Below are 72,089 nucleotides of genomic sequence, written 5' to 3' on the forward strand. Positions count from 1 at the left end.
ATCATAGACATCTTCAATTATGGTGTTTAGAAGGATTAGTGTTTGATCTAGAAAGAATATGTATAGGTGTGATTATTGTCTTACCTCTTTTGGGTTGATTTGCAACCATTTGCTTGTTCGTTTTGGGGACATCAATTCTCCTACTTCTTAGATTGTATTGCTTGTGCACCTTAAAGATGGCTATGTCATATCCTTCTCTAAAGTCGAACGATTCCCCTAATTGGGTTTGGAACTGTTTAAGTATGTGGGCCTCTTGATCATCTTGGGTTAAGAAAACTTCTCCTTCATTACCAAGCCCCGTCAAATTAATTTGAGTGTCTTCCTCTGGGCCTTTAGAGTGGGAAGCTTTTGCATAGCTCTCCTGGAAAGGGGGTCTAATTTTTTGGTCAGGACCATTCTTTCCAGTGTTTGGGTTTTGATTTTTCCTGAAATTAGGATTTCTCCCTGTATTGGTTTGCTGGCTATCCCAAGGAGATTTCCTTTCAATTGTCTCCACTCTGTCTCCTAGTCTATCCATTCCTTTAATTATGGCATCTAGCTTTTGTTCAAAGGGTGAGCTTTCTTCCTTTAATGGTATCCTCCTTTCACTCCTGGCTCTGGCTCTTTTGGATAGCAGGTTGGCTTCAACACTAACTGCTATGCTTTGCATTTCTTCCAAAGTAGGGGGATTTAGTTCTCTCAACTGGAAGCCATATCAGAATCAAATCCATATGGGAATCTGATTAAGGCTAAACCAGGTGGGGGTCTAAGATCTAGGGGAATAGCATTATACACATTATTAAATCTAGTGCGATAGTCCTACACAATTTCTTGTGGTAAACTTCTTAGGTTTTCGTATTCAGATAAAATCTGAAGGGGGTCTTTTCTTTTCTCCCACCTGTTTAGGAATTGCTGATAGAGAGTTCTTAGGCTGTCTATACTATTCGTTGTTAAGGCTTTGAACCAGGTTCTAACTTCCTCAGATAAACTTTGAACGAATATTCTCATTTGCACATCAACAATATCTATTTCATAAATTTCAAAATAATCAGTCATCTTCTTGGTGTGTTGATGGGCTGTATAAGTTCAAGTGCCATCAAAAGCAGTGATCTTACTTTGGTAGTCCTAGGGCATGGCGCCTAAGTTTGCAAGTAGAACCAGGGGGGCATATCTATTGGCCATTGCTGTTGGTAATGGTGAAACAAAAGCTGGGGTTGGAATAATATGGGATATTTGAGTTGAGGATGAAGTGCTAGAGGTGATGGTGTGATGTGGAGTGGTTTGAGGTCGAGAGATATGAGGGAATGATGATGAGCTTGCAGAAACAAAAGTGATTACAGAGGGATTAGGTGTTCCTTCAATGGTAAGATCAGATTGTGGTGAGTTCTGCAAATATTTATCAATTAACAAATTGGCTGCTTGGAGTTCTAATTCTAAGACGAACTCTGGGTCTTGGACTAGGTCTGTTAATTCAGAATTGGTTGAAGTCCTAAACAAAGAGGTTTCAAAGTATTCATCAAAAGGATGGTATTCGAGGTAAATCCACCTAACAGGATAGGATGAGGACCTGAATGTGGGTCGAGGACTAACATAACTTTCTTGTCTTCTAAGAATCCTAGGGATCATATTGGGGTTCTCAAACACTTGTGGTGGATTGGGATTAGGATTAGCTCTAGTGTAATGAGTCCTTTTTGAAGCCAGATTTTTGGATTTTGTTTTTGGTTTTCTTAATGGATATCAAAACAACTTCTATGATTTCTTTAAGATGCTTTTAGATTTAAGGTTTAAATTTTCTTAAATATTTGTTTTGACTGAGGAATTGTCTTCCCCAGTATGGTCGTCACTATGTTATCACTCAGATTTTCCTTGAAGTTGTTAGAAGAAGGAAAGGGTTGTGAGGTAGCCACAAACCAATCTTTTAAGTATAGAATCTAGCCAATCTGTACTCAGAGAGGGCTCTCTCTTTATGATTTAGCTTTGTTTATGGGATATTAGGATAGTTATGAAGGCTTGGGGGGTTTTGATTTTGTTTGGTGGTGGAATTCAGGAGCAGATGGATAGAACAAGGTATTTCAGGCCATTCGGCTATGGAGTCAACTGAAGATGACTTAACTGGATCAGGTTGATTTAACAAAGGAGGGTTTCACAAGGCAAGATAGCTAAACAAAAGACAAATGATAGCTTAAAAGGGTGAAATGGTCTTGAAAGGGAGGAAGGCCAATTATGAATCCTTCAACAAAGTTCAAGATGAGGGAAAGTGGGTGCTCATTAATAAAAAGCAATTAAGAATTCTTTGTTAAATTGTCACAATGGTAAACTAAAAAGAAGGGAGCAATTAAGAATTCCCTACCTATGATAGCTTGGAAGAAAACATTAAGAATATAAATGATTTTAAAGAAAGAATGAAGTAAAGCTCTTTTTGAAATATAATTTTTCATTTATCATTCAGCTATGAAACACATATGAATATTTAAATAGGAAAACTGTAAAAACATAAGATATACAATACTCATTTGTTTCTCGTTTGACACAGGTATCCCGTGAAAGTCCTTTGCTTTATTACTTTGTCCAGCCAGCCATACAATAGTTGTTCAACAACACTTCTATTCCAAAATAAGGTGTCTTCAGAAATTTCTAAGAATCCACCCACAATACTTCGAATGAGGAAGTACTTATACAAAATTTACATCAAAATATCTCCTAACTAACAAAGATATATTCTAGGAAAACTAAATATCTTTTACATGAATATAGAGATAAATGGTCTCGAAAGTAGAAACTGAATGTGAACAACTTGTTTGCTATCCCTGTTTTTGTTGAAGGAGCTGGAGGCAGGTACTATGAACATGCATCTTGCTGTCTTGCTCGTATTTATGTGCTGGCTGATTGATTTTGGCTTTTCACTGATACTCTTTTACCTATGACTGATACTCTTAACTTGTTTTACCATCATTCATCTTTTTTTACCAAAATTGACTATGGTAAATACTTCAATTTACTTCACTTTTTACCATGGTAAATCATAAGATGTCTATCATGTTAGTCCACCAATCATCTCTCGGTATTCTTTTCCTTCTCAATTTTCTGAAAATTTCATCTGCTTTTGTGTATTTTACAAAATTTGGTTGCACTGCAAACAAGTACCTCACTTCATGCTCAATATAAAAAAGGTTCTCCAAACTATCATAGAGAACTCTCCCTGTGGGCAATGCCTTAGGTGCAGATGAATTGGAAGACGAACTATCTTGACTGTTAGCTTGCTGATAATTTGTTGATATAATCATCTTGCCTCATTAGCTTGTCATTGATGACTAAAGGACTTGGAAGTCGTTTACTTTGTAAGATGCCAAATTTCCCCATAAATTCATCTATGTCTTCCTACATATTTTGACATTTTTGTTCTAGGCCTTGCATTAGACTCCTTTTGGTCTATACTTTTTTTATTTCAGGCAAGGTACTAGTTATATCCTCAATGTTTAGTTGTTCCAAATGATACCTGTTTCTGTTGTTTAGAAAGTTTGTTAATATGATAGCTTCTTTAGGCTTTCCTCCTAGTTCTTCGTTGTTTTTTTAATATCTTGAAGAGCAACTTTCACTAAGTCAATTTGTTCAAAAATGATTTGAATTGATGACCAAATATCATTGATTGATTTAATGATATTGGTCCATAATATCTTTCTGATATCAGTCAAACACATTTCAAATGTAAGATCTTTTTCCAGTGTTTTAACCTGTTGAGTCAAGCCTTTGTATTTTCTCATTTCCTCAGCAAAATTGAATTTTGAAACATCATACTTTTGTTCTAAAGTAATGAATTTCTCTTTTACCTTTTTCAGTTCAGAGACGTGGAGTTTCATTTCCTCCATGGACTTGATCAACTCCTCTGTTCTTTGATTTGAGGTTCCTACCTGTGATGTACTTGTACCTATTGCTTCTATAGTTTTAGTTGTTGCCAAAGGGACATTTGGTGCTAGAGTAGTTGCCAATGTAGAAGGGACTGTTGTAGAAACCACTGGCACTACATTTTGAGGCTGAGAGGTCGACTCACTCTACCTCCTTTGTAGTGTTTTCTCTAATTCATGCTCTGTCTCTTTTAGTTGCTCATTTAGCTTAAGGACCAAGTCCATAAGCTCTTCTTCATTCTTCTTTTCAATCACTTCAGCAGTCTGTGGGTGCATCAGTGGTGGCAATTTCAACTACTTCCTTAGTGCAACTATATCTTCATTATTTTTCTGTATTAGGCTCTCTGTAGCTCTGATATCCTTTGGATTATGGCCCAACTCAATAATCAAATCCTCCAATGTTTTAATTCTCTTGTCCTTTGCCTGTGAGGAGGCCTTTTATAATTGTAATTGGGTAGTATTGTTGTTCAACGAATTCTCCAACCTATGTGCCATCGTCGCCGTGCTTGTCAGTGTAGAATAAACCATTTCCCCTATTTTCTTATGCAGTTCTATCTAATCTATGGGGTGGTGTTATAGACATTTTTGGGCACTGCAACCCCAAGCATAAATGTCCATAAACCAAGGGCTCCTAAGTCCCTAAAGGTGTTGTTCCAACCCCTAGAAGAACAAGGTCAACTAATTACAACATCTCCCAGAAGTTCTCCATGAAAAACTACTCAGAACTAGTTAAAACTGGACCATTTCACCTGCTCCATAGGCAAAGTGCAATGCATCCCACCTAAATACACACAATAGGTGCATTGCATGTCAAAAAGCCCTTCTATGGGGTGCGATGGGTGAGAGGGGACAAATGGCAGGGTCAATCCGCAAGGTGGAGAAGCATGGAATCTTCTAGAAACTTCTCCTGTGACACTTGCCTCTCTGAATTCGACCAGGGATGAGTAAGAGATCATTAATCTACAAGTGGAATCAAGAACTATTAGAGGGAAGAAACTAATCAAATCTCAAGCTGACTCACCTCCCTTGCAGACATCTATATATGGATCCCTCATCCCAGAGATCCAGAGGCTAGAATTTTGCATCTTGTAAGGAAGTGCTGCTGGTTTCTTGGTGCAATATCATAGTGTTGGGTGATCTAAGCTTTTCATGAGGTGAAGAAGGGCTTCTTGCTGAGAGGATGATGCTGGGTCAGAACAATTGGTTATAATTCTCTTGGATCTTTCTTGATTATCAATAAAGCTATTCAAGTTTTCCTCCACATGCTTGTATGATTAATGTTTTATGCATTTGTGTGGTCAATGTACATCTAATCCTATATTGTTTATGATAATAGATCTATGTTCTTGGATAGTATTATGCCGCTTTGATTCTACAGGTACCCTGTGAAGCTCGGTGGACAAGGAAGCGAGTAGCAAAAGATTTATCAGAAGGGAGAGGAATCGAACAAGGAACCAAGCGCAATACAGAGGTTGGTCTCCTTTATTCTTCTCTCATCTATCTCTCATAAAGGAAAATGAAAGTAGTTTTAGTTTGTTTGTTTCTAAGGTAGCTACTAGCCTTAGTGGGATTAGCAGTTATGCATAGACACTATTCCCGGTAACAAAATGGCGTCTCCGCTGGGGAGCGAGTAGATTGTTTGTTCATCTACATTTGTTTACTTTATAAACTTACAGACGGAGCCTGAAGTCAAGCCAGCTAGCCTTCGAACTGCATTTGCTATGCAAGTGCAAAGTAGATCAACGCTGCTTCAGTCAATCTCCAGGTTTTGTTTATGAATTAAATGATTGATTTACAAGCTTTCTAATTGCCCTCGTGGTGGCTTTAGTAACCTCCTTAGATCTACCCCTGTGATTGATTTACTGATTACTACTTGCTTGGCCTAAATCCCTGAACTGAACTGCAAATTGTGACCTGGAAACCAATCAAAGTCTCGTCCCTGGTCCAGTGCACTGTTTGTTCTGTGAACTTCAAATGCAGCGCACTTCCCGAGTGTAGTGGGTGCGTTGCTTTTCAGTTTCACTATGTTACAGGTGCGCTGATCAGACAAGGCCTTGTTCCTAAATTTTGGTTTCTGTGTTCACTCTTTTCAGATCTATTCAGGAGTTTTGCTACCTGTAGTCAGTACACCTCTGTTTGAAACCCCTTTCCTTGTTGTTATTTCGCCTCCATTGTGCAAAGAACTGTAAATGTTTTTATGTATTTTTTGAGTCATTTTCAGTTCTCCTTTACAAAGAAGTAGCGTAATTGTACTGTCGTTTCTTGATTTGAAAGTGTCGCAAGTGTCATTTTCAGTCATAGAAGAGAATCTGATTGTTCTTGATAGTCGATTACACTGTTACTATTGTATTTGATCTGAATTAGTAGTTTTTCTAGTGTCGAAAGCAATTTTTCAATTCCAAATCGCAAAGTGTTGTCATTGTCCTCATTTTGTTTTGAAAAGAAACTTGTTAGTAATTGTCGCTTTGGAAAATAATTCAGATTTGCGCTTAGCTTTCTTTTTATCATTCGCACATTAAGAAGGCAGAAAAAAAATACATGCACGTGCATTTGCATTTAGACCGTTTGTTGGTTTGATTTAGGATAATGCACATAGTGTGTGCTGTATGCTCTTTGTTGAAAGAACGCCATCTCTCTTTCCTTAGTAGCTAGGATTTTCATTGCAGAAAAGAGATTAAATGACTGTTTATCATCTTAGATTGCATTTTAGGAATTTTACATCTACATCACACGGTGAACCTGAAAGGCAAATTTCTTAAGCAAGATCAACTATAAAATAAATTTAATGAATCTAAAAACGCTTTGGAACCTAACACACAACATCTAGAAGTCTAGGCTAGAGACATATTCCGGCGTCATAAAGCATGGTAACTGTTGTTTTCACTGTTGGTTGGGTGATTCCTCCACTTTGAGACGATAAGTGCCAGTATGGACTTGTGCTCCCACGTACCGTCGAGTATATTTTGGGAGACGACAATGGGCTTTATCCTTTATCCATAGGAAGCCATGTCTACTGCCCTATCGATCGCAATGCACTGAACACAGCATTCAGAAAGATTGACTGTCGTACCGTGAAAGTATTCTGCACTTTTGCGATTGGTTTGGTAATCCCTCTGTCTAGATTTCCAGAGCAGTCCCTTTCATTCCTTTTCAGACTCCTTAACAGAAAAGGTCCATCTGAGCACTTGTCACTTCAGGCTCATTAAAAATCGAAGGCGACTAGAGTCATCTTTTGTTTTTTCTCGACTCTTAAAAATTGAAAAAACAATTTGTGTCAAAGTGTCTAAAATTCATCTAATTCAGAAACATACTTCCCTTTTGATTTTTAGTTGATTGAGTAATCCGCAACCGTGGAAGAAAGTCAATTGAAACCCCATCGTTCGCAGAGGCTTACGAGTCAACCGTCTTTGTCTCCAGAGTCGAAATTGTTATGGACAAAGCGAGCTCATTTAACCAGTTCCAAATCCCCTGGTAAAGTTAAAACAAGTGTTCCAACACCATAGGAGACTCCGGTTACTCCAAACATTTCTAGTATCCCTGCCTTTACAGAAGAAGTTCAACAGCCACCGAAGGACAGTAACACTGATCCTAGTGTGAGGGTAAACACTTGTATTACTGAACCAGTTCCATCTACAGCTGATTCGGAGGATGTTATTCCCCAAGCATCTGTCGCTGCAGATTCTATACCTTCTTCAGCACCAGAAATATTTTACAGACCTGACGGTCTACCTCTTCCACCTGGTCTGATTGCTATAGAAGAGATTACGGAGGATCCTCCATCGAGTACTCCATCTCAATTTGGAGTCGGGATCACTCTGTATCCTTCTTCATCAGAAATTAGTCTACTGCCATCAGAAACTCCTGTAGAATCACTAGGAAATCTTTTGGATAGACTAGAAATGACTGAACAACTGTCAACATCTAGGACTGTGTCGTCCGACACAGCGACGGTAGAACTTCCTGCTGTCACTCCAACAATGTTCGCTGGTATACCATCTGTCCCAACTAGCTCTCAATCACTAGAAGGGGCCCACTCAGGGGCTACTTCGACAGTATGGTCTGTTCCTGTTTGTTCATCCGGAATAGTATCCGGAAACGCTTATGTTGAGTCTCAACAAAATTGATCCTTCAGGGTGTCAATTTGGGCAGTCCGGTCCTCAAGGGCAAACAATTCCTTTAAGTACCGGATTACCGCCATATGGGGGGCAATATACGCTTTCATTGTCTCCTTCGGGAGGACAACCATACGGGAGTTCACAACAAAATTCAGATTATGCTGGAATTACATCTAGCAGTTGGGTGCCGATACTACCTCAAGAACCAAGAGTTGTATATTCGATGCAACAATGTTTACCTATGTCAAATATACCGACTACGCCAGCTATTGTGACGGTCTCGCAAGTACAAGCGCTGCCTGTTGTATGCCAACCTCAGGTTTCTCAGGTGGTAATGCAACAGCCTCTTGTCCCTACGACTCAACCAAAATTGCCAACTAATGGAATGACACAGACCCAAACGGGTACAATTACCCCTCATCTTGGTCAAACAGTCAGTATTGGACAATAGCACATGGCTTCACAACCATGGTTGGTGCCATACCAACAACCGCAATTCCAACAAGTATACCAAGGATCTGAGCAACAAATCTTTGCAAATAGTGGGCAACCGTATATTCAAAACTGTCAAAATCAACCATTCTACAATGGTTATGCCCATCAACCTTACCAAAGTTACCAGCATCAAATGCAATATGCTGGTATGGAGAGACCAACTGCTCAGGCGATTCCATCTTATCCTGGGTATGCTTCGCCTAACCTGAATCAACAGTTACCCTTCGTGACAACTTTAGAGTTACCGGATCTAAATCGGTTAACAAATGATCCAATTTCTTACGCCCCTTGGTGGCCAACGATTCCGCATAAACTTCCGTCAGATATTCCTAAATTTAATGGAAATCTGAGTGAAGATCTGTCGAATCATGTGATGACCTTTCATCTGTGGTGTTCATCAAACACCCTAAACGATGATTCAATTAGGCTTCACCTTTTTCAGAGGACGTTAACAGGTCCGACAGAAAAATGGTATATCGAATTACCCAGAGCTTTGTTTGACAACTTCAGTACCCTAGCCACAACCTTTCTAACCCATTTTCAATTACCAATAAGGTATGAAACGGGAATGGAACTTCTTACCAATTTCAAAAAAACAACGGCCACTCACATATCCGATCATATTCATGAGTGGCGACGTCGTCGTAGAATGGTAAAAACGTATGTTCCTGATCAGCTTTTAGCTGAATGGTTTATTATGTCTTTATTACCTTCCATTACAGAAGATGTGGAAAAAGGAGGAGTCATCACTGAAGAGCAAGTTATTGCTCGTGCGCAATATTTAGACTTGATTTATACTCAGTCTGGCATGCTCTATGATAAAATCCCTCATGCTCCGAGACCGGAATTTTCCGTCCCCCCTCCTCCTAAATCGAACAATGACTCTCATGCCAGCGATGGCGTGATTGGTACAATAGACACGAAATCGACAAAGGCTACATCTAAAAAGGCCCGTAAGATTTCCAGTCAAAATGCAAAAGAAGAACTTCTTGCCTCGGAAGTAAATGCCATCTCGACAGATAAAGGCAAAGAAACCAAGCAACCGGGAGGCAAGAAGAAAAACAAAGGGAAGAAGAAGAAATAGGAGGAATCATCACCTGAAAAATTCTCTTGCAAACCCTCCTGGAGATAGGAGACCAAAAAATCCATGCGTAATATGTGATGAGGATCATTGGACAAGAGATTTTCCACATAAGGCTGAGCTTAAAAGATTCATCAAGAATTCAAAAACCTCGACAGTATTGATTGATCCATTTCCAAATCCAAGGACAAATCTGGTTGCTAGTGAAAATGCTTCCCCGTCCCAAGTACTGATGTTCTCAGTTTTGAAACAGAAAAATGATGCTTTGATATCGATAAGGAACAAAGATGACCGGAATCCACAGCTGTCGAACAAAAAGGATAAAGATCAACCTAGTAGTTTGACAACAAGTTCGACAAAAGTTGCACCGCCCATCATTCCAGAACTGACAATAAAACCACCGAAGGGAGTAGTACACAAGTCGACATTTAATCCTCGTGCCAGAGCAGCATAGCATTATAATAGAGTGGAAGATCTGGCCCAATCGCCATCCGCTATGTCGACACTTGAAGTACTGCAAAATTGCCCATCCCAAAAGCAGGCTTTATTATCAGCTATTGGTGGGATAGACCCAAAGGATTTTAATCTTGTGTCCTTTAATCATAAAGGATATGATCCTCAGTTACCAGCTCAACTAGCTTTCCTCATTCAAGTGAAAGCCCTCAATAAAGCTGTTCATCGAACAATTATTGATGAGGGGGCATCTACATGTATTATGTCGATGAGTTGCAGGAAAACTTTAGGATCTCCAACCTTGTCGCGATCTTCGACAACATTAAAAGCATTCGACGGATGAACGTATACCACGTATGGTATTTTAAGTAACTTGCAAGTGGAACTAGGAGGAAAAACAGTAGAAATAGATGTCGAAGTAATCGACGGAAACCTCGATTACAACATCCTACTGGGAAGACCATGGATATATGTTATGGCTGCTGTTGTGTTGACCTAGTTTAGGAAGATTGCATTTCCCTTTCAAGGAGGGATTACAATCATCGATCAACAAACTTTCCTCCCCAATGGTTCCCAAGTTACGGGAAGCATTCCGATGATCCATGGAAGCCCCCATTCGCTTCAAAATATCGGAGTAGGTCTACTAAAAGACCCTATATTAATGGGTACTTTTTCCCTCCCACCTCCAATCAATCTGGCAGAAGTGGCAGCGATAGGAACCTGCAATATGATATCTTCTATTAACAAGATCTCAGAAAACGATATTAACATGGATCATCAATTGGTGTTGCCTCCAAGCCAAATGGAAATATTGTAGCAATCAATGTTTCTAGCATGGGAGGCAAACCCAAATCAATGCTCATCAAGCGTTTGGATAGATAGGTCTAAGGAATATGGCACCCCTTCAGATCCTTGGTCGCAAGTGCATTACACCGACAAAGGAATTGTTCAATCAATGGTAATTGAAGGGGCACCATGGGAAGATTACCACCATCGTTCCCATCTTCTGACTTGTAAAGAAGATACTCCTGATGACCTTCATCATCCATCAGCTTTTGATTTCCTATCAAATACTGTAAACACGGTGGATTCCGAGCAAAACTTGTCCAACATTGAAGAGACTATCGCCATAAATATCTCGACCAAAACAGATGTTGTAGAGAATATTTATGTTGGAAAATGATGTTCCCCTTCAGAACTGGAAATATATAACACTCTTTTTCGCGAATTCAGAGATGTCTTTGCTTGGTCATATGATGAAATGCCAGGCATTAACTCGAGTATAGTTGAACACGAAATTAAGATGTATCCAGATGTCAAACCAGTACGAAAACGGCTACGGCAGGTGCACCCCAAGAAAGCCGTTGCCATCAAGGCAGAAGTTGAAAATATTCTCCATGCTGGTTTCATTTACCCGGTTCCTCTAACCGATTGGGTATCGAACATTGTTCCTGTTATGAAAAAACAAGGAACGATTAGAGTGTGCGTTGATTATAGGGATGTAAATCAAGCTTGTCCAAAAGACAACTACCCTACACCCTTTATTGACCAGATAATTGATGAATGCGCCAGATGCGAAATTTTTTCATTCATGGATGGATTCTCTGGGTATAATCAAATAAATATCCGCCCACAGGACCAGTCAAAGACTGCATTCATTTGTCCGTGGGGCACATTCGCATATCGCAAATTACCCTTTGGTTTAAAGAATGCAGGGGCAATGTTTCAGAGGGCAATGAATTATGCCTTCCATGACATCAAAAACATCGTTCAACCATATCTCGACGACCTTTTGGCTCATTCGCGAAAGTGGACTGATCATCCGGAGCATTTAAGAGTGATATTTCTATGTTGCCGACACTACAAGATACGACTCAATCCACAAAAATGTGTGTTCTGTGTCAGTTCTGGTTGCTTACTTGGCTTTGTAGTCTCAAAGGACGGGATTCGTCTCGACCCATGCAAGGTTCAGGCAATCATAAATTTGCCTCCACCTTCAAATTTGCTTCAGATTCAGAAACTCCAAGGGAAAGCAAACTTTCTGAGGAGGTTCATTCCAAATTACACCGAAATTGCTAAAGGTTATACACGTCTATTGAAAAAGGAAGTGCCCTTCATTTGGGATCAGGTCGCGCAAGTCTCCTTTGATGCCTTAAAAGAATCCCTAATGAAAGCATCATTAATGTACGCTCCTGATTATCAAAAAGACTTTAACCTGTATCTGGCTGCAGCAGATACAACCATCGCAATGGTTTTAGTTCAAGAAGACAACGGAATTGAAAATCCTATATATTATTTAAGTAGAAACTTAAATGATACAGAGAGCAAATATTCCTATGTTCAAAAGCTGGCACTCGCAGCTGTTCAAGCGATACAGAGATTTCGACACTATGTCCTCTTTCGAAAAACTACCATTCTGTCAAATTGCAACCCCATGACTTATATATTGTCGCGACAGTTGCTGGGCGGCAAATATTCAAAATGGATAGCAATTCTACAAGAGTTTGATCTGGAATTTGTAAAATCCAAGTCAAAGAAAGCCCTGGTTTTTGTGGAATTATTATGCGATCTCCCATCGTCGTCCAACGATGAAACATCCGAAGAAACAATCGTGGATGAATCTTTGTTTCTGATATCTTCAAGCAATCCGTGGTATGGAGATATAATCATCTATCTCCAAACCCAAAAATATAGGCCTAACACCTCCCGCTCCGAACAAAAACGTATTCGATACCAATCAAAAGACTACATGATCGTCGGTGACACACTTTACTGTCGTGGTGTCGATACAGTTCTGAGGAGGTGCCTCACCCATGAGGAAGACGAAAAAGTCTTGAATGATTGCCATTTAGGTGCGTGTGGGGGGCATCAATCTGGTTACGCTACGGCGGAAAAGATTTTACAAGCAGGATACTTCTAGCCAACAATGTTCAAAGATTGCATAACCACAGACAGAAGTTGCCATGCCTGTTAAATTTTCGATAGCAAAACCAGAAGACCACCCGCATCTCTGCAGCCAATAGTTGCTATTGGGCCATTCACCAAATGGGGCATTGATTTCATGACATGTAACCCCACCTCGATTGGGGGACATGGGTACATCATAGTCACAGTGGACTATTTTACCAAATGGGCCGAGGCGATGCCTACATTAGATAACACTGGTGAAACAACTGCCCTTTTCTTTTTCAATCATGTAATCACCAGATTCGGCGTTCCACAAGTTATAGTCACAGATCATGAATCGCATTTTTGCAATCACATGATGGCCGAATTGGCTGCCAAATTAGGGTTGTCTCATGACAGCTCTACTCCATACTACCCATAGGCCAATGGACAAGTTGAAGCAATCAACAAAGTCCTGAAGCGCATGCTGCAAAGGATGATTGGAGTCCACAAAAGGAGTTGGCACCTGATCCTGTACTCAGCCTTATGGGTGTTAACACCCAGGTTGTTCCCTATGACTCCCAAGGGAATACGGCTGGGGTAACCACTAACCAATCTTTGGATCACAGTTTCTAGCCAAACTGTAATCAGAGAGGGCTCTCTCTTTATGATTTGTCTCTGTTATGATGGAGTTTTTAGGCTAGCTATTATGCTCAGGTTTTGGTTTATGTTTTGGTTGAAGGATTTCTTTCAGGTCTTATGATGTAGTGTTTAGATAGTGAAATACCATTGGGCAATGGAGTCTGAATGTTGTAAAATGACTTGATATACAGGTCTGGTGTTGTTCAAACTGCAGGGCCTATTGTGTATTTTAGACAAAACAAAATTAGCTTGAATGGTGATGTGTGTCAACCAACAGAAAGTAATTAAGAATTTTCTATTAAGTTGGTGAGGTGAAAGTGAACACACTGCACAGGAGCAAAGCTTGAATTCCTGTGACAAAGGCCACTATGAAAGGTGTATTCTGAAAGTGCAGCAATTAAGAATTACACTTATCTAGATTACAGCTGAAGAAAACATTCATAAACAACACAGATTGAACTCAGGGTACTCAGTGAATAAATCCTGAAAGTTATTCTTTTTCCTTGCTGCTTAGTATTGAAAATTAGATAACATATATGGATTTTAACAAAAACAACTAATTAACAGGGAGAGTTACAGAGACTTATTGTATGGTGAAATACACAGGAATCCAACAGTCATCAACAGGCATCAGAACGCATTCAACATTTCAGACATCCGAGAAATTCCATCGCTTTCTTTATTAGACTTCAGAAAGGATTACAGCACAAGAGTTTCTTTTTGGAGAAATCAACAACAACAACCCCTTAAACTTATCCGAGGGGCAAATATATACTCTCAGTCTTTACAAAAATATCTGAGTTCTAAGTTATCTCAGTTTTAATAATCTCAACAACTCTTAAGATATTTACATCAGAAAGTTATTACAGCATTGAATATAAAGTAAATGTGTCTTTATACTTTGTCAGAAGATATTTTTAGCCTTTGGAGGCTGCTAAGTCGGTTGGAGTGACCTGCATAACTGCTGTGACAATGCGTTCTTTGAGTTGCGTTGCTGTAGATTTTCGGCCTGGACACCTGTAGCTTTTATTTTGCCTTTTGGCCGAAATCTCTGCTGAGTTGGCTCAGCTTTTAACCTTAACTGTATGCTGATCCCTTTGCAGCTGTCCTGTGTATGGAAGTTTTTTCCTTTTATATGAGCAAAAAGTTGCTGAAGGGCACGCTGTTTATAAAATAGTTTGTATAGCATTGGTCCACCATTCTTGAGTAGGTAACTGATGCCTTAGGATTGCACCCATGGTCTCTTCTGCTTCTGTGTACTTGAAAAAGTTGGGAGCTGCATCAAAAAGATGATTGATCTCATTCATTATGAAAAATAGACTTTCTACCTTGTTGTAGATAGTCTGTCCTGTAGCTGGCCCTGTTTCTTCTGAGCTGCTGGGCCTTTCATTGATCTGGCTGGTGGCAAAGGTGTTGACCCTTTTGGCATATTGGTCATGGGTGTATAATCTCCCTGCGTTGTTCAGTAAACCAGGGAGCCCTCTGCTTTCCAACACCTGAAACTTCTCCATAAATTTGTTTACCTCGGTCTGCATGTCTTGGGTTCTTCTGTCTAATGTCTGTACCAAATTCTTGAGCGTGAGAACCCTTTTGATTGACTGGATGTGCTCAGTTCTGTTAGGTATGCCCATGGCAGCCAACTGACTGCTTGTTTTGTGGTTGAGCACATTGATCATCCTTGTTGCTATTTCAGGCGTGCTGCCTAGAGCAGCCCTTGCTTTGTGAATTTCTGCTCGTGCTCTGGGAATGAGCTCTAATTGCTCGTGGATGGTCTCTATAAACTGCCATTGGTCAGTAATAGATTGGCCAATATTGGCCCACAGCACAGTTTTTAATTCAGCAGTTACCTTGTCCAGTGTGAGCTCCTTTTCCAGCTCTGTTATTCTTCTCTTTAAAGTTTTGACATCCTTTTCTTTCTCAGCCACATTTCTTTTGCTTTTATCATACTTGTCATTCACACTAGCTAGGGATTGTTTGACTTCATTGAGCTCTTTCATTTGAGCTTCCAGGACTTGTATTTCAGTTTGCAGCTTCTGCATATCCAGACTATGAGTCTGTTCTGTTGTTGGTGAAGCTGTTGATGTAGTCGGTGCTGTTGCTTCTGTTTGTTGAGAAGGAGGAGTAGTAGTAGTGGCATCTTCTTCCAGATTGATAGTTTCAGGAGGAGGTTGGGAAGTCTGCCCTTCTTCTCTTTGTGCCAAGGTGGCCTGTAATGCTGCCCGTGCTGCTTCTGCCTCTCCTAGCTTTTCCTGTGTTTGCATCAGCTGTTTGTACAGGGTTACCAGCAAAGTGTTTGCCCATTCATCATGTCTTTGTTGGGCTACCTCATCAGTCTGAGGGTGAATGGTGGCTGGGAGTTTGATTTTCCTTCTTAAAGCTGCCAAATCTGCATCCCTTAATTTCAGGATCTCTTGTATGCCTTTGATATCTTTGGGATCATGCCCAATCTCTATAATAATGTCCTCTAAGGTCCTTATTCTGTTGTCTTTTGCTTGGGATGATGCCTTCTCCAATTCCAACTGGGCAGCTGTATTATTAAGGCTATTATGTAGCCTGTAATTGTCTAAGGTTTGGTCTGCTAATGAAGCATAGACCATCTCACCCGTTTGTTTGTGTAGTTCAATTTTGTCCATCGGGTGGATGTCTTTAGCCATGACCTCCAAGTTGGTCCTCAGATAATCTGAAGTAGATTGTGGCTGAAGTGCTGTTGGCATAAAATGACTCATGATCATTTTGCCTTCTTGTAGATCAAAGGCAGACATGAGCCTTTGTTGATTTGTAGGAGCCATGTTCAGCAGATGATTGTACAGCTGTATCCTGATAGGCTCATTTCTCTTTTTGATTTCGATGAACTGTTGCTTAATGCCAAGTTCACCTTCCTTTTGCTGGCTTGAGGAGCTGACCTCTCCTCCCAATGTCCTATCTTGTTCCTGTTGGAAGGAACTAGCTGATGTTTCCCTGCTAGGTGGAACTATGCCAAAGGACTGCCCCATTGGCATTTCTTCTTCAGAGAAGGGGTTTAGTCTTTGCCTTTTCTCCCCATGAGTTGTTGATGCTGTGGGGGGAGTCTCCCTGTCTCTTTTCCTAAAGATGAATGTATCCTCCCTCTGAGGGGTCTGGAGGATTGATGCCTCAGCTGGAATATCTTGCCTTGGAGGCACTATTTGCTCAGTGGTTTTAGGATTTTCCACTGTCTTTTCTTGCTGGACAGGTTGCTCCTGCCTTTGTTGCTCTTGATGCTGCTGCTCTTGCTGCCCTGGCTGTTCTTGCTGCCCTGGCTGTTCTTGCTTTTCCATCTCTTCTTGCTGTTCTTGCAGCAATGTTTCTACCTCTTCTTCTGTTAAAGGAGGTGGCTGTTCCACCTGCTTTTCTTTGCCCTTGCTGTGTGTAATATCCTCGGCAGCCTGCTGTGTTGTTGATGAGGAAGTTGCTGTCCCCAGCTGCCTTCTGTATGTGAGGGGAACCTGTACACAGTTTTCCAGATCAGTATTCTTTTGAATATTTCTGGCTTCCTTTTCTAACAACTCTTCTTCACTAAATTCCTCTTCTAAGGTGCCCTCTGCCCATCTCAGTGTGTTAGCATATTGCTCAATCTCGGGCTGCCTCACATGTGCATAGTTTCCTAGTTTATATTTGATTCTTCTCAGTGAAATGAAGTGATTAGGGTCATAGGGTACCCAAGAAAAACTGGTTTGTAATCTGAGGCCCTCTAGGATGCTGTCTGCCTCTTTCCATCCCTCCTCTCTTCTATTGTAAAGGAAAGGTCCCAGCTGGCTCCTTATCTTCAGCTGTACTTTCTTATTCTTGCTTTCAAAGTGATAGCAGTCAGCATTTCCGAATTGCCTGAAATACTCCAAGGCAAACAGTCTCATTGGAACATACCTGGGCAATCTCTATGGCTTTAACTCACAGCCATATATCCTGATCACTGTGTGGTGTTGGTAGAAGTACCAATCACCAATGCTGTATTTCTTAGACAGATGAAGAACTCTCCTCATATCATCAGTCAATCTTGGAGGAGGGACTCCATACAATAGTGTCAAAGCTGGGTGAATGAATAAGTCCACAAACTCATTATATGTATATGGTGATACTGAGCTGCAGTGGAAAACTGATGTCCAGAAGACAACTGATCTTGGACTCCCCTGGGCATTCACTTTCTTCAAGAGGAGTGGGAAGCTATCTGATTGGTAGAATAGAAACAAATGGTAGATGTATGAGGCATACCTAAATAATCTCTCCCTTGGCAGATTTATTAGCTGCTCATGGATCCTGTCTGCAATATATGTGGCATAGTCATAGTGAATGGCAGGGGCCCTTCCAGGTGAAAATATGGACAGCATTGCCATTATACTGTGATCCACATCCTCCACTCCCCTGAATCCCAGGACATAACTGATTAAATCCACCATCATTTTGCCCAAATCATTTAAGTATGCATATCCAATGGGAGGAGTTCTGATGGCTACAGAGGTTGGTGTGACAAACAGCTGATTGATTTTGATGATCTGATCATCTGCCAGCTTAGTTCCCTTCCTTATTAGGTGCTCCATGGAGAGAGGAGCCAATGACTTCGTTGTGTGGAAGTGTAGCATCTCATTGATACTCTCAGGGGTAATTTGAAATAGGATTGAGCCAGTGGGGCTCAAAACAGCTCTTTGACAGGGGTCATAGCACTCCTGACATCTGTGAATGAATTCAGGCAAAGGGATAGCCTGAGAAAGGTTATATATGGGTAGATTGGAGTCCCAAATTCCCAGGATGTCAGCTCCACTGAGGTGCTGGGCTTTTAGTTCATTGAGCATATGAATGCTGTATTTAGAACCCATTCTAAACCACTCCATCATCTGGTAATCCACATCTCCTAATGCTTTCCACTCCAGTTCTTTTTGAGGGGCATTCAGTGGTTTGATATTGAGTGCAATTGGTGTCTCCATGGTGCTTTTAAGTCTTCTAAGCTGTAATTGAACTGTTTGAAGTAGGCAAACCAGTTCAGGGAGGATTTATCACAATGCAGGTGAGTTACGGGTATCAGAGGGGAATTAATCCAAGAGCAAGTGAAATTTTGTTTGAATTGGGGCTGCAATACTGTCAGGCCTCCCTCTGTCACTTGTAGGAAGTTTTGAAAGGATATAACTACTTCCTCACGATTGCGCGAGCATTTCTCAATTGTTTTGACAAAATTTGGGAATTTTAAGGCTCAGCTAGTGTTTTTCAAGGTGTTGATTGAAAACAGAGGTCTGTAGAGGAATTTCACCGGTGAATTATGAGTTTTAATGTCCCTTTAAGCTTCCTGTGCGATTTTATAGACAACTGCAGGGGTACGGAGGAAAATGACGAAAAATACCTGGTAGAACAGCGAACAGAGGTTGTCTGAGTAGGCAGGAATGGTAGTCTTGAGGTCGCCTGGTTGATTTCAGCAGGTTGGCGAGGAGTCGGACGCGAACGGCATGCGACTGAGCAAGAAAATTTAGAGCGAAAAGAACGTAAAAGCGCAAATTTTGGCCATAATATAGACTTTTTCCCAAATTTGGCGCTCTTTTGTGATGACGTCAGCATGACGTCATTGGTGGGTCAGGGTCGGATGACGTCAGCTGACGTCATCGGGTGACATGGCGGGTTCTCATTGATCCATGGGGGATGATGAGGTGGCGGCCATGTTGGTGGAGGGGTGGATAAAGGACGGAGGAAATGGCGTAGGCGGGGTGACGTGGAGTTGACGTGGCGCTGAGGTGGGCCAATTATCGAGCGGCTAGGGCCGTGGCGGTTATGGTTAAGTGCTGTAACCGTCACGGTCTCTCGGGGCGGCTTATATACGGCACGGTTAGTGTCAGACTCTGACCCGAGAGAGCGAGAAGGGGACGCGTGGCACAGGCCTGACGTACCCCTTCGTCATCTTCCCGGGTGGTAACGGGGGGACGTCGGGTCCAACCCGATATCGCTATGGGCCGTCGGATTTGATGGGCCCGATCCAATGGCGGACGGGTAAGGGACTTGACCGGTGGATACGGACGGGCGGGTTTGAATAAAATATTATATTTTCTGAAAAACGCGCCAGGCGGAAAAGATCACGGTCTATGCGTTTGTAATGTTTTTTTAAACGTATTTTGAAAAATCAAATATACGCGCCCAACTTTGGTTTAGGTGGAAAAAGTGGGTTTTTGGGCATTTTTCACATTTTCACAGGGTTTTATGGGTAAAATGGGTTTTTACATGGTTTTTTCTGCAAATGAGGGGTATAATGAGTTAATTGACCTGTAGCAAGGGAGAGAGAGATGGCAAAGGTTTATCAAAGTGACCAGATGTCATTTTGATCCCTTTTCAGAGAACATATGGCTATAATGCCAAGGGGAGGGGTATTTATAAAAAATTTGGGGGTTTATACACCATGGTGTTAATACTATTAGGGGAAAGGGTAAGATAGGGGAGTTATATAGTAGAATTAGGGGTTAATGTGGATGAAGGGGGAAAATGAGGGGGATATTACTAAGTTTGTTTGAAACTCACTTAGTTTAGAGAGTAGATCAAAATGAAAAGATTTTTACACAAGAAATGTGGCTTTTGAATGAACAAGAACCACTATGAAACCATGATCTTCCTCCATGAATCTCAGCTGATAAGGGGATGTTAGCAATAAACAGAAAGGGGGGAGGAGGGAGGTTAGTCATGCTCCTTGATGTAACTTGATGAAGATGAACACCTTGTCACTTGATAGACTTTGCCTTGATAGGCATAGTTAACACATCTGCACTGGTAAAGATAACCTTTCTGCAACCCCAACTACTTACCCAACTACTTGCCTAGCATTTTTTATTTCTTCTTAGAGGGTGCACTTGGACTTGCAGACCCTTACTTGCCTTTTTCTTTTCTTTGGCTTTTTCTTTGTAATTGCTATCTACTTCTACCCTTATCTCTTCCAAGGTCCCAGATTAAGCTGTTGGGAGCCTTTTCTTCTCTACCTGAACTACTTGTCTGCCAAGTTTAAACAGTTTGGACAGACTCCTTTCTCTATTCTACAACTGCAAATTTAAACCATGGAATGATCCAGATTAAGCTGTTGAATCATCCATCAAAATTAGAAGCTCATACCAAGTTATAAGCATAATTTGAATTCTCTTGAAAATATGTGATCTTTGAGTCATCAAAGCAGAACAAATTTGGACCTTCCACAGCCAATCATGAAATATGAAACCTATTGGTATAGGTATCTAACAGTGGCTCCACATGGGGATGGTTTTTCTCTTGAAAGACCAAGAACAGCAGGTCAGGTTGCCTTGGTCCATGGCTGCCCAAATCATTTTTGAAGTTTGCTGTTTTGAAGTGCCAAATCTTGTGCTTCTCTTCTTGTTAGACCTCTGCTTCTATTTATCTTTTGCTGGTCAGTCAATTAGCTTGGAAAACTGCATTTTACAATCTAAACAGAAAACAATATGTACATCGGCATATATACAAGGGCAACTAGGTTGCACTCATGGGAAATAGTCAAAATAGTGCTTCAGCATCCTGCCATTGACAGGACCTTCATCCAAGTCAGCTTCATTTAGACTTTTGAGAAAATATGTATTATTACCTTGTACTGCTTGGACAGCAAATGGTCCCCTCCAAAGGGAGTCAAATTTTCCATGTTTTCCTTTCTCTTCTCTTCTTGCATCCCACTTCAGGACTTTATCACCAATATTAAAATCTTCTGCTTTGGTTCTGCTGTCAAAGGCTTTCTTTAGTTTTTCCTGTAATACCTGAACTCTGCTGAACACTTGATCTCTGGTTTGATGCAGGCAAACTATCTGATTGATCCTTCTTTGCATATTATTTGGTTCAGCTTGGCTTTCTTGAAGAAGCTTCATAACGGGCACTCCTAGTGAAGAGGGGAATTTGGCCTCTAGTCCATAAACCAACTCATATGGGCTGGTCCCAATTGATCTCTTGGTTGTTAGCCTATCTGCACATAAGGCATTGACTAGTTTCTTGTGCCAGTTCTTTTTGTTCTCTTCAAGTACCTTCTTTATAATGTTCACAAGGCTTTTGTTTGATGATTCAGCAAGGCCATTTCCTCGGGGATAGTATGCGGTAGAATGGCCCAAAGTAATATGAAATTTGTGACAGAAATTCACCATTTTCTTGGATCTGAAGGCAGCAGCATTGTCTGTAATAATTTTGTCAGGGCAGCCAAATCTGGCCAGTATGTTGTTCTCCAAGAACTGAATGATTACTGAATCATTTGCTTGTCTGCATGGGGCAGCTTCAATCCATTTAGTGAAGTAATCTGTGGCTGTTAAGATCCATCTATGTTGGCCTGAGGATCAGGGATGAATTTCCCCAATGAAATCCAATCCCCATTGTTGAAAAGGTCTCTCTGTTGCAATAGGCCTTAAAGGAAGGGGCAGCAGTTGCCTCTTTCCCTCAAACACTTGGCATTTATGACATGCCGTGATAAATTTCTTGACATCAGAGAACATGGTGGGCCAGTAGTATCCAGCCCTTAGTATCTTATCCACAGTGGATTTCCAGTACAAGTGTCCCCCACAGTCTCCTGCATGAAACTCTTGCATGATATTGTTAGTTTCATTTTCAATTAAACAGTGCAGCAATATACCTTCATGGTTTTTCCAAAGCAGATTGCCATCCATTACACAAAATCTTGATGTTTTCATTTTTAAGAATCTACACTTAGTTTTGGACAGTCCTGGGGGAGCACACAGGTTTTGTAACACATAACAGATATCAGAGTACCAGGGGGATTGTTCAAAGGCCACATTGACCTTTGGAGTCGCCAGCTCGGTTTCACTGTCCAGCTGATTGATGTCTAAGGCTTGAAAATTTGTTTCTGTCATTAATTTGGCCAAGCCTTGCCCTTTTATTAGTTTTGTAGGTTTTATCTCAATGTCAAATTCCAAGATACTGGCTATCCATTTTCCTCTTCTGCCTTCTAAGTTTTCTTGGGTGAGAATGTCTTTGACAATAGGACTTGGCACATATGCTTTCACATGGGAGTAAAGGATATAAATCCTAAAGTCTTTGATTGCTTTGACTAAAGCATAAGCTTGTTTTTCCATGATTTGATACTTTAAAGGCGCATCCCTGAGAGCTTTGCTAAAGAAAGCAATTGGCTTCTCATTTCCTTGGTCATCTTTTTGTAACAAAACAGCAGCAATAGTATGCTGGGAAGCAAAAGAGAAAATAATAAATTCTCTGTCAAACTGAGGGTTGGTTAAGACTGGGGTTTGGGTGAGGGCCAATTTTATACCTTCAAATGCTTGATTGGCTTCCACAGTCCACTTCACTTTTGAATCCTTTTTCAGCATGTTGTTTAATAATCTGGTTAGCTCTGCTAGATTTGGGATAAACCTTCTCAAGAAATTAATTTTTCCCAAGAACCCTTGTAATTCTTTGACATTCCTTGGGTGAGGCATTTGCAGGATAGCTTGTATTCGGTCTGGGTCTATTCTAATGCCATCTTTTGAGATGATGTGTCCTAAGAGCTTGCCTTCCTCTAAACCAAACAGGGATTTCTTGGGATTCAGAGAAATTCCATATTTTCTGCATTTTAGGAAGATCTGCCTCAAATGCTTTAGATGTTCTTGGTCTTATTTTGAGAAAGGTGTAAGGTCATCTAGGTAGATAACTAAGAAGTCATGAATCTCTTTGGAAAAAGCAATATCCATGGCTCTTTGAAATGTGGCCCCTGCATTTTTTAATCCAAAAGGCATTTTCACATATTTGAAGGTTCCCCATGGGGTGGTGAATGCTGTTTTGTCTTGGTCATCAGGGTGTACCAGGATCTGATTGAAACCTGAAAATCCATCCAGTAATGAGATCCTTGAGGCCCCCACTACTCTCTACAAAATGTGATCCATCTTGGGCAAGGGGTAATTGTCTTTGAGGGATACCTGGTTTAGATTCCTTCAATCCACACACAGCCTGATCTCACCTGTCTTCTTTCTTGTAGGGACTAAGTTGGAAATCCATTCAGAGAATCTGATTGGCGCTATGATGCCTGCTTTGAACATTTTATGTACCTCTTGTTCCATTGCTGGGAGAAGCATAGGATTGATTCTCCTCAGTTTTTGTTTAAAGGGCTTTTGATTAGGTTTGAGAGGGATGGTGTGTTGGATTACAGAGGTGTCATAGGACTTTAGGTCCTCATAGCTCCATGCAAAGACATCCTGGAACTCTTTGAAGAGGTCAATGTATTTTGGCTTTTGGTCAGGAGGTAAGGAAGCAGACAATTTAATTATTTTGGGCTTATCAATGGTACCGATGTTGCATTCTTCAATGGCTGCATTCAGGGGCTGCATTTTTGGTTTTCTGGGAATATCATTTGAATCAAAGATGTCTTCTAGTGGGGTTAGGCCTGTTGGTAGAAAATTGTCTTTTAGCTCAATGATCTTAGTTTCGGTATTGGACATTCCCTCTTCCCAGTCAACTTGTTGGATTTGCTGAATATTTTCTATATTGAAAATAGTTGGATTTAGCATTTGTTTTGCAGTCCTAGGTGATATTGGCTGGGCAGTCTGTTGAAACTGTATTTGTGATTGACTTGCTGTCTCATTGTCAATATTTAATCCTGCAAATTCTTGCTGTAGAGTTAAAAACTGGTTTATTTGCTTGTCATCCTCAAATACTTGCCAATCATTCACATTGTTTGGAATAGAGGGTCTGTGTTTCACCTCAGCTGTAAAACAGTGATGGGGCCCAAAAGGCAGCTTGCAGGTACTTGCAAATGTGGCCAAACTATGAGCATGAAGGTTTTGGGTCCTAGGAATTTTGGTGATTTGGAATTCAGAGAAAACATTTAGTACATCAGCAACAGCAGCCCTATAAGTCCTTAGTCTTTTGTCATTGGTGACAAAATTTCCCTTCACTTGTTGAATGACTAAATCCGAATCACCCATGATTGAAACCCTGGCAGCTTGCAAAAATTTTACTAACTTGAGGCCTAGTAAAAGAGCTTCATATTCTGCCATATTATTAGTACATCTGAAGTTTAATCTATAGGCTCTGCCTTGTGCATAACTATTTTCTTTATTGTGTACCCAAACTCCAGCTCCTGCTCCTAACTTGTTGACTGAGCCATCAAACTCAAGGAACCATAGAATGTTTTGTTGTGAAGGATTTTTTATGATCTTTTCATGGACTGGCAAGGTAAGCAGAAGTTTTGGTGCTTGTTCTGGCTTGTCTTGTAGGGCAGTTACATCATTTACTTTGGTATGCTTGAAGTCTAGATCATCAGCAGTGTCTAGTATTTGATTAACTTTCGTTTTGTGAATGATGATTTTATCATCCGAGTCTTCTTCTTGTATGAGTGCATCAGTTTCAACATTGTTTTCTGTGAGAGCAGTACTGCTGTTAAAGAGAATGTATGAGTCAATGTCCGAATGGACAGCATATATGGGAAAGTTTTGAGGTTTTTCTTCACTGCTAACCATGTATTTCATGAGTGTTTCTCTGTACAGTCTTTTTGGTTGCCCAAAAACGGAGATGGTAGCATATGACATGTCTAATTGTAAGGAGCCTTGGAGTTTAGCTCCCCATGATCTTGATAACAGCATTCCATACTTAGGTGGGATATCAGCAACTACCACATCCATTAGGATTGTCTTGTTTGGGTATTGAAATAGAGAGACACATAGGTCTTTTATGAGACCTAGGCACTTGACTTGGCTGGAGTCAAAGGAAAACAGGTCCTTGTATGGTCTTGTTATGTCTAAGTTCAATCTCTCCATGACTGCTTTTGGCATGAGGTTGTGAGAGGCACCAGAATCAAACATTGCATTGTGCAATATTTTATCATGAATATGTAAGCTGACATAAAAAGGTAATACCCCTGTGACTACGGTTTTTCCATCCACTTCTGGCCCAAACAGGAGTTCTGGGGTATCATCCAGCACGTTGACATCATCCTTGTTGCTGGTGAGTTGAAGGGATTTCTTGATCTGTAGTTTATAGATATCATGTTTAGCCAGTTCTAAGAGGGGAATTGATACCTTAAGCTTGCCAATTTCAGTGCCTAGATCGAAAGGTTTTTCAGATTGGGATTTAAGGTTATGGGCAGCAGTCCTTTCTTTTTTCATTAAGTCTTCTTCTTCATTTTTATCTCGATTTGGTGTCTTACCTGTGTTACTAATCTCTTGGGGAGTAATACTAGAATCAGGTTGAGCAGTCGAAGTTGCCATAGGTTGATCTTTCGAAAACCATGGTTCAGTGACCTCTTCAACGATTATTTCTTTTGCAGGTAAATTTGTTTTGTCACTAAGCTCTATGACTGTTTTAGACTACTGATTACCCTTTATCTTTTCGGGCTGGCTTACATTCACTGTCCTGCTCCTTAGTTTATATTGTTTATGGACTTCATAAACAGGAGTGTCATAGCCTTGTTTAAAATCAAAGGATTCACCTGATTTGGTCTGGAATAGTTTGATTTCATCCTCCTCATGATCTTCTTGGGTTAGAAAGACTTGAATTTCACCATCTAGACCTATCAAATTAATCTCAGGATCTTCATTTGGTTCAGTCAATGTGGAAGTTTCAGCATAGTTTTCCTGAAATGGAGGTCTGATTTCTGGATCAGTATTGGCCCTACCATTGTTTGTGTTTGGGTTCCTCCTAAAATTTGGATTTCTAGGAGGGTTATTTTGTGGAGCTTCCCATGATGCTTTTCTTTCAACTGATTCCACTCTATCACCTAGTCTCTTCATGCTATTGAGTATGGCATCAAGTTTTTGATCAAAGGCTGTGGGTTCTTCTTTGTATATGCTTCTCTTTTCTAACCTTGCCCTGTTTCTCTTGGCAATCAAGTTTGCTTCTACTGTGACAACAGCCTTTTGAGCATCCTCAAGGGTTTCAGGTTCTCTTTCCCTCAACTGAAATGCTATGTCAGAATCAAATCCATCAGGGAATTTGTACAAGGCCAAATCAGGGGGGGGTCTCAAGTTTTGTGGTATTGCATTGTACACATTGTTGAATCTAGCACAATACTCTAGAACAGTCTCTTGAGGGCCTCTCTTGATTGTTTCATATTCACCAAGTATGTGCAGGGGATCTTTCTTCTTCTCCCATCTGGTAGTAAAGGCCTGATAAAGCTCATCAGGGGTCGTGATAGTATTTGCAGCAATTGACCTGAACTAGGTTCTAACATCACCTGTCAGGCTTTGGACAAAAATTCTCATCCTCACACTGTCATCATCTATCTCATAGTTTTCAAAATGGTCTTGCATCCTCTTAGCATGTTGGATGGCAGAGTAAGGGCCAGTGGAGTCAAAATATGTGATTTTGGTTTGGTAATCCTGGGGTAGAGCTGGTGGATTAGCAGGTAGCCGCAAGGGTGCATATCTATTTGCCATATTTAGTGGGTTGTGTGTATTTATAGGGCCTGCTGGGATAATAGGAACAGTGGGTACCACAGGGGTAACAGGTGAAGCTGAACCTGAATGATGGTTGAAGGGGATATGTGCAGTGAATGAGGATGAGGGAGGAGAACTTTGAGATGTGGATGGTGAACTAGGAGGACTTGGGACAGACCTAAAGAGGACTTTAAGCGGAGTAGAAAGGTTGGGAAAATCTGCAACTGAGGTCAAAATAGCAAGCTGGTCCTGCTTTTGTTGCTTCCTGATGTTTCTTGGAATAGTGTTTGGATTATCAACAATGATGGGTGGATTGGGGTCAGGATTAGCCCTAGTATGTCGAGGATTTTTCTTAGGAGCCAGTTTCTAACTGTTTTTTCAGGACTTTTATAGGAAGTTTATATATGCAGGGACTGGATGAAGATTTTGGAATGGCTATATATGTTTCAAGGCTAAGATGAAGATTCCCTAACTAGCTCTTCCCTAAAGCTGTCACTGTGGTATAGAAACAGTTCTAAGGCCTCTTGGCTGGTTTCAGGCTTGATGGTAGCTTTGGAAGATAGATAGTAACTGAAAAATCCTAAGAATTCCCCAGTTGAGTCGCCATTTATGTTAACACCCAGGTTGTTCCCTATGACTCCCAAGGGAATACGGCCGGGGTAACCACTAACCAATCTTTGGATCACAGTTTCTAGCCAAACTGTAATCAGAGCGGGCTCTCTCTTTATGATTTGTCTCTGTTATGATGGAGTTTTTAGGCTAGCTATTATGCTCAGGTTTTGGTTTATGTTTTGGTTGAAGGATTTCTTTCAGGTCTTATGATGTAGTGTTTAGATAGTGAAATACCATTGGGCAATGGAGTCTGGATGTTGTAAAATGACTTGATATACAGGTCTGGTGTTGTTCAAACTGCAGGGCCTATTGTGTATTTTAGACAAAACAAAATTAGCTTGAATGGTGATGTGTGTCAACCAACAGAAAGCAATTAAGAATTTTCTATTAAGTTGGTGAGGTGAAAGTGAACACACTGCACAGGAGCAAAGCTTGAATTCCTGTGACAAAGGCCACTGTGAAAGGTGTATTCTGAAAGTGCAGCAATTAAGAATTACACTCATCTAGATTACAGCTGAAGAAAAACATTCATAAACAACACAGATTGAACTCAGGGTACTCAGTGAATAAATCCTGAAAGTTATTCTTTTTCCTTGCTGCTTAGTATTGAAAATTAGATAACATATATGGATTTTAACAAAAACAACTAATTAACAGGGAGAGTTACAGAGACTTATTGTATGGTGAAATACACAGGAATCCAGCAGTCATCAACAGGCATCAGAACGCATTCAACATTTCAGACATCCGAGAAATTCCATCGCTTTCTTTATTAGACTTCAGAAAGGATTACAGCACAAGAGTTTCTTTTTGGAGAAATCAACAACAACAACCCCTTAAACTTATCCAAGGGGCAAATATATACTCTCGGTCTTTACAAAAATATCTGAGTTCTAAGTTATCTCAGTTTTAATAATCTCAACAACTCTTAAGATATTTACATCAGAAAGTTATTACAGCATTGAATATAAAGTAAATGTGTCTTTATACTTTGTCAGAAGATATTTTTAGCCTTTGGAGGCTGCTAAGTCGGTTGGAGTGACCTACATAACTGCTGTGACAATGCGTTCTTTGAGCTGCGTTGCTGTAGATTTTCGGCCTGGACACCTGTAGCTTTTATTTTGCCTTTTGGCCGAAATCTCTGCTGAGTTGGCTCAGCTTTTAACCTTAACTGTATGCTGATCCCTTTGCAGCTGTCCTGTGTATGGAAGTTTTTTCCTTTTATATGAGCAAAAAGTTGCTGAAGGGCACGCTGTTTATAAAATAGTTTTATAGCATTGGTACACCATTCTTGAGTAGGTAACTGATGCCTTAGGATTGCACCCATGGTCTCTTCTGCTTCTGTGTACTTGAAAAAGTTGGGAGCTGCATCAAAAAGATGATTGATCTCATTCATTATGAAAAATAGACTTTCTACCTTGTTGTAGATAGTCTGTCCTGTAGCTGGCCCTGTTTCTTCTGAGCTGCTGGGCCTTTCATTGATCTGGCTGGTGGCAAAGGTGATGACCCTTTTGGCATATTGGTCATGGGTGTATAATCTCCCTGCGTTGTTCAGTAAACCAGGGAGCCCTTTGCTTTCCAACACCTGAAACTTCTCCATAAATTTGTTTACCTCGGTCTGCATGTCTTGGGTTCTTCTGTCTAATGTCTGTACCAAATTCTTGAGCGTGAGAACCCTTTTGATTGACTGGATGTGCTCAGTTCTGTTAGGTATGCCCATGGCAGCCAACTGACTGCTTGTTTTGTGGTTGAGCACATTGATCATCCTTGTTGCTATTTCAGGCGTGCTGCCTAGAGCAGCCCTTGCTTTGTGAATTTCTGCTCGTGCTCTTGGAATGAGCTCTAATTGCTCGTGGATGGTCTCTATAAACTGCCATTGGTCAGTAATAGATTGGCCAATATTGGCCCACAGCACAGTTTTTAATTCAGCAGTTACCTTGTCCAGTGTGAGCTCCTTTTCCAGCTCTGTTATTCTTCTCTTTAAAGTTTTGACATCCTTTTCTTTCTCAGCCACATTTCTTTTGCTTTTATCATACTTGTCATTCACACTGGCTAGGGATTGTTTGACTTCATTGAGCTCTTTCATTTGAGCTTCCAGGACTTGTATTTCAGTTTGCAGCTTCTGCATATCCAGACTATGAGTCTGTTCTTTTGTTGGTGAAGCTGTTGATGTAGTCGGTGCTGTTGCTTCTGTTTGTTGAGAAGGAGGAGTAGTAGTAGTGGCATCTTCTTCCAAATTGATAGTTTCAGGAGGAGGTTGGGAAGTCTGCCCTTCTTCTCTTTGTGCCAAGGTGGCCTGTAATGCTGCCCGTGCTGCTTCTGCCTCTCCTAGCTTTTCCTGTGTTTGCATCAGCTGTTTGTACAGGGTTACCAGTAGAGTGTTTGCCCGTTCATCATGTCTTTGTTGGGCTACCTCATCAGTCTGAGGGTGAATGGTGGCTGGGAGTTTGATTTTCCTTCTTAAAGCTGCCAAATCTGCATCCCTTAATTTCAGGATCTCTTGTATGCCTTTGATATCTTTGGGATCATGCCCAATCTCTATAATAATGTCCTCTAAGGTCCTTATTCTGTTGTCTTTTGCCTGGGATGATGCCTTCTCCAATTCCAACTGGGCAGCTGTATTATTAAGGCTATTATGTAGCCTGTAATTGTCTAAGGTTTGGTCTGCTAATGAAGCATAGACCATCTCACCCGTTTGTTTGTGTAGTTCAATTTTGTCCATCGGGTGGATGTCTTTAGCCATGACCTCCAAGTTGGTCCTCAGATAATCTGAAGTAGATTGTGGCTGAAGTGCTTTTGGCATAAAATGACTCATGATCATTTTGCCTTCTTGTAGATCAAAGGCAGACATGAGCCTTTGTTGATTTGTAGGAGCCATGTTCAGCAGATGATTGTACAGCTGTATCCTGATAGGCTCATTTCTCTTTTTGATTTCGATGAACTGTTGCTTAATGCCAAGTTCACCTTCCTTTTGTTGCCTTGAGGAGCTGACCTCTCCTCCCAATGTCCTATCTTGTTCCTGTTGGAAGGAACTAGCTGATGTTTCCCTGCTAGGTGGAACTATGCCAAAGGACTGCCCCATTGGCATTTCTTCTTCAGAGAAGGGGTTTAGTCTTTGCCTTTTCTCCCCATGAGTTGTTGATGCTGTGGGGGGAGTCTCCCTGTCTCTTTTCCTAAAGATGAATGTATCCTCCCTCTGAGGGGTCTGGAGGATTGATGCCTCAGCTGGAATATCTTGCCTTGGAGGCACTATTTGCTCAGTGGTTTTAGGATTTTCCACTGTCTTTTCTTGCTAGACAGGTTGCTCCTGCCTTTGTTGCTCTTGATGCTGCTGCTCTTGCTGCCCTGGCTGTTCTTGCTGCCCTGGCTGTTCTTGCTTTTCCATCTCTTCTTGCTGTTCTTGCAGCAATGTTTCTACCTCTTCTTCTGTTAAAGGAGGTGGCTGTTCCACCTGATTTTCTTTGCCCTTGCTGTGTGTAATATCCTCGGCAGCCTGCTGTGTTGTTGATGAGGAAGTTGCTGTCCCCAGCTGCCTTCTGTATGTGAGGGGAACCTGTACACAGTTTTCCAGATCAGTATTCTTTTGAATATTTCTGGCTTCCTTTTCTAACAACTCTTCTTCACTAAATTCCTCTTCTAAGGTGCCCTCTGCCCATCTCAGTGTGTTAGCATACTGCTCAATCTCGGGCTGCCTCACATGTGCATAGTTTCCTAGTTTATATTTGATTCTTCTCAGTGAAATGAAGTGATTAGGGTCATAGGGTACCCAAGAAAAACTAGTTTGTAATCTGAGGCCCTCTAGGATGCTGTCTGCCTCTTTCCATCCCTCCTCTCTTCTATTGTAAAGGAAAGGTCCCAGCTGGCTCCTTATCTTCAGCTGTACTTTCTTATTCTTGCTTTCAAAGTGATAGCAGTCAGCATTTCCGAATTGCCTGAAATACTCCAAGGCAAACAGTCTCATTGGGACATACCTGGGCAATCTATATGGCTTTAACTCACAGCCATATATCCTGATCACTGTGTGGTGTTGGTAGAAGTACCAATCACCAATGTTGTATTTCTTAGACAGATGAAGAACTCTCCTCATATCATCAGTCAATCTTGGAGGAGGGACTCCATACAATAGTGTCAAAGCTGGGTGAATGAATAAGTCCACAAACTCATTATATGTATATGGTGATACTGAGCTGCAGTGGAAAACTGATGTCCAGAAGACAACTGATCTTGGACTCCCCTGGGCATTCACTTTCTTCAAGAGGAGTGGGAAGCTATCTGATTGGTAGAATAGAAACAAATGGTAGATGTATGAGGCATACCTAAATAATCTCTCCCTTGGCAGATTTATTAGCTGCTCATGGATCTTGTCTGCAATATATGTGGCATAGTCATAGTGAATGGCAGGGGCCCTCCTAGGTGAAAATATGGACAGCATTGCCATTATACTGTGATCCACATCCTCCACTCCCCTGAATCCCAGGACATAACTGATTAAATCCACCATCATTTTGCCCAAATCATTTAAGTATGCATATCCAATGGGAGGAGTTCTGATGGCTACAGAGGTTGGTGTGACAAACAGCTGATTGATTTTGATGATCTGATCATCTGCCAGCTTAGTTCCCTTCCTTATTAGGTGCTCCATGGAGAGAGGAGCCAATGACTTCGTTGTGTGGAAGTGTAGCATCTCATTGATACTCTCAGGGGTAATTTGAAATAGGATTGAGCCAGTGGGGCTCAAAACAGCTCTTTGACAGGGGTCATAGCACTCCTGACATCTGTGAATGAATTCAGGCAAAGGGATAGCCTGAGGAAGGTTATATATGGGTAGATTGGAGTCCCAAATTCCCAGGATGTCAGCTCCACTGAGGTGCTGGGCTTTTAGTTCATTGAGCATATGAATGTTGTATTTAGAACCCATTCTAAACCACTCCATCATCTGGTAATCCACATCTCCTAATGCTTTCCACTCCAGTTCTTTTTGAGGGGCATTCAGTGGTTTGATATTGAGTGCAATTGGTGTCTCCATGGTGCTTTTAAGTCTTCTAAGCTGTAATTGAACTGTTTGAAGTAGGCAAACCAGTTCAGGGAGGATTTATCACAATGCAGGTGAGTTACGGGTATCAGAGGGGAATTAATCCAAGAGCAAGTGAAATTTTGTTTGAATTGGGGCTGCAATACTGTCAGGCCTCCCTCTGTCACTTGTAGGAAGTTTTGAAAGGATATGACTACTTCCTCACGATTGCGCGAGCATTTCTCAATTGTTTTGACAAAATTTGGGAATTTTAAGGCTCAGCTAGTGTTTTTCGAGGTGTTGATTGAAAACAGAGGTCTGTAGAGGAATTTCACCGGTGAATTATGAGTTTTAATGTCCCTTTAAGCTTCCTGTGCGATTTTATAGACAACTGCAGGGGTACGGAGGAAAATGACGAAAAATACCTGGTAGAACAGCGAACAGAGGTTGTCTGAGTAGGCAGGAATGGTACTCTTGAGGTCGCCTGGTTGATTTCAGCAGGTTGGCGAGGAGTCGGACACGAACGGCATGCGACTGAGCAAGAAAATTTAGAGCGAAAAGAACGTAAAAGCGCAAATTTTGGCCATAATATAGACTTTTTCCCAAATTTGGCGCTCTTTTGTGATGACGTCAGCATGACGTCATTGGTGGGTCAGGGTCGGATGACGTCAGCTGACGTCATCGGGTGACGTGGCGGGTTCTCATTGATCCATGGGGGATGATGAGGTGGCGGCCATGTTGGCGGAGGGGTGGATAAAGGACGGAGGCAATGGCGTAGGCGGGGTGGCGTGGAGTTGACGTGGCGCTGAGGTGGGCCAATTATCGAGCGGCTAGGGCCGTGGCGGTTATGGTTAAGTGCTGTAACCGTCACGGTCTCTCGGGGCGGCTTATATACGGCACGGTTAGTGTCAGACTCTGACCCGAGAGAGCGAGAAGGGGACGCGTGGCACAGGCCTGACGTACCCCTTCGTCATCTTCCCGGGTGGTAACGGGGGGACATCGGGTCCAACCCGATATCGCTGTGGGCCGTCGGATTTGATGGGCCCGATCCAACGGTGGACGGGTAAGGGACTTGACCGGTGGATACGGACGGGCGGGTTTGAATAAAATATTATATTTTCTGAAAAACGCGCCAGGCGGAAAAGATCACGGTCTATGCGTTTGTAATGTTTTTTTAAACGTATTTTGAAAAATCAAATATACACGCCCGACTTTGGTTTAGGCGGAAAAAGTGGGTTTTTGGGCATTTTTCACATTTTCACAGGGTTTTATGGGTAAAATGGGTTTTTACATGGTTTTTTCTGCAAATGAGGGGTATAATGAGTTAATTGACCTGTAGCAAGGGAGAGAGAGATAGCAAAGGTTTATCAAAGTGACCAGATGTCATTTTGATCCCTTTTCAGAGAACATATGGCTATAATGCCAAGGGGAGGGGTATTTATAAAAAATTTGGGGGTTTATACACCATGGTGTTAATACTATTAGGGGAAAGGGTAAGATAGGGGAGTTATATAGTAGAATTAGGGGTTAATATGGATGAAGGGGGAAAATGAGGGGGATATTACTAAGTTTGTTTGAAACTCACTTAGTTTAGAGAGTAGATCAAAATGAAAAGATTTTTACACAAGAAATGTGGCTTTTGAATGAACAAGAACCACTATGAAACCATGATCTTCCTCCATGAATCTCAGCTGATAAGGGGATGTTAGCAATAAATAGAAAGGGGGGAGGAGGGAGGTTAGTCATGCTCCTTGATGTAACTTGATGAAGATGAACACCTTGTCACTTGATAGACTTTGCCTTGATAGGCATAGTTAACACATCTGCACTGGTAAAGATAACCTTTCTGCAACCCCAACTACTTACCCAACTACTTGCCTAGCATTTTTTATTTCTTCTTAGAGGGTGCACTTGGACTTGCAGACCCTTACTTGCCTTTTTCTTTTCTTTGGCTTTTTCTTTTTAATTGCTATCTACTTCTACCCTTATCTCTTCCAAGGTCCCAGATTAAGCTGTTGGGAGCCTTTTCTTCTCTACCTGAACTACTTGTCTGCCAAGTTTAAACAGTTTGGACAAACTCCTTTCTCTATTCTACAACTGCAAATTTAAACCATGGAATGATCCAGATTAAGCTGTTGAATCATCCATCAAAATTAGAAGCTCATACCAAGTTATAAGCATAATTTGAATTCTCTTGAAAATATGTGATCTTTGAGTCATCAAAGCAGAACAAATTTGGACCTTCCACAGCCAATCATGAAATATGAAACCTATTGGTATAGGTATCTAACAGTGGGCATACCGAACATCGGTAAGGAACGCAACCAAGTTTACACCCTTCCAATTGGTGTATGGCCTAGAAGCAATCTTACCAGTTCAGTGTGAAATCTCGTCCCTCAAACTCGCAATCGACCTTCTCCCCAGAACTTCAGAAGAGAAGGCTCGTTTCTTGGAACTAATCCAATTGGATGAAACCCGTCGTGATGCCGCTTTGGCTAACGAAGCCCATAAGAAACGAGTCAAGGCGTAGTTCGACAAGAATGTCAAACCCCATGTCTTCTCAGAAGGTGACCTGGTCTTACTTTACAACCAAGAATCTGATAAATTGGGAGCATTTAAATTCAAGTATTTATGGATGGGCCCCTATATTGTTAAACATGTATTAGCAATGCCTACGAGTTAATGGATTATGACAGAATTCCACTGGCGCAACCCCGTAATGGGTTGTACCTTAAGCGTTACTATGCATAATCAGTATGATAACCTATATGCTTTTGTTACATTTTTGTTTTCGCTAAGGGTAATCATTTTGGTCAAGTAAATCCACTTTTTACATTTGTCGCAGATGTCGAACCTATTGGAATCTTTTGTTGGATATGCCGATGGAGCAAGTCATAGTTCGCGGAACCTATCTTCTGCGGCCTGGGCCATTTTTTATCCAAGCGGCGAGTTAGTAAGTTTCAGAGGGGTATGTATTGGTCGATCAACGAATAACATCGCTGAATATATCGCATTGATAGAACTTCTCTCTGATGCCATCACACATGGCATACACCGACTTGTCGTCAGGCTAGACTCACAGCTCGTCATACTACAACTCACAGGTATCTACTCCGTCCGAAATCCAGCTATCTATCGCATGTTCCTAAGGGTCAAGATTTTGGAAAGGCAATATGATTTTATTCAATATCAACATATTTTCAGAAGCTTAAACACATTAACTAACTCATTGGCAAATTATGTGTTAGATAGACATTTGCAACATTTATAAAAAGAAGCATTTCATCAATATTTGCATTCGGACTATGTAACTTAACCAAAATAAAACTTCGAAAATCAAAAATATATATATAACTATTTATGGTTTACACATAATGTTCTGTAACCAAGACAAAATTGGCCAAATGACCCAAAACTCAAAACGCTAGAGGGCACCCTAGTCTAATGATGCTGGTGATAACAAGTCACCGCTTGTGCAATCATGCGTAAAAGCCTAGTCCATCGACTTGGCACGCCAGTGGTATGTCGCTGCAACCTCAGAGGTAGCTCGTCAGTCCTCACATCTGGAATACCAAGAGTGATGCCCTCGACCTGATCCTGTAATGATGAAAAAGTCTCAGCCACATCAAGGTCACGAAGGATATCCCTTCCCAGAGCCTCCCCTGCTGGAGCTGCGGCTGGCACTCTCAGACGTACTACTGGTCGGACAGGACCAACATCTGCATGAGCACATGAGTTCTGATTAGTCTTGATAGAATAAAGCACAAGGACATTATAAAGAGAAACGATAAACAGAAAAATGGTCAAAGAATTTTCAAATGGCACCCCACTGCTCGCCAGCCGGTAGTACCAAATCCAGGTCACCCCAGAAGTCCATACCAGCATATGGATACTTGGAAAAAACCATCTTCTGATGATCGAACCACCCGAAGAAGGTATCAGAAAAGGAAATCTGAGACTGACCAACATGTCTGGACATATGGTCGACCCATCTCTGCATCCGTGGGATATTTTCCAAGGCGAAGGCGGTCAAAATAGAACCATATCCAAAGTTCTTCAATCTTCCGTTTTTCACCTTGGTCAACTGTTCTTTCATCACAAGGAGTACTGCATCACACCAGTTGAACACCTTTGGTTTGAGACATTTTAAGGCGTACTGCATATAAGACCGGTTGGCCACATGAAGAGCCGCACCACCAGCCATCCTACCAAAGGTGAATAGAATGGTCCTCAAAGACCTGTCAGTGACATCTCGGATGATGATCTTGCCGTCTTTACTCGACTGAGATCCCTCTCTGCAATACCTGCAAACGTAATCTCTCACAGATTCGCCTCCACGGGCTGAACCAGATAAAGAGATAGGGGCACCCCGCCTCGATAAGCTGGTCAAAAATTAGATGTCCACGACAGTCAAGGGGATGGATTTGCCCCTAATCTAGAACACCTGGCTGGTAGGGTCCCAAGCATCGAGCAAATACTACAGCAAGTTGATTTGTTGCCTCATGCTAGAGATGCGGATTTGTTGCCACAGTGCATTTACTGTAGCCAGATCATGTAAAGCAAGCATGTCCTCTTCTTCATGCTCACGTTCTCGCCATGTAATAGGCATTTTTCTCCAATAAATCTCTGAAAACAAACAAGAGAAGAGTTGGATCCTGATTTGGTGAGAAACAAGCAAAAATTTCCATTGAAAACTGTGCACAAATTTCCCTCCTTGTGCCCATCGCACCTCTAGCATTGTTCTGGGTGCATTGCATGCCAACTGTCCAGTGAGTAGGCCAACATGCAACGCACCTTTCGATATAGAAAGTGTGTGATGGAGCCAGAGCGAGTTTTTCAGCCCTTAGAGGCTTAGAAAAACCAGAAATCAGTCTCAGAATGCAAAATGGAAATGATGAAATGAAAGAGCTCAAGTTTAGCTCCTACCTGGTCCAGACGGTGCCAAAAATGGTCCACAGAATCTCCCAGAATCAGCTGGTGAAAATCAAAGGGGAAAACACCTCCAAAGCTCCAACAAGCCAAAGTTCAAATGAAATGGTAAAATGAGGGGTAAAAGCACTTTTAAATTACTTTTTACGTAATTCAAGTAAAATATTAGTGTATTAACTCATTTTGCAAACATGTATTGTTCATTTCTAACTAGTTTGATGAAGCAATTGAGCATGCAGCGCAACCTTTGAAGGAACAAAGTCATTAATGGTAAAGTCAAGAAATGACCATTATATCGAGCAGTTTTAACGCGAAATTCAAGCTCGTTAAAAAATAAACATAAGAAATGAGCAAGTGTTTCCCCCAGCATTTAAGCTCATTAAAAAATGAACCAATTTCCGGTAAATAACCATCGTGAATGTATTACTTCAGCCTTTGAAGCCTTGGTCGTGTTCTCATCATCACCTCCACTCTGTATTGGCCGATCATTCACCTCCACATGATTGTTTACCCCTTTTGAGGAACAACTGTGAAGAGTGATCTTGTTAGACATCCTTGTGACACTGCCGTGATTGGAAAATTCCAAACCTTACCTGGAATCAGCTGCTACCCGAATCTATCACTCGTTCCTCAAAAAACGAGTCTCCTTTAAGCTCTTTTCAACTGACTCGTAAAATATGAAAAGATTGTTGAGCCATTGGCCTCTCCAGCTCGTTAAAGTGACAGGAAGTGCTATCCCTCCTTTAGATTTTAATACTTTTGGACCTGAGGGATTATTACACAAAAAGATCGAGCGCTTGCCTTGTTCGGCTCATTAAAATTACCGAAAATTCATCCCTTTCGTATTATTTTATACTTTTTCAGACTTAAGGGATTAGATGACGAAAAAGGATTTTTGGAGTTTCCTTTACGTTCCTTTTCAGACTCTCTAAAATTGAAAAAGACCGAGTTATCTTTGTCGTTAAACTCGTTAAAACCTAATAGCGACAAACTTGTCCATAACAGACAAGAACGAGTTTCACTATCGCTAGGCTCGTTAAAACATAGTGATGGGTTTGCCCGAAGGGAAAATTATAGAACAAGAATATGTTATCCTCCTCAAGCTTGACAAAAATAAAGAGGTACTAGTCAGCAATGACTGGGGAAAAATTGGGAAGAAAACTTGAAGAAACTTTGTTGGTAGCAAGTCACTCTTGAACATGACACTTTCACTCCGCATCCGAGTTGGGTTGGGTTGTTCCATTCACTGGTCACATCACCATGGTTCCATCACACCATCCACACTTGGGGTTAATGCTACCAATCCATCATGTCAGTGTCGCCGATATGTTCAAGAGAAGTCGCTCAGAGTATTCACCTGTGTCTCACCCACTATAATACATTTTCGCTCCATTCTTTCATGACCGCCACCCTGAACCGTATATCATCAGATTGCTTTTGCCTCCATTAAAATCATTTGCTCCGTTCCATGTCATTGATGTGGGATTCACTAAGGCCCTCCTATGACATATCGCTTCTTGTCGACATCAGCTCATTATCCAAGAAGTAGATCTAGGAACAACCCTTTCGGTACTTTGAAGCTTGCATGCCTCAATGGCAAGTTTCTCACTTCGGGCAACAGGTTTATATCAATGGCCTTCGACCGAAAGATTTTGCGTGGTGTTCGATGCCAAGTCCCTTATTCACACCACGTGAATTGTACTGCAGTACATTGAGGATCATTATCATTATCGGTGATTCCTCTCGCGCCTGTTAACAACTTACATCATTGGTTGGTAATCAGGCGATGTCTTTCCATGTTCGACTCCAGAACATCTCTCACATGGATCGACTTGTACTTTGAGTGAAGATCGAACGAGATTGAAGACCCTGGATCTAGTTTCATCCATCCGGGCTGCGATATATATTCAGGAAAATAAAGACATCAAATGTACATCATTGCTGCACAGATAATCATCCAATCTAAGGGATGATGGTTCTACCAGAATCATCACTCTACATTCAGACGATTGTCTGTCCTATGTACATGAAAATGAATTTATAAAGCTTAGCATGGGAATGCCCGCCTCAGCTAGATCATGAAAATAAAATGAAGATAATGTATTGTATTGTATCTTATTATAGGTCGCCTCCCAGCTCGAAAAAACTGCGGATCCTCATGATAAAGCATTTCACCCGACATCAAAAGATTAACGACCTCATGCTTTAGGGGGCAACTATTATAGACATTTTTGGGCATTGCAACCCCAAGCATAAATGTCCATAAACCAAGGGATCCTATGTCCCTAAAGGTGTTGTTCCAACCCCTAGAAGAACAAGGTCAACTAATTACAACATCTCCCAGAAGTTCTCCGTGAAAAACTACTCAGAACTGGTCAAAACTGGACCATTTCACCTGCTCCGTAGGCAAAGTGCATTGCATCCCACCTAAATACACATAGTAGGTGCGTTGCATGTTAAAAATCCCTTCTATGGGGTGCGATAGGCGAGAAGGGACAAATGGCAGGGTCAATCCACAAGGTGGAGAAGCATGGAATCTTCCAGAAACTTCTCCTGCGACACTTGCCTCTCTAAATTCGACCAGGGATGAGTAAGAGATCATCAATCTCCAAGTGGAATCAAGAACTATTAGAGGGAAGACACTAATCAAATATCAAGCTGACTCACCTCCCTTGTAGACATCTATATATGGATCCCTCATCCTAGAGATCCAGAGGCTGGAACTTTGCATCTTGTAAGGAAGTGCTGCTGGTTTCTTGGTGCAATATCATAGTGTTGGGTGATCTAAGCTTTTCATGAGTTGAAGAAGGGCTTCTTGCTGAGAAGGTGATGCTGGGTCAGAAAAATTGGTTGTAATTCTCTTGGCTCTTTCTTGATTATCAATAAAGCTGTTTATGTTTTCCTCCACATGCTTGTATGATTAATGTTTTATGCATTTGTGTGGTCAATGTACATCTGATCCTATATTGTTTATGATAATAGATCTATGTTCTTGGATAGTATTATGCTGCTTTGATTCTACAAGTACCCTGTGAAGCTGGATGGACAAAAAAGCGAGTAGCAAAAGATCTATCAGAAGGGAGAGGAATCGAACAAGGAACCAAGAGCAAGACAGAGGTTGGTCTCCTTTATTCTTCTCTCATCTATCTCTCATAAAGGAAAACGAAAGTAGTTTTAGTTTGTTTGTTTCTAAGATAGCTACCAGCCTTAGTGGGATTAGCAGTTCTGCATAGACACTATTCCCAGTAACAGGTGGATATCTTTAGCTAGGACCTCAAAATTAGTTTTTAGGTAGTCTGTAATTGACTGGGACTGCTGTACTTTGGGCCTTAGAAAGATCATCTACATTTTTCCTTCCTTCATGTCATAAGCTGACATCAATCTGGTTTGATTAGTAGGGGCCATATTCAAGTATTGAGTGTAGGCTTGGGCCTTCAGTTGCTCATTTTTGGCCTTTATCTCTTTGAATTTTCCTTTCATATCTATGGTTTTGTTAGATGAAGATCTAAAAGATGAAAGTTCGGCACTCTGTTGTCTTTTAAGCTCTTTTCTTTGTGATGTGGAAGGTGTCCCACCTATTGGGAATGTATGTTGACTATCTCCACCTTCTTTCCTAAAACTCCCTATTGTTTCCTCGAAGAACTCTTCCTCTAAATATGGATTTGACCTGTGCCTCTTAGCAAATGGCTGGTATGAAGGACCACTGGTAGGTGTAGCTACTTCCCTGTCTCTTTTCAAGTTCTTTTCCTCATTCAGAGGAGTCTGCAAAACCCGGGATTTCCCATGTTAACCTGAGCTGAATGAGGCTGTGGTGGAGCTTGTTCTTCAGAGATTTCAGGCTGCTCTGACATCTCTGGTTATTCTGATGCTGGAGTACTTGTTCCCTGATCTTGTTCCTATGGTGGTTCTGCTAGAGGTACACTAGTTTCCTGTGTGTGCCTTTGAGAAGTCTCTGCTATAGAGGCACTAGGCTCTGGTGTTGGCTTTTGAGTAGATTCAACTGGTACCTATTTACAAGAGTCTAGGTCAAGTCTCTTTTCTAAGTCTTTCATCACATTCTCTGCATCAACTTGATTAGTATCCATTTCAATTAGAGTTCCTTCCCTCCATTCATCCATATTTGCATACTACTCTATTTCAGGGACTCGGTGATGGATATATGGTGACAGCTTATGTTTCATTCTCCTATAACAAATGAAACATTGTGGATCATATCTCCAAGCAAAGCTTTTCTTTAATCTCATTTTTTCTAGGATTTCTTCTGCTCTGTTGCCTGCTTCTCTATTGTTGCAAACAAATGGGCCTAAGTGGTGTTTAATTCTCAATTGTGCTTTCTTCTTGGCCTTGGTGAAATGAGTCTGATCAGATTTTAACATTTGCCTATAATAAATTCCAAGTCAAATAACCTCATAGGAACATACTTTGGTAGTTTGAACGGAGGAAGTTCACAACCATAAATTCTGATCTCTGTGTGATTCTGGTACAAGTACCAATCACCTATTTTGTACTGTTTTGAGAGCTAAAGGATTCTTTTGATTTCATCACTAATCCTAGGAGGGGGAATTCCTGTCAGCATGTTGGTCACAGGGTGAACAAACTAGTCAATGAATTCATTGTATGAATATGGACAAGTATAGTGGAATATAGAATTCTAAAAAACGACTGATCTGGGATTACCTTTTGTATCTAGTTTATTGATAGAGAATGGAAACTTTTCAGACTGATAGTAAAGGAAAAGGTGATATATGACTGTAGAATACTTGAACACCTTTTCATTTTCTAACCTCATGAACTGGTCATGGATTTTCTGAGCAATGAAAGTAGCATAGTTATATTTGATAGTAGGAGGCTAACCGGGGGTAAAAGTGGACATTAAAACTAGATTCAATTCATCCACATACTCACTAGTATTGAAACCCATGATTGCAGCTATCATATTGACTATATTTTTGCCTATCTATGTGAAAAAAGCTGACAAATAGGGAGGAGGATCTTTGGGTTGATGTTGTTTATCCATAAAATTTTGGCAAAGGTGGCTAAGTTCAGACTGGGACAATTTAGATGATTTCTATAGTAATTATCCAAGGGAAATGGGGGTGAGGTCTTGACTGGGCTGAAACCGTAGCATTTCATTGATTAAATATGTTGTAATTGTGAAAAGAAGAGTTTGATTTGGGGACATTATTGCTATGAGGGTGGGATTATAATTGGCGTGACATTGATGGATAATGTCAGGGAAAATGCACACAGAGGGGAGCATGTACCTTGTGATATTTTATTCCCAAAGTCCTATGGGATCGGAGCCATTCAAGTAGTTGTCCGAGCATTGACAAAATACTTTCAAATAGCTTTCTTCAGTTATCAGGTATTTTATTTGAAAATCTTTATCTGCTAAGGGCAGATAATGCAAGTCCGTGTGTAGGGTAGTGATAGGAGCTATACTAAAGTCCATGGGGGTTTCCATTCTTGTTCTTATGGATTCAGATAGGAAAATGCAGTTGTCAAGTTGAATTGGTGAGAACAGAGGGTCTTGGGAGTCTTCAATTCTAAATTCTGTAACTGAATTATAATGAATTTTGGGGTTTTCAAAGTAACTGTGGAGGAAATCAAGTATCTACAGGGTTTCTGGAAGGAAACTGGTAAATACCTATTTTTTAGTGACAGGCAATGGAGAGCAGGTTCACTGGGTGCAAATGGTGGACTGGAGCGGCATCAAACTACAAGTTTCAGGGTGGTTGATGGTTGGTGTACGAGTTGGTCGTCTTCAACGTTCAGGTTTCATGCATGTTCTTTCAGAATAAGGATGAAAAACTATTTTAACTTTGTTTTTATGCAAAGTTAGAGCTTTTGGTAGGTTCAGGATTTTGGACAGATGGCATCAGGGGGGAGGCGATTTGACGTTTTGTCTTTAGTCGGAGGTGATAAGTGGGTTTCATCGTGTCGCTAGTGGAGGGTAAGTGGTATTTGGGTGAGACCGCGCGATTCCATACGTTGCTTGACACATAGCAATGGTACTATTCACAAAACCGCTCACCATCGCATGCTAAATGTTGACTATGGAGGCTCGTGTGATATGCGTGATGACCGTTGGATCTGCAGGATCTGATCAGACGGTTGTCAGGGAGGTGAAGTGGCGGAAATTTAACTGAGGGCAGGCCCAATATTAATTAAAGTGTTAATCATATTGGGGGTAAAGCGATTGGTCTCAAAAGTTATTAATTAATTGTGGGGATTAATTAAACTTTGTTTAGCATGGTGGGGGTCAGGTTCTTAATTAACCACGGATTGGTTAATTAATTCCGTTTATGGACTTTATTATGTTTATATTTAACCACGGGATGGAATATGTAATATTTGGGATTTATATACTAATACGGGCGCGGGTAGTGTGTTTTCGGGAAATAAATAATATTATTAATTAGTGGTTAATATGACTTTATGGAATGTGGAATGCACGCTAAGTTTAAAACATTTTCATCAGATACATTTAAAACTTAGGCTAAGTGAATATGAGGGTTTATATGGAGAGTATTTTATTTTCCTTAAGTAAAATAGAATTTTACTTAGGAAAAAATTTATTATGGAAATGAATAACTTATTAAGGGGGGTGAATATTGACGAAGGGGTTTAAGCAATCAGGCATTATAAATTATTGGGCCGAGGGTCCGGTCCCTCCAAAAGTTAGATAAATGCTTTGAGCCCCTCTAACTTTGGTAATTTCTTTTAGTACTTAGGTAATTAGTGAAGATTTTTAGGGGAATGAGTAGGGAGGTTAATTATTTTGACTTTGAATGTTGATGAGCCTTTCCATGTGATACATGCCTTTACCTTGGGATGATAGTAAGAGATTTAAACATTTAAACTTATCATTCACCACATATTTATTCTGCAACCATCATCTACTTACCCTATGAACTTTACCCTAGCATTTTCACTTCTTTATTAGGGTGCACTTAGACTGGCAAACCCTTATCAAGCTTTTCTTCTTTTACATATAGATGCCTATCTAAGTCTAACCTTATTACATCCAAGGGCTCTGATTAAACTGTTGAGCTCCTTTTATTCACTCTACCTATCTACTTATCTGCCAAGATTAAATTGTTTGGTCAGATCTTTATTCTCTATTTCTACGACATGAAATTAAAAATATGAACTAGTCAAGCTTAAACTGTTTGACTACTCATAAATTGTGGCATAAGTGACAATATGCACACAATTTTTTATTATACAAAAGTAAAAAGTAGTGGAATTTAGACTTGCACACTTTCTTGGTCTTTTATTTTTGTTGGATTTCATTTTCTTTCATTTTTTGACCTCTTTTTTATTATTTTCACCCTTTGATTTTTATTTTAGGGTATACCCTCTTTACATTTTTTAATTTTTTGATTTTTACAAATGTGGAAAACCTTTGCAACAAGTAAAGGTATGAACATATTTCAAAGCTTAAACCAAGTCAATCATGATATATGACACCTATTGGTATAGGGGCATAACATCATCCAGAAGTGGGCTTGAAGTAGTAGAGTTATAGTTCCTAATAGGACAAATCAGAATAGTAAATTAACTTTCAACAATCGTAACTTGCTTTATATTTTGAAAGAACAATTACAACACTTCAGCAAGTTTAGAAAATGTATACAACAAAAAATTACATCCCAAAAGCGCCCTTTCGGGACAGAAGTCCCGATATCTATACCAACATTATGAAAGATAAAAACAATAAATCTTTTAACAAAGCGTAATATTGAGGATCTAAATATTCTCCGAATTCTCATTTTCAGTTACAAAAGAGTCTTAATATTTTCTAGATGAGAGAATCAAGGGATTTTTCCCAAACAATTTTTCTTAGATAAGAATCGAGCTTTCTTTTTTCTATAGTTGGTTGATACAACATCACAATATCTGATTTTACTATGAACAAATCAGGAAATGAGATCAAGTTCCATCTGACACAAAACCTCTGTTCATAGTATCTATTCGATCATAAGAAAATAATGCTTTCACAATCGAAATAGTTCATCACAAAGGCCAAAAAGTAAAGTAAATCAATTCCTTCTAAAAGCTATGTTATACAAGTTAATATATCATAAATATAAGAAAAAGACAAGAAAAAAATATTGAAACTAAGAAATAGGATAAGGGAATCATGACAACTGTGAGGCCCACCATTCCAATATCTTCTTTATCTCAGATTTTATATCATCCTAGATTAGTTGTCGGGCTTCAACAACAGACATGTTTCCCTTCAACCTATTTTTTAGTCATACAATATCATCTTGTGCCACTTTATACTTGTTGTTCATTTGTTCCACACTTTCTTAGGTGGAATTGAGTTATTTCTCCTTGTTTTTCACCATGTACTCGACCTTGTCCAAGTTAATATGAATCTTCTTAAGCTCGCTCTTTGATAGTTGTAGATATGTGAGAGCCTTGGTTAACTAATCAGTGGGGTTTTATGGGTTGTCTAGCACAACCACAACACAAATGTGAGAATCAATATTTTGTTGCATATTTGTTACCTTCAGTTTGAGGGCTACTACCTCGTTATTTCTTTCTATCAATTCGTTGGCTAGGATTTCCTTCTCGCTTTCCCCCTGAGCCAACTCTTTGGCTTGTACATGATCTGTAGAAGGAATCTTAAGTTTTTGGCTCAAGGATTGGATATTTTATTGCGAGCCTTCAATGATAGCATCTATGGCAGCTTTATCATTTGGGTCCACCCACAGTTTTATAATTAGCTCTTTGTAGGTGTCATTTTGGCAATGAAGTGATCTTGAGTTGGCATTCTCCTGCTTTATTTTAGTAGTTTCCATCTCCAACAACTTCTTGAACTTGTTGATGGTCAAGGATCTCTTGCTTAACTCACTATAAATCATCTCCCATTCCTTCTTGTGTGAATTGATTTTGTCCTGTAAGGGGACACTAGTCATGACCGAAGACAAGTCCATTGTTCTGAACTATGACCTAGAAGGGAGGGGCTGCACTAAAGGATGATACAAGGAAAACTTCATCTAATTTATTCCTGGGTTCATGGAATCCAAGAGCTTGGTATGATATGGCACTGAATGGGAGGCTAGTTGTGATAACATTTCATATTTGAAATTATTCTTCATCCCCTCTGTTATTTACCCCTCCTCCCACTTGGGCCCCCCTGCTAATGTCCTTCCAATTGAACCTAGGATTGCTACCTCAATTGAGTTGGATGTGGAAGTTTTTTGTGGATCCTCTAATTGCACCTAGAAGCCTAGTCGATATAGGTTCTTCTCGGTCAATTTGACCTCAATCTCCTACTATGTTTGCTCCTTGAGTTTTTCTTTCTTAGTTTAGGATGCATCCTACATCATAGTATCTCCTGCTTCATCAATACTCCTCTTCTGGGTTTTCTACTCTATTCTTGGTATCTTGACTTCCATCTTTGTATTGATGGAAAATGAATCAAGATTAACCATACATTCTAATTTTGGTTTATATTCATGTTCTTAGGTAGAGGCATTAATCTCTTTCCTTTCACTATAAATAATACCATGAGAATCATAATGCCACACCTCTCCTATTTAAAAGTTCAATTCCTTTAAGATAATTTCAACCTGCCAGAAACTTTGTCTAGAATTCACAACAAAGGGACTTACAATCATGGAAATCTTGATCATATAACCTTTTTTACAGGAACAAAAAGTATTTGGTCTATATTTAGGCTCTACTTGAGGAAATCCAAATCCAAAATCCTCATGGGCATAAACACAGGCAACTGATAAGGAGGCAGTTGAGACCCATATACCCTGATTTCAGTGTAGTCTTCAAACAAGTACTAGTCACCCACCCTAGCATCCTTGCTAAGTTGAAGAATTTGTCTACGTTGGGGAAAGATTCAAGGAGGGGATACTTTGTTCATAATTTTATAAGTAGTGGCCATGAAAGTAGAAATAAAATGTGAAAAAAACTCATTGTTGGGTTTCTTCTTCAGAGAACTGTCCTAGTTAACCCCAAATTTTCTTTGCTTATGGGAGTCTACAATGCTGACGCCTAGGTAATAAAATTCCTCCACATGAGTGTAAAGGAACAGATAAACCAATATGGAGTAGTATTTAAAGTAGGAGGAAAGGTAATATTGGTTACAATGGAACTTGATGGCCTGAGCTAGAAAAGAGGGAATGTCAAGGAAAATATCTGGTTCCATAATCTTCTGTAAGAGGGTTGAGGCTACCTTAGTGACATTTTTTGTCTCATCATCATCAAACAACAATGAGATAACAAACAAAATAGGCTACACATTTTCTGAAAATAAGGAAATGGAAAAAGCTTCTGAATTCGTAGGCAATTGTGTTTTTGGAGCCAAAATTAGTTGAAGAAAGACCTGTTTCTCCCTTGCTAAGAGCGCATTGTAATCATAGAAGAGTGTGGTATCTATAAATTTCTCTAGATTTGGGGAATTTGGATAAACAAAGACATTTTTATCAATTTTGGGGTGACTTCTATAATTTTCTCCCTAGTGGATGAAATGCAATAATTTTCTTTCTGATGAAGGTGGCCATAAGCTAAGCCAAAAATTATACAAAAGGGTATACAGTTGGGGTAAATAGGTGGTACAATCCTGACTTGATGACTCAAAAGGGTTTTTCCATGTCCAGGTAGCGATTGTAGAATTTGAAATGAATATCTGACAGGTTCATATGGAAAAAAGAGTCATGAATTTATCCCTCTGTGTCCATGAAGGGTTCCAGGTGGCTTGAGGGTTTTGGCTATTGAGGTTTTGGGGTTTTTGGCAAGTATTTCTTCAATTTAAGCATGACAACAATTTGTGCAAGGATAGAGAATCTGTGGATTACCTGGTAAGTGGAGGCAATTTGATGTTATAGGTGCAAGAAGATCCTATTTTGGTTGACAGTCAGGCGAACGAAGTTGTGAACAAGAGGAGTGGTAGGATTTTTTTTGTAATAAATCAATTTGAGTTGCAACGGTTGATTTATGGGGATTTATAGGTGGAAAGATGAAGAGGTGATGTGGAGGAGACACATGGAAGAGTCCAATTGGGTAGAAACAAAGGGAGGAGGGTGATGCATCGAATGGTTTCATGCTCATCGGCCACACTTGCCTGGCAGTGGTCCCGACTACTGATGTAGTCACCACACTGGCATGACAAGTGGTTGGCCCATATATATTTCTCTGGCGGAATTCTTGGGTGCGCTTGGAGATGAGACTGGACCATCTAGAATTCATAGTAGTTGTTAATCTATCAAGTGCACCTTTTTTACTCTGAATTTCTGGCGACAAGCACTGGTTTAATTATCACGCTTATTACCCCGTTAGAGCTTCTTCAGGGGTGAGGTTGCTCTGAGATGGATGGGGATCTATCTAGCAGGAAGTGATTATTTAACCATTTAAATCATAAAGTGTGGGGGAGGCCCATGTTCCATCCTTTTATGCTTTTTTCTGCTTTTTCTTTCTCCTTGATTTTTTATCTAGAGCTCCAAATATTGTTTGAGCTCATGAACCAAAATATTCTGTAATACAACTATTATAGGAAAAACAGAGGGGGTACAACGTGTTTTATATTGCGTTTATAGAAACAACAATAATATGTGTGTTCTTGCTCTATATTATGTATATAGAAACAATATTAATATGTGTGTTCTATATTATTTTTATAAAGATTGATTTTTAAGACAATAATTTGATACACTAGCTTAAAGAGCTATTTAAAACAATCCACAACTTGTCTCAAGTTAAGCAATATTTTAAAAATCCACTATTCTTTTTGTCTCAAGTTAAGACAATTTCTATGTAGATTATTCAATGGATGAGTAGAACTATAGAAATTTTCATAGTAAGTGTCATATGTTGCTGATATTTGGGATTACAATCGATTCAAGTTGGTTTTCTATCTTTACATGCCTAATATATTGGTCAATCACGCATAGATCCTTCAGTACAATCCCACTATATATCATGTGGTGTATTTGGATCTTTCAAAATGTTGTTATTTTTTAAAACAAAGTCGCTCATATCACTACCACTTGTCATAACATTGTTCAACATTACTCGAAGATTGGCCCACTGATGACTTGACCCTCTAGGTGATCTACCTCCATCAAAGATCTAGGAGATTCTTTCCTACTAGGATTTTTTGATGGTGCAATGAATTTATGAAGTTGTGGGCGTGGGGCACTGATCAAACTCAGACTAAATAAGGAATATCGTTTTTATTGGCATGCATGATAAGGGACAAATTTCAGGGGAAAAATTTGGCAGTTTGGGAGCTCCTTAAATGTGTGAAATGGTTGGAGATTGAATTCATGAAGATCGCAGTGGGTTCAAAATCGATCATTGATTAGATGTTGGGACAAAACTCCCTCCAACCCCCCCCCCGCCCTTCATCACTGGATGCCTCAAATCGTGCAGTCCATTCCTTCATCCTTTGTTCATGTGTATAGGGAACAAAATTGGGAGGTAGATGCCCTATCTAAACATGGATTGCTCATGTGTTTCAGCAAGATGTATTTTGAAATGCTGTTGCATGGCTTTATCTGTGTTGAAGGTTCCTTTGATTTTTGATCTAGAGGTTTTTTTTGCCTTTTTGTCTATTGCTTTGGAGGCTTGTTTTTGGTCTCTCTTTGTATCTGAGATGTATCTTCTTGTTTGAAGGTTATTGTTGTTTATCCTCGCTTTTCTTGTAAGTTTTTATTATTATTGATCCTTTGAAGGATATGTCAGCAATCTATAGAGGATTGATATCATCTTTTTGTTGTATCAAACACTTATTAGTGAAGTTGTCACATTTTTCTATGTTGAAAAAAAAAAAGTGTCATATGTTCGAGGATTATTCGGGAAGTAAGTTGATTCCTGCATATTTGACAGTATGCTCGTACTTGATGGTATGCTCTTCAGTAATTTTAAATCAAACTCATGCTTTAAAATGTACTAGGTGGACACATTGAAAAAGGGACAGATTGTTGTCAAAGACATATATTCTAGATTTCCATTAGATACAATTGATGAAAGACTCTAGTGGTATAAAAAAACACAGTATTGGGACACTCCTATGAAGTTGAAATGTTTTAATCGGAGAGTGCTTACTTGGGAATCTGGATATATTAATCCACAAGGGGTTTGAAGGCCCTGACATATGCTCCCTATGCTTGGCATCCATGGACAACACACATCAAATTTTTTTACTTTCTTCATATATAAAATCTGTTTGGGATGGGGTTATGACTCTGCTCAACATCAAAGGGAGATGGAAATAGGGTTCAATTGAGGAATGTCTATCATCATGGTTTATCTATCATAAAAAATATGCAACATTACCCTTTTATATATTCTAAGGAATATGGAGATGCAGAAACAAAAAGATCTTTGAACAGAGAGAACCAAATATCATGGAAATGATATTAAAGAATGATGCATACTTTGGGGAGATTGGGCAAATAGTAAGGAAAGACCGTAGAAGAATCATCAAGTATATCGACATTTGGAAGGAACTCCCGGTTGGTTTCTTTGATGGGGCGTGTGTTCAAAGAAAATGTGGATGTGGGCGATATATTGTAATAGTACCTGATACATTTTACCATTAATGGTGGGAAGGAGGGAGGGGCACAAACAATGGGGCAGAACTCATTGCACTGTGGGGCACTTTACTATGTGTAAAACGGTTGGGTATGTAGACTTTAAAGATTTTTGGGGACTCAAAAAGTGTCATGGAATGGGTAGAAGGATCTTCACAATTTAATCTAGTCATTCTTACTTCATGGATGAGGCGTATTAGGATAATGGATCAAACATTTCAATAGATCTCTTGCATGCATGTGTTCTGCGAACAAAATGGGGTTGCAGAGATATTGTCAAAAAAAAGAGTATTGTTAGAGGCAAGTATGATTCAATTTTCCACATTCCAACAGGGTTCAATAGTAATGAAAGACATATAAAGATCCTATAGCATAGAACTTAATATCCATTCAGAGTAAAATATGCATTTTTTAATCTTGTCATGACCATTTTTTAGACTACTTAATAGGTACTTCAGAAACAATAAGAATTGTTGTACTAACATATATTCTTGGAATAGAATTTTGTTTTATGTAGCACTACAATGATAGTAGAAAATTGATATATATATCTATATATATATATATAAAAAGCAAGAAACATAACAAAAACATGCTATTGTAATCATTTTTATTAATGAAAAAAATGATTTTTTTTGGACTGAAAAAAAAAAGTGGCCCTACTTGAAAAAAAAAGTGCTCGTATTTGAGGGAATCATAACACTACCGAAGAGAGGATGTCCAACACGCCCAACATATTACAATCCAAAGGAGCACTTACAATCCTGCAGATATGAAGGTATTGGGCGGGACAAAAGAAATACGGGTACACCTCTGATATTCAATGATAAAGTGGTAAAATTGGAATGCCGATGCCAAGAGAGTCTTTACATCTATATGTATTTAGCAAGAGAAACGAAATTACCGGTACATCTCCATTACTCAAAGTTAAACGGCTGAAATTGAAACGCTAGTGACGAGAATCTATGGATGGAATTGAATAGTCTGGTAAATCGCAAATAGTCCAACCATTCCCGCAGGACAAACTCTTACTTAATTACCTCACAGCGCTCGTTTTCTCCGCGAGATTGAACCTTTGGTGTCACAGCACATAGTATGTAGAATGTGACTGATTTGAAATTATCGCATTTCCACTAGAACGTCCCGACTGTCAAATCGGCGTGAATATAGTCGCTTCAAGTTTCAGATTCGTTCGAAGAATTTTTCAGTGAAGTATTCTTTTTGTCAAACCTCCTCCGAAATATTCTTTCTCCAAAGATGTTACGGACACCCGTGATCAACGGTGACGTTGATCGTTTCGGTAGTAGTTCGTTATCACTGAATCAAACTTACCGTTTCGGTGGTAGTTGGTTATCACAGGATCAAACTTAATTGAAATGTTGGATTATTCAAAACATGCGGTAAATTTCTTCTCTGCATTGACGTTGGCCGGGATTAAATTCAACTTAAATTTAAAATAAAATAAAATAACTTCATTATATCATATCATGCAGCAAATTTTCATTAATTTGATGTTTATGATTGCATATCTATGGTTAAGAAATATAGAGGAAAAATAATAAATTGAAGTAAATTAAGCCATGTGCTGCAATTTACATGGAAAATCCTATTTTAGGAAAAACCATTGTTTTTTTAATTCTAATCACAATAAATCTACTATATTTTATTCACCCAATATTATAGGAGAACAACGTTTACTGCAACTTTTATTTCGATTAGATGTCCCACCTAAATTTTATAATTCCAAATAAATATAAAGTTTATACAAAATTAAACTTTTGTGTAGATTGATTAATTATATTTATTTTATATAACTAGTTTGATATTATATTTTATATGAAATTATTTTATCAATAACAGTTTTTTATTATAAATGAGAAGCATTAACCAAAAATTAAATATTCAATCTGTTAGGCCAGGGAAAAAATAATATTACCTAAAAATAATATATCTTAATATAATTTTAATTCAATATAATAAAATATTTCAATGAATTCAATATAATAAAATATTTGAATGTATTATTCAAAGATATTTGCATGCTAATGTAGATTGATACAATGTAAAATATATTAGTAGATATGGTATTTTATGTGGAATCTATTATGTAGTTTAATCTAGTGTACATGGTTGGCTATGACTAACTTGGTTTTTAGTGCTTAGTGGTAGGCATGTGCATAACTTCATCATGAATTGTTCTACATATCAATATGTGACAAGAATGATGCTCTTGGCATGAGGGACTTATTTCTATAAAGGTAGTATTTTAAGTAACATCAGGCTCTGAGGAAAGCTCGAGCAAGCTCCCTGAAATTGTTAGGAATTTTTAAGTCTAAATTACTATAAAGCTAAACTTGTATTTAGTGTGACATAAGTCTTCTCAAACTTATGATAGAACTCATAAATTTGCAAAGGGGGAGGAAATCATTAACTTGCGTGGTTTACCACTAACTACTTCTTAATCTCTCATTAAATGTCTTTATTTAGTGCTAATTCTCGCTACGTGGGTTGTTCCAAGCATTGTGTTTCATTTATGGAGATTGGCACTAATGATAGAAGTTGCAACAGATGAAAATCATAGGATAGAGACCATATCTATTACCTGACCCGATAAATCATGTCACACGACATCTCATGTGCTAAGTACTATGTGATGACCACTTGTGGGAGAGGCTGCATGATGGAGATATGGTTGTCTCGATATATGGAGACATGTTTGTTCCAAGGGATAGATAGGAGAAGTGATGAATCATGTGGAAGATCATCATTAAATCACAATAATTTTATAATGGGAAAACATTACTTTGCACCAAGGATGAGACTCGATGGGACCCACGAACTAGGTGAGGCAACATTTGTCATGTAGGTCGAGTAAGGCTACGTGGATGTCACGTGGAATTCTGAGAGGAGGAGGACACATGATGTGGTAAGGTTGTTGATGTGGCATGTTGAGATTGTGACCCATGGCAGGGAGAAATGGCCTTTTTGGATGGCCAAGTGGTAGGATCTCAAGGGACACATGGCACCGTTGGAGGATTCCTTGTGGTAAGGTGACATAAGTCAAAAGTGTGGCATTAATAGGTTTCAGAAAGGACGGGTGATGTGGAGCTAAAAGACGTGGATGCTAGGTGGAACCATAGGTCATGCCATGTTGTCACCGGATAGAAAGTACGATGTCAAAATTGGTGCTTAGAGACAGGGAAATTCCACCTAGTGCCTTTTGTCTAGCATTAATTTCATGCACTACATAAAAGGGATATGGGCATGGACTGACAATAACTCTAAGTGGGGATTCCTCTTTTAGATAGCATAAAGATGGACATTGCTTTGTGGATGTTTTGAAGTAGGGTTCCTTTAGAAATAAGGCACATTGGCATATGGTGCTATGGCATGATGCCTTAATGCATGCCACATCAGACTACAAGATATGTCAAATATCCACATAGGACACTCGGGTTACCATGTGGCAATATTTTTTGATGCGGCAAGGATTAAAGGGGTCAACTTCAAATTGGCATAAGGTCATATTGATGTAAATTCTATGTCATCAAAAAGCTCTTAATGAGATATACATGATGTTAATAATTATCCAAAGTGATTTATTCACACTTTGGTGAAGAATAAATTATGTAACCCCATATTCATGATGTAACCATCGAGGTTTGGTTAGTTAAAAGTATCACCTCCCATTCACCCTCGATTAAACCAAGGGGGTGGCAGGGAGCATTACAGTGTGGTATCAAAGAACCGAAGTTCAACACTTGGTACTAAATAAGCCTTAGATAAGAACAAAGAGGGACTATGTATTGAATTATGGAAGGATATATAAAATTAATGACTAACTGTTATTTTTCTATGTAGGTGCATGCATGTTTTTTTTTCTAAGCTTCGTAGGACTCTCAAAATTTTGAGTTCTAAATGTCCATTATTCACCCTGCTACGGGGGGAGGGTAGCACAAGATTCGAACCCAAGATCTCCAGTTCGGTGAGACTTCATTCCATAGCCATTGCCACTTGATCTACCCTAGGTGAACATAGTTGCATGCATGTTAATCCTCAAGACATGATTAATATATCTATTGATATGATATTTTGTTCATTTTCTAACTAACATACTAATCCAAATTGAATGTTTCATCTAGTTTTAGCACACTCCTTGCAAACATACCAAGGATATAGGTGATGAGTGAATATTTTTATTGTGATGGATTTCAACTAATAATTATGTGTGTGTAACAACACATAAGAAGACACCAAAGAAACATCAAGAGACTAAGGGAATGATCCACAAAATGGCACAATAAATCACTCATAAATTCTAGCATTGTGAGGGGGAAGAGTCAATTGGAAAAAGGAGAGAGGAAGGCTCTCATTATTGGATGAACACCCTTAGAAGTATAAGAGTTGAGTAGGGAAGCTATAAGGCTCACAATGAAAGGATTTTCATAGTTTAGGAAAACCAAACATGAGAAAAGGCAATTGTACTACAAAGATTAGAAGACTTGAAAAGGCAAGGGAAACATGATCTAGGTACTAGCTACCTAGGAAGTGGTAAAGGAATAAAAAATCCACTAGGACTTGGGAAGCATGAAGGAGCGTTGATGGTGCAGCTGGAAACAAAACTAAAAAAATACATAGGAAGACAAGTGAAGATACAGTGGGAGGCGAAACCACACTAAGTACTCCAAAGAGGGCAGTAGATATTCATAAGACATTGTCCAATGTTGCCACTAAGAGACATTCTTAGCAGAAAAAGAAAGAGAAGGATTGGAAGTTGGAAGAATTTAACGAGGAAAGACCTCCTATGTTTGATGGAGAGGTCAACAAGGCAGAAGAAATAGAAGTGTGGCTACTAGGAACAAAGAAGTACTTTAAGGTACATAATTACTTAGAGATTATTAAGGCAGGAGCAGTTATTTCCATCTTGAATAGAAAGGTTGATATTTGATGGGAATACTTTAGGAATATCAAGAATATTTAGGAAGCAGATTTTTCCTAGAGGAGATTTGAGAGATACTTCCAGGCGAAGTACCTTTCCAAAAGGTACTATAACAATAAGGCCAAGGAGTTTTATGAGCACAAATTAGGGAAATTGACAACTGATGAATATGCAACGATATTGTTGGAACTATTGAGGTATGTGCCTTACATCACAAATCAGAACGTAAAAATCTATAGGTATGACAATGGTTTTTCATAGGCATTCAAGAATAAAATAGGGTTTGATGAGCCAAAAGCTATAAAGGACATCGTCTGAAAGATGAATTATTTCTATGAATAATCCAAGCATAGGATTGATTCCTGAATGGATTGGAAAGAAAAAGGAAACCCAACTTTAGAGGAAAAGGGTGAAAAATTGTAGGACATCAATAAGGAGGAAGAAATGTGAAGTTTTCCACCTCTGTAAAGGGTGAAATTTAGCAACAATATATTACTATTAATAGAGATAGATCATTTAAGCTCATAAAAGAGGAATTCAAGAGTTTCATAGAAGGGCTTATTTAGTGTTGCACTTGTGGAGAAAACCATAAGAAAAGAGATTTCCCTCAATAACAATGGAAATATGAAAGGTTGTACGATGTGCAAGTAGTATACAATGAATGATGTGGCTCAGAATGTGCCACAAATCTATGCTACATTGGAGAACATGTATTCCAATCACAAAGCATCAGTGATTGAGATGGAAGGTATGATCAATAACCAACTTGTTTCAAGTTTGATTGATCCAAGTTCTAATTTTAGTTATGTTATCCCAAAAGTTGTAGAGAAATGTACATTTCAGAACATAGTTGATGAAAGATCATGGTTAGTTTAGTTTCCCATAGGAACCAATAGATGAGTTGAAGATGCATTGAAGTCATGCCCAATAGTGATAAATGGCATGCCCAAAATTGTAGATCTGAATGTGATACCGTTGCCTCATATAATGTTCTAGTTCGTATGGACTCACTAGTGGGCCACAAAACAAAAATCAAATTCTACAACAAATCAATAGAATGCCTCATTGACAAGAGGGGATTTAATAATGTTGCAAGAAATAAGAAAACTAGTGACTTTTTAAAAATTAACAAAAATACAAATTAAGGTATGTAGTCGAAATGGTTATGAAATTTACATTGTCCAAGTGACCAACGAATTATAAGTTGATAGAGATAGAACGGAAGAACAACCAATTTTAAAATATTTCAACAATGTGTGAGGAAATTCTAGGATTTGCAACAAGAAGATAAATTTACTTCTGAATCGAACTACTATAGGGATCAATACCAATATCAAGATCTTCATACCATATAAGCACACCATAGTTGGTAGAGATAAAAATACAATTAAAAGAAATACTAGAAAGGGGATATATTCGACCTAGCGTGTCACCCTGGGGAGCTCTAGTACTGTTCGTAAAGAAGAAGGATGGCACATTGAAGTTTTGTATGGGCTATAAGAAGCTCAATAATACCACAATAAAAAAAAATATCCTCTATCAAGGATTAATGACCAATTTGACCAACTAAGAGGAGTTGTGGCGTTCTTAAAGATAGAGTCAAGGTCTTGGACCATCACGTATGAATTAAGGAAGAGGACATCCACAAGATAGCCTTTAGAACCAAATATGGGCATTATGGATTTGTGGTGGTTCCATTTAGACTCACCAATGATCTAGAAAGATTTATGTGTTTGATGCATAATGTTTCAAGTCCATATTTGGACAAGTTTGTGCTGGTCTTTCTAGATGGAACTTTGGTTTATTCTAAAACCAAGTAGGAACACGAAAAATTTCACAACAATTTTACAATTTTTGATAGAACAGATGATTTATGCCAAGCTAAAAAAATGTTATTTCTTTCAATCGTAAGTTCATTATTTTCAACATATTGTTTCCAAGGAAGGAGTAGTAATAAATCTTGAGAATACCAAAGCCATCATGGAGTGGCCGATTCCTTACAATGTGACAAAATTCAGATCCATTCTGCTTTGGCTAGGTATTATAGAAGGTTCATTCGAATTCTTTTAGGTATTGGACATTCAATCACAACATTACATCTAAAAGGAGCTAAATTCTAATGGACAACAAAATGTGCAACCATATTTAAGCAGTTAAAACATATGCTCACACATGGACCAATATTTTGAATAACAGACTTGGAAAATGATTTTGTGGTATGAATGGATTCTTGGAAAGAGGGGCTAAGTGGAGCCCTAATGCAAGAAGGAAAGGTGATTTGTTGCAAATCAAGGAAGATACATGAGCATGAGAAAAAATATGTCACTCATGACTTGGAGTTTGCAACAATAGTGCATGGATTTAAAATGTGGAGGCATTACCTCCTTGGAAGGACTTTTTTTTTTATTTCGGATCATGGAGGGTTGAGGTACTTATTTGACCAACCCAAGCTAAATGCAATATAGGAAAGGTGGCTAGAATTGATCAGTGAATTTGATTTTGAAATTAAATGTATCAAAGAAAAGGAAAACAAACTAGTTGACGCACTTATCAAAAGGGTACAAGTAGCTCATATAGTTGTTATCAGTACTTATCATGTTTAAATTAAAGGAAATTTTAAGGAGGCAATGCATCAAGATGAACATTACCAATAAGTGAAACAACACTTGTAGCAAAAACCAAAAGGAGCACTGAGTAAGAATTTCTCACTCACACTGGATGGGTTGTTGAAATTCACATATAGGTGGTATATACCTTACATTTGTAACTTGAGAAAGCTCATCAATGATGAGTTTCATAAAAGGCCTTATCCAATTCATCATGACTATCAAAAAAGGATAACATCTAGAAAAGTGATGCACTACTATCCAAGTATGATAAAGGATGTTTCTATGTACATTGCCAAGTGTCTGGAGTGTAAACAAGTGAAGTTGAAGTGTAGACATATAGAAAAATTGTTACAACTAATCTTGATTTCTTGGTGGAAGTGGGATGTAATTTCTATGGACTTCATCATAAGGCATAGCATGATGCCATGATGGTAGTGGTGGAAAATCTTAGTAAGGAAACTCATTTTATGGATATCAAATAAACTTACCAAGAAAATGAAATTTCCCATACTTTCATGAAAGAAGTGTTTAGATTTCATGGATCACCTAAGAATATTATTTCAAATCAAGATTCCAATTTCACATCAAAGTTTTCAAAATTGTTGTTTACTGGCCTTGTAATAGAGTTATCATTTACTACAATGTATTATCCTGAAATAGATGGACAAACGTAAAGAGTAAATAGGGTGCTAGAAGACATGTTAACAATGCATGTCATGCATCGCCCAAAGAGAAGGGAATCATTGAAGATGAGTCCTTTTGAGGCTCTATATGGAATAAATTGTAATGCAACCATCAGTTTGAATTATCCAATTAATAGGGTGCATATTATACCTATAATATTGAAGGAAACAAAATATGAAATAGTCACTATTAGGAAGAAATTGAAAGTAGCTCAAGACAAGAAAAAGAGTTATGTGGAACAACATAGAAATCACAAGGAATTTCAAGTAGGGGAACATGTTTACCTTTGCATCAGACCAAGGAAGAGTTCACTAAGAATTGGGTCATGTGCCCAATTAACACCAAGATCCTGTGGACCATTTCATATTTTAGAAAGAGTGGGGAAAATGGTTTACAAACTAGCCTTACCATCCATATTGAAAACATATGATGTTTTCAATGTTTCCTTGCTTAAAACTTATGTTCATGATGCTAATAACGTCATTGATTGGTATGTGATATAGGTGTAACTTTTCCAAGAATTTCAAACAAAACCATAGTGTATTATGGATCGAAGGAAAATTTTGCTCTAGAATCAAGTAATTGAGCATGTCGAGGTGTTGTGGAAGCACTTTGGAGCAAAATTGGGCCATCTAGGAAATGGCTCATCAAATGAGGGTATCATACCCATTTTTGTTTTCAATGTAAGAAAATGTAAAGAGAGTTGTTTTTATATAAATCTCACTGTGAATTTTGTGTTTAGATGTAGAACACTGAGGGTAGTGTTCCTCTACAGGGGTGGGGTTTGTAATAGCCCTTTTTTTGGTACCCTTCATGTAAATATTATTATATGAATTGTGTATGTAAATTGATGTAAATTATAAAGGATGACTAGACTGGCAAGAGTACATGGATTGAAATTCTATGGAGAGGAGTTACTTGGGAAAGGATTTAACCAAAGCCAATGCATTAACTTGACACCTATCTACCTATTAAAATTTATTACCCCCTGACACAAGCATTGAAGGAGTATGTGCTACCTAGTTGAGGGGACAAGCTCGTACAACCCTTGCTATGGGAGAGATGATTTGAGAAGTCAACACACAAAAAGAAAGAGAGAACAAATGAGAAAAAGAAGTGAAGGCATTCAGAAGAATGCATAGAAAAATAATGTGAATATTAATCATGGAGGTATTGAAGGAAAAGGCTCATGATATAAAATGGAACATCAGGTGGATGTTAGAAAATTATATATTATGGAGCAATGGAACACATAACATATTGTAGAAATATAAACACAGAAAGCGCATAAAACAAGAGAGACACAGATATACGTGGTTCACCCACTTTGGGCTATGTCCACCCCGAACAGCTAGTCCTTCCTTTCTATTATCCAGCAAAATGAAGAGACACAACCTACAACAGATCCGCTGTAATATCCTCTGTTTTCTCTCACAGTCTCACCTCTCTATTTCCCGCTCACAGGATACACATCTATCACACAGCCTCAAATACAATGCCCTCATACAAAGAGAGGGGTTGCCTTCTAGGGCAAAAAACCCTAAATTAAACATAAGTTCTGCCGTCAGATCATCCGCCTAATGAACGGCCCAGATTGACAAGAAATTACTATGCTTTTACAAGGCAATTTTACAGCTGCTTTTAGCTTTGGGGGCGCTGCCCCCGAAACCCCCCGCCAGGGGGCGCTCCGAAAGGTTGCAGCCGCCCCCCCCCTGGACCCCCCCTGTAGCGAATATTTTACGGGCGGCATTGTCGCCCCCATTTCGAACTGGGGTCCAATGTGGTGATACCTTTGAATATAGAAGATAATCAGGCTCCACACCCAACAATCTCCCACTTGGAGACTGATTGTAGCAACTCCATCGCTGCTCCATTTGCTGGACAATGACTCCTCTTTGGACCTGGCTGTTTCTCATCTTCATCGTCATCCTTGAAGACCAATTGAAACTGAGCATATTCTCAGTTTCTCCCTGGTTACAACTTTTGTTAGCATATCTGCAGGATTCTGGCTAGTGTGTATCTTTTCCAGCTTCAACTCTCCATCTTCCAACACTGATCGTATGAAATGGTACTTGAGCTATATGTGTTTAGTCCTGGAATGAAATGTTGAGTTCTTTGCAAGATGAATGGCACTTTGGCTATCACTGTATAACATGCCCATATCATGCTCCTTACCCAATTCACCCATAAACCTTTGTAACCAAATCATTTCTTTACTAGCCTCTATAGCAGCAACATACTCTGCTTCTGTTGTTGAAAGTGCAACAACACTTTGGATTTTTGAAACCCAACTGACAGTTGTTCCTCCAACAGTAAATACATATCCTGTAGTGCTCCTCATGTTATCTATGTCACCTGCCATATCTGCATCAACATATCCTTGTAGGGAGATGTTTGAACCACCAAAGCATAATGCTTGATTTGTGGTACCTTTCAAATATCTGAGAATCCATTTCACTGCCATCCAATGTTCCTTTCCTGGATTGTTCATGTACCTACTTACAACTCCCATTGCATGTGCCATATCGGGCCTTGTGCAGACCATTGCATACATTAACCTTCCAACTGCTGATGCATATGGAACTTTAGACATATAATCCATGTCTTCTTGGGTCTTTGGGCACATTTCCTTGCTAAGTTTGAAATGGCTAGCAAAAGGTGTACTAACTGGTTTTGCATTATGCATGTTAAATCTTTTCAACACCTTTTGTATGTACCCATTCTGAGACAATGTTAATTTACGATTTTTCCTGTCTCTAGTTATTCTCATACCAAGGATTTTTTTTGCAGCTCCCAAATCCTTCATTGCAAATGAATTTGCCAATTTTTTTTTGAGCACATTTATTTCCTGCATGTTAGATCCTGCAACAAGCATGTCATCTACATACAATAACAATATAATATAGCTTCCATCATTTTTCTTTTTCAAATAAACACAATGGTCAGAGTGACATCTAGTATAACCTTGTTCAGACATAAACTTGTCAAATTTTAGATACCACTGCCTTGGAGCCTATTTTAAGCCATATAAGCTCTTCTTCAACCTGCACACTAGTTTATCCTTCACTTTCACCTCATATCCTTGTGGCTGCTACATATATATCTCTTCCTCCAAATCCCCATGGAGAAAGCCTGCCTTTACATCTAACTGCTCAAGATGCAAATCTTCAGCTGCTACAAGACTTAAAATAGTTCTGATTGAAGTCATTTTAACAACAGGAGAAAATATTTCATCAAAATCAATACCTTTCTTCTATGCAAACCCCTTCACCACAAGCCTAGCTTTATACCTCTATTTTCCTCCATCTTCTTCCTTCAGCCTGTAAACCCAATTATTCTTCAATGTAGTTTTTCCTACAGGCAACCTGACTAAATCCCAAGTCTGGTTATGCATTAAGGAGTCCATCTCTTCTTCCATGGCTACCTCCCACTTCTTCTTGCTTTCAACCTGCATTGCTTCTTCATAACATTCGGGTTCACCGGAATCAGTCAACAATAAATAATATAAGGAAGGAGAGTATCGTTCAGGGGGTCTACTTATCTTGGTAGATATTCTAACACCACTTTCAGGTGTTTGGGGTGCCTATTGTTGTTGTGGTGGTTGTTGTTGTTGTGGTTGTTGATTATTATTATTTTCAGGAACCTTTACTTTTTCAGTGATTTCATCAAGAACTGCATATTCCTTATTTTCCTTTTCTTGTTTCTTTTCCTGCAACTGATTCTTATACAAGACCTTTTCATTGAATATTACATCTCTGCTCCTAATGATTTTTTGATTTTCATAATCATATAAGTGATAACCAAAATCATTAACACCATATCCAATAAAGGTACATTTCTTTGACTTTGCCTCAAGCTTTGTTCTATTTTATTTATCAATATGGACGAAGGCCTCACAACCAAAAGGCTTTAAAATAGAGTAGTTTACCTTTTTACCTATCCATGCTTCCTCTGGAACACCACCATCCAAGGAACTTGAAGGCCCTCTGTTTATTAGATAAACAACAATATCTACAGCATCTACCCAAAACTGTAAAGGCAATCCTGCATGCAATCTCATGCACCTTGCATGCTCCATGATTGTTCTGTTCATCCTTTCTGACACACCATTTTCTTGTGGTGTTCTTGGAACTGTCTCTCTCTATGAATTCCATGCTCTAAACAGTACCTATCAAACTCTTTGCTGCAATATTCACCTCCATTGTTTGATCTAAGACACTTCAATTTCTTTCTTGTCTCAATCTCAACCAAAGCTTTCCATTTCTTGAAAGTATCAAATACATCAAATTTATTCTTAATAAAATAAATCCAAGTTTTTCTAGTTGCATCATCAATAAAAGTAACATAATAATGAGAGCCACCGAGAGATGATACCTGAGCAAGTCCCCATACATCTGTATGCACAAGCTCTAATTTTTCATTCTTCTTTTCTTTCCCAACTTTGAGAAATCTGACTGTCTTCTGTTTTCCATAAATACAATTCTCACAGAAGTCCAAATCAACATTCTTCAAACCCGGCAACAAATTCCTTGAATGAAGAATCTTCATCCCCTTTTCACTCATGTGTCCGAGCCTATGATGCCATAATTGTTGTTGGGAAAAGTATCTATTCAGAACGCCCCTATCCCACTCTAAGGTGTGATAGTGCCTTAGCAACAAACAAGGAAAACTACTTGAGTATTCTTCTTTATGAAATGTAAATGAGGAGAAAGGATCTAACTAACCTGTGTCTTCCGCTAGTTTGTTGATCCAATCTCTCCTCTCTTCAATAGCTCCCAGCTCCCTGCTCCCTCACCGGCCCAGCTTCACCGAATTCCTGCAAGGTCATAAGAGAGAGAAACTACACGAAGATATAGATATACATTCATAAAAAGCTCAGGATCAGATTAAGCTAAACATGCAAATATAACAAAACATCATTGATACACAGCATGTAGGAGAAACTCAAATAGTTTATTGATAGAATAAGAAAGTCCAAGAGGAGATACAACCAAGTGAGTCCCAATCCAGCATCTACCTCCTAGCAAAGGAATCCCTTCCTCTCCTCCAACAAAGCATAAATCACCCAATGTACTAATCTCAATCTCAAACCAACAGCAATTCTCTGCAAAGTACAAAATTCTAGCCTCTGGATCTCTGGGATGAGGGATCCATATATAGATGTAAGCAGAGAGGATGAGTCAACTTATGTTTTGACTTGTGGCTTCTCTCTGTCAGTTCTTGCTTCCACTTGGAGACTGAGAGCCTCTTACTCATCACTTGGTCGAATTCAGTGAGGCAAGTGTCATTGGAGAAGATTCTGGAAGCTTCCATGGTCTTTCCACCTCGTTGAATGACTCTGCCACTTGTCCTTTCCCGCTCAATGCACATGGTTAGTGCATTCAAGTGCGTTGCAATGCACCTAGACAGTGTACTGGGGTGCTTTGCAATGCAGGTAGCTAGTGGAGCAATTGAATTGATCCTGAATTGACTGTTTCTGAGTGGTTTTTGGTGGAGAACTTCTGGGAGAAGCTGTCATTGGTTGACCTTGTTCCTTTAGGAGCTGTAACAACATCTTTAGGGACTTTGGATCCCTTGAATTATGGACATTTCATGCTCATAGCTGTAAGGCACAAAAATGTCTATAACAGTTGCCCCCTAAAGTATGAGGCCGTTTATCGGGTGAAATGCTTTATTAGGAGGATCCGAAGTTCTTTCAATGCTGGGAGGAGACCTGTAATAAGATACAATACAATACATTATTTTTCATACTGTTTTCATGATCTAGCTGAGGTGGGCATTCCCATGCTCAGCTTTATAAATTCATTTTTATGTACATAGGACAGACAATCGTCTGATGTTAGACTGATGATTCTGATGAAATCATCATCCTTTTGGTAGGATGATTATCTGTTCTGCAATGCTGTACATGTCAATGTCTTTATTTTTTTTGAATATATATCGCAGCCCGGATGGATGAAACTAGATCCGGGGTCTTCAATCTCGTCCGATCTTTACTCTAAGTACAAGTCGATCCATGTGAGAAATGTTTTGAAGTCGAACATGGAAAGACATCGCTTGATTACCAGTCAATGATGTAAACTGTTAACAAGCGCGAGAGGAATCACAGATAATGATGATGACCCTCAATGTACTACAGTACAATTCACGTGGTGTGAATAAAGGATTTGGTGTCGAACACCACGCAAAATCTTTCGGTCGAAGGTCATTGATGTATACCTGTCGCCGGAAGTGAGAAACTTGCCATTGAGGCATGCAAGCTTCAAAGTACTGAAGGGGGTGTTCCTAGATCAACTTCTTGGATAATGAGCTAATGTCGACAAGAAGCGATCCATCAAAGGAGGGCCTTAATGTATCCCAAATCAGTGACACGGAACGGAGCAAATGATTTTGATGGAGGTGAAAACGATCTGATGATATATGGTTCAGGGTGGCGGTCATGAAAGAATGAAGTATAATGTAGGGTAGTGGATGGGACACGGTTAACTCCTCTGGATGACTTCTCTTGAACATATCGACGACACTTATATGATGGATTGGTAGCATTTACCCCAAAGGTGGATGGTATGGCGAGACCATGGTGATGTGACTGGTGAATGAAACAACCCAACCCGACTCAGGCACGGAGTGGAAGTGTCATGTTCAAGAGCGACTTGCTACCAATAAAGGTTCTTTGAGTTTCTTCCCAATTTTTCCCCAGTCATTGCTGACCAGTACCTCTTTATTTTTGTCAAGCTTGAGGAGGATAACATATGCTTGTTCTATAATTTTCCCTTCGGGCAAACCCATCGCTATGTTATAACGAGCCTAGCGATAGTGAAACTCGTTCTTGTCTAAAGACAAGTTTGTCGCTATTAATGTTTTTAACGAGTCTAACGACAAAGACAACTCGGTCCTTTTCATTTTTAGAGAGTCTGAAAAGGTACGTAAAGTTAACTCCGGAAGTCCTTTTTCGTCATCTAATCCCTTAAGTCTGAAAAAGTATAAAACAATACAGAAGGGATGAATTTTCGATAGTTTTAACGAGCCGAACAAAACAAGCGCTCGATCTTTTTGTGCAATAATCCCTCAGGTCCAAAAATATTAAAATCTAGAGGAGGGATAGCTCTTCCGATCGCTTTAACAAGCTGGAAGGCCAAAACTCAACAATCTTTTCATATTTTACGAGTCAGATGAAAAGAGCTTAAAGAAGACTCGTCCTTTGAGGAACGAGTGATAAAATGGGTAGCAGCTGATTCCAGGTAAGGGTTGGAATTTTCCAAGCACGATAGTGTCACAAGGATGGCTAGTGAAATTACTCTTCGCAGCTGTTCCTCAAAATGGGTAAACAATCAAATGGAGGTGAATGATCGGCCAATGGAAAAGTGGAGGTGACGGTGCAAACACGACCAAGGCTTTAATGGTTGATAATGCTACATTCACGGTGGTCATTTACTGGAGGGTAGTTCATTTTTTAACGAGCTTAAACACAGGTTGAAACACTTGCTCGATCTTATGTTTATTTTTTAACGAGCATGAACTATGTGCTAAAACTGCTCGATAACATGGTCTTGTTTTGATTTTTACCATAAATAGCTTTACTTCTTCAAAGATAGTACTGTTCTATCAATTGCTTCATCAAACTAGTTAGAAATGAACAACATTTGCTTGAAAATGAGATTAAAACGCTAATATTTTACTTTGAACTACGTAAAAAGCAATTAAAAAGTGTTTTTACCTCTCATTTTACCATTTCATTTGAACTTGGTTTGTTGGAGCTTTGGAGGTGCCTCTTCCCCCTTGATTTTCATCAGCTGATTTCGGGAGATTCTGTGGACAATTCTCGGTGCCGTCTGGACCAGGTAGGAGCTAAACCTGAGCTCTTTCATTTCATGGTTTCTTTTCTGCATTCTGTGCTTCAGTCCCTGCTTTTCTGAGCCCCTGGGTTTTGATGGGAGCGTTCTGCCATCAACGCACCCTAGGCATGTCGAAACCTACACTGATTGTGGGTCACCATGAAGGTGACTTAACATTCAACACACCCATAACACCTATGTAGGTGCGTTGGGCGCAGAAAGGAAAGATGTAGCACAGTTTTTAATGGAATTTTTCCCTGTTTCTCATCAAAATTGGGATTTAATCTCCTCTCTTGTTTGTTTTTGCAGAGATATTGGAGCAAAATGACCCTTACATGGCGAGAACGAGAACATGAAGAAGAGGACATGATTGCCCTACATGATCCTGTTACAGTCGCGCTGCGGAACTGTGGTTTGCTGAAGTTCTTTCGCATCTCTAGCATGAGACAGCAGATCAACTTACTGTAGTATTTGCTCGATGCTTGGGATCCTATCAACCAAGTTTTCCAGATTAGGAGCAAATCCATCCCCTTGACTGCAGTAGATATTTACTTCTTGACTGGCTTGTCGTGGCGGGGTGCCCCCATTTCTTTGTCAGGCTCGGCCTGAGGGAGTGACTCTGTGAGAGATTATGTCCGTCAGTATTGCAGGGAAGGATCTCAGCCGAGTAAAGACGGCAAGATCATCATCCGAGACGTCACGGACAGGTCCCTCAGGTCTATCCTGTTCACTTTTGGTAGGATGGCCAGGAGTGCATCTCTTCATGTAGCCAACAGGTCCTATATGCAGCATGCCTTGGAATGTCTCCAACCGAAAATATTCAACTGGTGTGATGCAGTACTTCTGGTGATGAAGAGTCAGTTGACCAAGATAAAGGACGGGAGGTTGAAGAACTTTGGGTTTGGTTCTATTTTGACCGCCTTTGCCTTGGAGAAGATACCACTGATGCAGCCGCAGTACATTGCACTCGACATACCTCCTCCTACCGAACCACGTATGCAGAGATGGGTTGACCATATGTCTAGGCATGCTGGTCAGTATCAGATTTCATTTTCCGATACCTTCTTCAGGTGGTTTGATCGGCAGGAGATGGCTTATGCCGAGTATCCATATGTTGGCATGGATTTCCGGGGTGATCCGGATTTAGTACTACCGGATGGCGAGCAGTGGGGCGCTATTGGTAAAATATTTGACCATATCACTGTTTACTGTTTTTATTTATAATGTCTTTTTGCTTTATTCTATCAAGACTTTTAATCAAACTCTTGTGTTCATGCAGATGTTGGTCCTATTTGTCCAGTAGTTCGTTTGAGAGTGCCAGCCGCTGCCCCGGAAGGAGAGGCTGCCGGGAGGGTTATCCTTCGTGACCTTGATGTGGCCAAGACTCTCACAGCTGTGCAGGAGCAGGTTGAGAGCCTTACTCTCGGTATTCCCGATGTGAGGATCGACGAGCTACCCTTGCAGTTACAGCGACATACTACTAGTGTGCCTAGACGATGGACTCGTCTCTTATGCATGATTGCACAGGCTGTGACTTGCTATCACGAGCATCATTAGACTAGGGTGCCCCATAGCATTTTGAGTTTTTGGGTCATGTGACCGATTTTGTCTTGGTTATAGAACATTATATGTAAACCATAAACAGCTATATATATATTTTGATTTTTGGGTTTTATTCTGGTTGAGCTATACGATCCACATGTAAAACATTGATGATGTGTTTCTTTTTATAAATGTCGCAAATGTCTATCTAACACATAGTTGGCTAATGAGTCGGTTAATGTGTTTAAGTTTTTGGAAATATGTTGGTATTGAATAAAATTAAATTGTCTTTCCAAAATCTTAACTCTTAGGAACATGCGATAAATAGCTGGATTTCGGACGGAATATATACCATTGAGTTGTAGTATTACGAGTTGTGAGTCTAGCCTGACGATTAGTCGGCGTATACCATGGGAAATGGCATCAGAGAGAAGTTCTATCAACGCGCTATACTCAGTGATGTTATTCGTTGATTGACCGATACATACACCTCTGAAACTTACTAACTCGCCGCTTGGATCAAAAATGGCCTAGGCTGCGGAGGACAGGTTCCGCGAACTACGACTCGCTCCGTCGGCATATCCAACACATGTCTCCAAAAGTTTTGACATTTGCAATAAATGTAAAAAGGTGGATTACTCAACCAAAACGAACACTTTAGCGAAAACAAAATAAAACAAAAGCATATTGGTTACTATTTAAGCATAGTAACGCTTGAGGTACAACCCGTTATGAGGTTGCACCAGTGGAATTCCGTCATAATCCATTAACTCGTAGGCTCCTTTTGCTAACACTCGTTTAACAATATAGGGGCCCATCCATAAAGAATTAAATTTACTTGCTCCCAATTTATCGAATTCTTGGTCGTAAAGCAAGACCAAGTCACCTTCTGAGAAGACACGGGGTTTGACATTTTTGTCGAACTGCGCCTTGACTCGTTTCTTATGGGCTTCGTTAGCCAAAGCGGCATCATGACGGGTTTCATCCAATTGGATTACTTCCAAGAAACAGGCTTCTTCTTCTGAAGTTCCGGGGAGGAGATCAATTGTGAGTTTAAGAGACGAGATTTCACACTAGACTGGTAAGACTGCTTCCAGGCCATATACCAGTTGGAAGGGTGTGAACCCGGTTGCATTCCTTACCGATGTTCGGTAAGCCCACAAGTCTGAGTACAGGATTAGGTGCCATCTTCTTTTATGAACTCCGATCATCCTTTACAACATACGCTTCAGGACTTTTTTGATCGCTTCAACTTGTCCGCTGGCTTGCGGATAATACGAAGTAGAGCTGTCGTGAGACAATCCTAGCTTGGCAGCTAATTCAAGCATCATGTGATTGCGAAAATGCGATCCATGATCCATGACTATAGCCTGTGGTATGCCAAATCTGGCGACTACATGGTTGAAAAAGAAAAGGGCAGCTGTTTCACCAGTGTTATCTAATGTAGGCATCGCCTCGGCCCATTTGGTAAAGTAGTCAACTGCGACTATGATATACCCATGCCCCCCGGTCGAGGTGGGGTTACATGTCATGAAATCGATGCCCCATTTGGCGAATGGCCCAACAACAACTATTGGCTGTAGAGGTGCAGGTGGTCTTCTGGTTTTGCTATCAAAAGTTTGACAAGCATGGCAACTTCTGACTGTGGTTATGCAATCTTTGAACATTTTTGGCCAGAAGTATCCTGCTCGTAAGATTTTTTGTGTTGTAGCATAACCAGATTGATGCTCCCCACAAGCTCCTGAATGACACTCATTCAGGGCTTTCTCGGCCTCCTCATGGGTGAGGCACCTTCTCAGAACTGTATCGATACCACGACGGTATAATGTATCACCGACGATCATGTAGTCCTTTGCTTGGTATCGTATACGTTTCTGTTCGGAGTGAGAGGTGTTAGGCCTAAACTTTTGGGTTTGGAGATAAATTATTATATCTCCATACCACTCATTTCTTGTGGATATCAGAAACAAATTCTCGTCCATGATTGATTCTTCGGATGTTTCATCGTTGGACGACGATGGGAGATCGCATAATAATTTTGCAAAAACTAGAGCTTTCTTTGATTTGGATTTTACGAATTCCAGATCAAACTCTTGAAGGATTGCTATCCATTTTGAATATTTGCCCCCCAGCAACTGTCGTGACAATATATAAGTCATGGGGTTGCAATCAGACAAAATGGTAGTTTTCCGAAAGAGGACATAGTGTCGAAATCTTTGTATCGCTTGAACAACTGCAAGCGCTAGTTTTTCAACATAAGAATATTTACTTTCATTAAGGAATCTTCTAAAGCATCAAAGGAAGCTTGCACAACCTGATCCCAGACGAAGGGTACCTCCATTTTCAAAAGACGTGTATAACCTTTAGCAAGTTCGGCGTAATTTGGAATGAACCTCCTTAGAATGTTTTCTTTCCCTTGGAGTTTCTGAATCTGAAGCAAATTTCAAGGTGGAGGCAAATTTATGATTGCCTGTACCTTGCACGGGTTGAGACGAATCCCATCCTTGGAGACTACAAAGCCAAGTAAACGACCAGAACTGACGCAAAATACACATTTGTGTGGATTGAGTCGTATCTTGTAGTGTCGGCAACGTAGAAATATCGCTCTTAAATGCTGCAGATGATCAGTCCGCTTTCGCGAATGAGCCGGAAGGTCGTCGAGATATGGTTGAACGATGTTCTTGATGTCATGGAAGGCATAATTCATTTCCCTCTGAAACGTCGCCCCTGCGTTCTTTAAACCAAAGGGTAATTTTCGATATGCGAATGTGCCCCACGGACAAATGAATGCAGTCTTTGACTGGTCCTGTGGGCAGATATTTATTTGATTATACCCGGAAAATCCATCCATGAATGAAAAGATTTCGCATCCGGCACATTCATGAATTATCTGGTCGATGAAGGGTGTAGGGTAGTTGTCTTTCGGACAAGCTTGATTTACATCCTTATAATCGACACACACTCTAATTGTCCCTTGTTTCTTCATAACAGGGACAATATTTGATACCCAATCGGTTAGAGGAACCGGGTAGATGAAACCAGCATGGAGAAGTTTTTCAACTTCTGCTTTAATGGCAGCGGCTTTCTTGGGGTGCACTTGCCTGAGCCGTTGTCGTACCGGTTTGACATCTGGATACATCTTAATTTCGTGTTCAACGATACTCGAGTCGATGCCTGACATTTCACTATATGACCAAGCAAAGACATCTCTGAATTCGTGAAAAAGAGCGTTATATATTTCCAGTTCTGAAGGAGAACAACATTTGCCAACATAAATATTCTCTACAATATCTATTTTAGTCGAGATATTTATGGCTATAGTCTCTTCAATGTTGGATAAGTTTCGCTCGGAATCCACCGTATTTACAGTATTTGAAAGGAATTCAAAAACTGAAGGATGATAAAGGTCATCTTGAGTATCTTCTTCATAATCCAGAAGAAGGGAACGATGGTGGTAATCATTCCATGGTGCC

The sequence above is a fragment of the Pinus tabuliformis genome, chromosome X, assembly GCF_031772625.1.
Source record: "Pinus tabuliformis cultivar Carrire ecotype Pingquan chromosome X, CPIR1, whole genome shotgun sequence".
Classification (NCBI taxonomy): domain Eukaryota; kingdom Viridiplantae; phylum Streptophyta; class Pinopsida; order Pinales; family Pinaceae; genus Pinus; species Pinus tabuliformis.